Source organism: Vicugna pacos, unplaced genomic scaffold (assembly GCF_048564905.1).
Source record: "Vicugna pacos unplaced genomic scaffold, VicPac4 scaffold_21, whole genome shotgun sequence".
NCBI lineage: Eukaryota > Metazoa > Chordata > Mammalia > Artiodactyla > Camelidae > Vicugna > Vicugna pacos.
Window position 1 is genome coordinate 11,939,942 of NW_027328742.1, and position 72,089 is coordinate 12,012,030.

Here is a 72,089-nt window from a genome sequence, read left to right on the forward strand (position 1 = left end):
GACCCGGCCAGCCCTGGCCGCGGGCTGGGCTCGCCCCACCGCCCCACCGCCCCACCGCCCCACCGCCCGAAGCTCCACCGGCCCACCGCCCGGCCCCACTCGCAGCATCCCTACTGCTGGAGTCGCAGCCAAGCCTCCATGCTGCTGTCAGGCGGGCGGGAGGGGGAGGGGCGCTGAAAGCTGCTCGTGCGCGCGCGCGCACGGGCGCCGGGACGCCGAGGCGCTGGGGCGCGCCCAGAACGTGAGGAAGCTGGGCGGGAGCTGGGTGCTCCTGGACCAGCTCCCGGAGGAGGAAGGCTGCCTGGGGTCTCGGTCTCCCGCCGCTTGCTGTCGCCTCTGCTGCCGTCGCGAGCCAGGTAAGGGGGCGCTGGTGGGGGCGCGCAGGTCGGGGAGTCGGCGGGTGAGGCCTGGGCTGTGCAGTTGGGGAGGCGCCCGGGGGTGGGGGGAGGGGTGCGTCGGTGGGGTCCAGGCCGCGCGTCCAGGTTGGGACCGTGAGGCGGGTCCCGGGGCCCCCCGGCCTGGTTGGGGTGCCTTCGTCCCCCTCCTTAGTACTGGCTGAACCGCGCGGCTTTCTTGGCCGCCGCTCACAGGCGGCTTTGGCAAAGTGGGAGCAGCCCCGGGCGATGGGAGGGCGCTGGTCGGCCCCCGGCCAGCCGAGACTGGCCCTCAGGCCTTGCGAGGCCTTCCCGCGCGGGTGGGCCTGCCCTGGGAGTGGAGGCCGCCCCGGACCCTGTGGGGCACAGGCGAGCTGGGGCAGAAGCAGGGGCGAGGCCGGGCCTTTGGGAGCTTGTTGGCCTGCCCCCGAGATCCAAAGCTTCTGTCCAGTGTATTTTCCGTCTTTTGAGGACCCTCCCTCCTGTTTTGCAGAGTGGCTGCAGCAAACGACATTCCCACCGACAGTGTAGGAGGGATCCCTTTTCTCCACAGCCTCTGTAGCCTTGATCCTGTGTGGGCTTTGGAATGGTGGCCACTCTAACTGGGGCGAGATGCCACCTCATTGTAGTTTTGCCTTGTATTCCTCGGATAATTAGCAACCTTGAGCCTGTTTTGTCATGTGCCTCTCATTGGTCGCTGGTGGGTCTTCGCTGGAGAATTGCTTCCTGAGGTCGTCTTCTGCCCATTTTTGGATTGGGTCGTCTTCTGTCCGTTGAGTCGGATGAGCTGTTTGGCTATGGTGGAAATGAACCCCTAGTCAGTCTCATGTTTGGCAAAGATTGTCTCCTATTTCGTAGGCCGTGGTTTAGTTCTGCTTCTGGTTTCCTTTGGTGTGCCAAAGCTGATGAATTCAGTTTGCTCCCGTTTGTGTTTGTATTTTTGCTGAGTTTTCTGTTGCTTGGGGAGACTACCCTAGGAGAAAATGGGTGAGGTGTACGTGGGATACTGTTTGGCCTACGTTTCCTACCGAGAGGTGTGTGGTGTCTTGTCTTACGTTTAAGTGTCTAAGCCATTTTGAATTTATTTCTGCGTATGCTGGGGCTGTACGCCCAGGGGCCGGGATTGGGGTAGGGGGCGGGGCGGCTGCAGAGAGGGCAGCAGCGAAGGACGCGAGCTGCCCAGGCAAGCCTGTGGATTTCCTCCCGAGTCCCCCTCAGCCAGCTCTCTGGGCGCCTTCTTCTGCCTCAGGGTGGCATCTGACATCTCTCCAGGTCAATGGAGTCCCGGGAGGCTTCCTCCAATACACAGAGAGACACACATATAAATAGGCAGACACGCTAGTCTCTTTCTTTGTTATTAACAGATAGATACACTAACCTCGTCCTCCTCCTCCATTACATAGGTACACAGATACATAGATACAAAGACAGACAGGCACACACCATAACACACACACACACACACAGAAGCCTCCTCCTACTCCTCAGTTAGGTAGGTAGATGGACACACCAATCTCCTCCTCCATGAAATAGATTGTCAGAGAGATACACACACACAGCAGCCTCCTCTTCCTCCTCAATCAGGTAGGTAAGTAGATAGACACACTAGCCTCCTCCTCTAGTAGGTAAAGAAACACACAGACAGACTGAGAGACAGACACACTCACCTCCTCCAATAGAAAGACACTTAGACGAACACAGTAGCCTCCTCCTACTTCATTAGGTGCGTATGCAGACAGACAGACAGAAAGTCACGCTAGCTTCCTCCACCTCCTCCTCCATTAGATAGAAAATTACAGAAATGGACAGACCCACACACACACTTACACACACACACACACACACACACACACACACACTACACACCTTCTCCTCCTCAGTTAGGCAGAGAGACAAACACACTAGCCTCCTCTGCCTCCTCCATTGCATAGATAGATTGTCAGAGAGAGAGATAGGCCGAGAGGTAGACATACTAGCCTCCTCTTCCTCCATTACATAGACACACAGAGACACACAGACATAGACTAGCCTCTCCCCTCCTCCAACAGATAGATAGACAGCCAGGCAGGCAGGCAGGCAGGCAGGCAGGCAGGCAGACGGACAGACACACTCACTACAGGCGGAGTGCAGTCACGGGACAGTGATGGGGACAGGGTCCGGGGACTGGGGTGCCGCTGGTGAGCCAGAGGATTTTCTCCCGTGTCCCCAGCGGCCTAGCCTGGGGGCGACCGCCGCTCTCCCACGTTCCTCAGACTGAAGCCATTTAATCAGCCTGCTCTTGGGAGCGGGCGTGGTGCGGTCAGTGAAAGAGGTCAGTGGTGGAGGGGCCGGAGGCACTGCGGCTAAGGGGGCTGCCCTGGCGAGTTGGTAAGTTTCCTCGCATCTCCCCCTCTCCTTGGCCTGGGGACAGCCTCTGCCACCCCAGGTTTGCGGGATTGAAGTCTCCTTGTCAGCCAGGTCATGGGAGGCTGGGGCGGTTCGGTCAGGGGCTGCAGAGAGGAGGCGGGGCTGCCCTAGAAGCCCGAGTGTTTGCTCCCATGATCCCTTGGCCTGGCCTGGGGTCGGACTCTGATACCCCAGGTTCCCTGGCTGCAGGTCTACGTGTTGGATGCCTCCCAGGAGGCAGGCGCGGTGCGCTGAGGGGATGGTGGCCCGGGGCGGGGAAGGGGAGGCTGCAGAGGGGTCAGCAGCGGTGGCGAGGGCTGCCCAGGTAAGCCTGTGGATTTCCTCTGGTGACCCCTCAGCTTGCTCAGGTGGCGCCCTGTGCTACGCCAGGTTCACTGGGTGCGCATGTCCGTGTTGTCCGGCTCCCGGGATGCTGGCGCGGTGTGCTCAGGGGGCAGTGGTGGTGGCGGGGTCTGGGGCGGCTGCAGAGAGGGCGGGCGGCAGCGTGGGGCGGGGGCTGCCAAGGCAGTCCTGTGCATTTCCTCGCGTGTCCCCCTCAGCCTGCTCTGGGGGCGGTCTCTGCTGCCCCAGGGTCCCTGGAGGCTTGTCCTCTGGTGATCCTGCTCCTGAGAGGTGGGCGTGGTTCAGTCAATGTGCAGGGGCGGGGCCAGCGACAGGGACAGAGACAGAGACAGCGACAGCGACAGCGACAGAGACAGCGGGCAATGGGAGCAAGTACCTGGCTAGTACTATGGGTCAGCCCCAATCCTGCCATCTCCAGCTCTGCTGCTGCCACTGCCGCCGCCCCGCCCCCCTGGCCATAGCCGGCCTGCCTCCCAGGGGCAGGCTGACAGGGGGAAACTCCTTCCAGGAAGCTCTGGCAGCAGAGGCCAGGCGGCGGGGGAAGTGGGAGCAAGTGGACTTGCTCTCCCAGGACAGCCGCCCTGTCCCGCCTCCGCCGCCGACGCCGCCAACCCCACTACCACTGCCACTGCCACTGCCACTGCTGCCCGTTGTCCATCCCGGGGGCCGAGGCCGGGCTAAGGCTGCACCCTCCCTCCCCGCAGCAGCATCAAGCAGCCAAGGCCCACTGGCGAGCGGTGTGCAGCTCGGGACCACCTATCCCATGGGCTCTGAGGAGGCATTGGGCTTCGGGGTGGGATGGGGGCGTGGGGGTGGGGCAGGGAATTGGAATGGCCTCAAGCCCCGCCCACCCGGCCGCCGGGGCCGCGCCCCTGGGAGCCAGGACTGCGTGCCTGCCGTGGGCCCGGGGCATCCCTGTCTAGCGGCTGTCGCGGTGGTGATCGGAGCCCGGAGCGCCCGGCTCTCGCGAGGAGAGGGCTGAGGGGGTCATCTGGGGTAGGGGTGCACTCCGGGTGTGCGGCGATCTGGCGATGAGGGCGGACAGGGTGAGGGGGAGGGGTTGCTGGGAGCGGAAGTGACCCGGCTGAAGGGTGGGGGCTCATTCCTAGCTGAAGGGTTAGGGGAGTATCTCCGGACGGTGGGGAGACCTGGGGTGAGGCCCTTTTGGTGAGCTCGGTTTACAGGGGCTGTAGCTTAGGACCTAGTGGGGCGCAAGACCTGGGGCGGGATTTGGGTGTGAGGAGAAGCAGCTTTGTGTCGGGGGTGCAGTGGATCGGAGACCGGGCGTGGCAGGGGGTGGGGAGGCATTGACTGGGTGGGGGGTCGGCGAGCAGTGGCAGTGGGGCTGGTGGGGTGAGGCCTGGCCCTGGGCCCGTGGTGGTCCTACTTGGGGGCCGGGACCCTGGAGGAGGGCGTGGGGGGCCGCGTTGGTGTTGGGGACCCGGCCAGCCCTGGCCGCGGGCTGGGCTCGCCCCACCGCCCCACCGCCCCACCGCCCCACCGCCCGAAGCTCCACCGGCCCACCGCCCGGCCCCACTCGCAGCATCCCTACTGCTGGAGTCGCAGCCAAGCCTCCATGCTGCTGTCAGGCGGGCGGGAGGGGGAGGGGCGCTGAAAGCTGCTCGTGCGCGCGCGCGCACGGGCGCCGGGACGCCGAGGCGCTGGGGCGCGCCCAGAACGTGAGGAAGCTGGGCGGGAGCTGGGTGCTCCTGGACCAGCTCCCGGAGGAGGAAGGCTGCCTGGGGTCTCGGCCTCCCGCCGCTTGCTGTCGCCTCTGCTGCCGTCGCGAGCCAGGTAAGGGGGCGCTGGTGGGGGCGCGCAGGTCGGGGAGTCGGCGGGTGAGGCCTGGGCTGTGCAGTTGGGGAGGCGCCCGGGGGTGGGGGGAGGGGTGCGTCGGTGGGGTCCAGGCCGCGCGTCCAGGTTGGGACCGTGAGGCGGGTCCCGGGGCCCCCCGTCCTGGTTGGGGTGCCTTCGTCCCCCTCCTTAGTACTGGCTGAACCGCGCGGCTTTCTTGGCCGCAGGTCACAGGCGGCTTTGGCAAAGTGGGAGCAGCCCCGGGCGATGGGAGGGCGCTGGACGGCCCCCGGCCAGCCGAGACTGGCCCTCAGGCCTTGCGAGGCCTTCCCGCGCGGGTGGGCCTGCCCTGGGAGTGGAGGCCGCCCCGGACCCTGTGGGGCACAGGCGAGCTGGGGCAGAAGCAGGGGCGAGGCCGGGCCTTTGGGAGCTTGTTGGCCTGCCCCCGAGATCCAAAGCTTCTGTCCAGTGTATTTTCCGTCTTTTGAGGACCCTCCCTCCTGTTTTGCAGAGTGGCTGCAGCAAACGACATTCCCACCGACAGTGTAGGAGGGATCCCTTTTCTCCACAGCCTCTGTAGCCTTGATCCTGTGTGGGCTTTGGAATGGTGGCCACTCTAACTGGGGCGAGATGCCACCTCATTGTAGTTTTGCCTTGTATTCCTCGGATAATTAGCAACCTTGAGCCTGTTTTGTCATGTGCCTCTCATTGGTCGCTGGTGGGTCTTCGCTGGAGAATTGCTTCCTGAGGTCGTCTTCTGCCCATTTTTGGATTGGGTCGTCTTCTGTCCGTTGAGTCGGATGAGCTGTTTGGCTATGGTGGAAATGAACCCCTAGTCAGTCTCATGTTTGGCAAAGATTGTCTCCTATTTCGTAGGCCGTGGTTTAGTTCTGCTTCTGGTTTCCTTTGGTGTGCCAAAGCTGATGAATTCAGTTTGCTCCCGTTTGTGTTTGTATTTTTGCTGAGTTTTCTGTTGCTTGGGGAGACTACCCTAGGAGAAAATGGGTGAGGTGTACGTGGGATACTGTTTGGCCTACGTTTCCTACCGAGAGGTGTGTGGTGTCTTGTCTTACGTTTAAGTGTCTAAGCCATTTTGAATTTATTTCTGCGTATGCTGGGGCTGTACGCCCAGGGGCCGGGATTGGGGTAGGGGGCGGGGCGGCTGCAGAGAGGGCAGCAGCGAAGGACGCGAGCTGCCCAGGCAAGCCTGTGGATTTCCTCCCGAGTCCCCCTCAGCCAGCTCTCTGGGCGCCTTCTTCTGCCTCAGGGTGGCATCTGACATCTCTCCAGGTCAATGGAGTCCCGGGAGGCTTCCTCCAATACACAGAGAGACACACATATAAATAGGCAGACACGCTAGTCTCTTTCTTTGTTATTAACAGATAGATACACTAACCTCGTCCTCCTCCTCCATTACATAGGTACACAGATACATAGATACAAAGACAGACAGGCACACACCATAACACACACACACACACACAGAAGCCTCCTCCTACTCCTCAGTTAGGTAGGTAGATGGACACACCAATCTCCTCCTCCATGAAATAGATTGTCAGAGAGATACACACACACAGCAGCCTCCTCTTCCTCCTCAATCAGGTAGGTAAGTAGATAGACACACTAGCCTCCTCCTCTAGTAGGTAAAGAAACACACAGACAGACTGAGAGACAGACACACTCACCTCCTCCAATAGAAAGACACTTAGACGAACACAGTAGCCTCCTCCTACTTCATTAGGTGCGTATGCAGACAGACAGACAGAAAGTCACGCTAGCTTCCTCCACCTCCTCCTCCATTAGATAGAAAATTACAGAAATGGACAGACCCACACACACACTTACACACACACACACACACACACACACACTACACACCTTCTCCTCCTCAGTTAGGCAGAGAGACAAACACACTAGCCTCCTCTGCCTCCTCCATTGCATAGATAGATTGTCAGAGAGAGAGATAGGCCGAGAGGTAGACATACTAGCCTCCTCTTCCTCCATTACATAGACACACAGAGACACACAGACATAGACTAGCCTCTCCCCTCCTCCAACAGATAGATAGACAGCCAGGCAGGCAGGCAGGCAGGCAGGCAGGCAGGCAGGCAGGCAGACGGACAGACACACTCACTACAGGCGGAGTGCAGTCAGGGGACAGTGATGGGGACAGGGTCCGGGGACTGGGGTGCCGCTGGTGAGCCAGAGGATTTTCTCCCGTGTCCCCAGCGGCCTAGCCTGGGGGCGACCGCCGCTCTCCCACGTTCCTCAGACTGAAGCCATTTAATCAGCCTGCTCTTGGGAGCGGGCGTGGTGCGGTCAGTGAAAGAGGTCAGTGGTGGAGGGGCCGGAGGCACTGCGGCTAAGGGGGCTGCCCTGGCGAGTTGGTAAGTTTCCTCGCATCTCCCCCTCTCCTTGGCCTGGGGACAGCCTCTGCCACCCCAGGTTTGCGGGATTGAAGTCTCCTTGTCAGCCAGGTCATGGGAGGCTGGGGCGGTTCGGTCAGGGGCTGCAGAGAGGAGGCGGGGCTGCCCTAGAAGCCCGAGTGTTTGCTCCCATGATCCCTTGGCCTGGCCTGGGGTCGGACTCTGATACCCCAGGTTCCCTGGCTGCAGGTCTACGTGTTGGATGCCTCCCAGGAGGCAGGCGCGGTGCGCTGAGGGGATGGTGGCCCGGGGCGGGGAAGGGGAGGCTGCAGAGGGGTCAGCAGCGGTGGCGAGGGCTGCCCAGGTAAGCCTGTGGATTTCCTCTGGTGACCCCTCAGCTTGCTCAGGTGGCGCCCTGTGCTACGCCAGGTTCACTGGGTGCGCATGTCCGTGTTGTCCGGCTCCCGGGATGCTGGCGCGGTGTGCTCAGGGGGCAGTGGTGGTGGCGGGGGCTGGGGCGGCTGCAGAGAGGGCGGGCGGCAGCGTGGGGCGGGGGCTGCCAAGGCAGTCCTGTGCATTTCCTCGCGTGTCCCCCTCAGCCTGCTCTGGGGGCGGTCTCTGCTGCCCCAGGGTCCCTGGAGGCTTGTCCTCTGGTGATCCTGCTCCTGAGAGGTGGGCGTGGTTCAGTCAATGTGCAGGGGCGGGGCCAGCGACAGGGACAGAGACAGAGACAGCGACAGCGACAACGGGCAATGGGAGCAAGTACCTGGCTAGTACTATGGGTCAGCCCCAATCCTGCCGTCTCCAGCTCTGCTGCTGCCACTGCCGCCGCCCCGCCCCCCTGGCCATAGCCGGCCTGCCTCCCAGGGGCAGGCTGACAGGGGGAAACTCCTTCCAGGAAGCTCTGGCAGCAGAGGCCAGGCGGCGGGGGAAGTGGGAGCAAGTGGACTTGCTCTCCCAGGACAGCCGCCCTGTCCCGCCTCCGCCGCCGACGCCGCCACCCCCACTACCACTGCCACTGCCACTGCCACTGCCACTGCTGCCCGTTGTCCATCCCGGGGGCCGAGGCCGGGCTAAGGCTGCACCCTCCCTCCCCGCAGCAGCATCAAGCAGCCAAGGCCCACTGGCGAGCGGTGTGCAGCTCGGGACCACCTATCCCATGGGCTCTGAGGAGGCATTGGGCTTCGGGGTGGGATGGGGGCGTGGGGGTGGGGCAGGGAATTGGAATGGCCTCAAGCCCCGCCCACCCGGCCGCCGGGGCCGCGCCCCTGGGAGCCAGGACTGCGTGCCTGCCGTGGGCCCGGGGCATCCCTGTCTAGCGGCTGTCGCCGTGGTGATCGGAGCCCGGAGCGCCCGGCTCTCGCGAGGAGAGGGCTGAGGGGGTCATCTGGGGTAGGGGTGCACTCCGGGTGTGCGGCGATCTGGCGATGAGGGCGGACAGGGTGAGGGGGAGGGGTTGCTGGGAGCGGAAGTGACCCGGCTGAAGGGTGGGGGCTCATTCCTAGGTGAAGGGTTAGGGGAGTATCTCCGGACGGTGGGGGGACCTGGGGTGAGGCCCTTGGGGTGAGCGCGGTTTACAGGGGCTGTAGCTTAGGACCTAGTGGGGCGCAAGACCTGGGGCGGGATTTGGGTGTGAGGAGAAGCAGCTTTGTGTCGGGGGTGCAGTGGATCGGGGACCGGGCGTGGCAGGGGGTGGGGAGGCATTGACTGGGTGGGGGGTCGGCGAGCAGTGGCAGTGGGGCTGGTGGGGTGAGGCCTGGCCCTGGGCCCGTGGTGGTCCTACTTGGGGGCCGGGACCCTGGAGGAGGGCGTGGGGGGCCGCGTTGGTGTTGGGACCCGGCCAGCCCTGGCCGCGGGCTGGGCTCGCCCCACCGCCCCACCGCCCCACCGCCCCACCGCCCGAAGCTCCACCGGCCCACCGCCCGGCCCCACTCGCAGCATCCCTACTGCTGGAGTCGCAGCCAAGCCTCCATGCTGCTGTCAGGCGGGCGGGAGGGGGAGGGGCGCTGAAAGCTGCTCGTGCGCGCGCGCGCACGGGCGCCGGGACGCCGAGGCGCTGGGGCGCGCCCAGAACGTGAGGAAGCTGGGCGGGAGCTGGGTGCTCCTGGACCAGCTCCCGGAGGAGGAAGGCTGCCTGGGGTCTCGGCCTCCCGCCGCTTGCTGTCGCCTCTGCTGCCGTCGCGAGCCAGGTAAGGGGGCGCTGGTGGGGGCGCGCAGGTCGGGGAGTCGGCGGGTGAGGCCTGGGCTGTGCAGTTGGGGAGGCGCCCGGGGGTGGGGGGAGGGGTTCGTCGGTGGCGTCCAGGCCGCGCGTCCAGGTTGGGACCGTGAGGCGGGTCCCGTGGCCCCCCGTCCTGGTTGGGGTGCCTTCGTCCCCCTCCTTAGTACTGGCTGAACCGCGCGGCTTTCTTGGCCGCCGGTCACAGGCGGCTTTGGCAAAGTGGGAGCAGCCCCGGGCGATGGGAGGGCGCTGGACGGCCCCGGGCCAGCCGAGACTGGCCCTCAGGCCTTGCGAGGCCTTCCCGCGCGGGTGGCCCTGCCCTGGGAGTGGAGGCCGCCCCGGACCCTGTGGGGCACAGGCGAGCTGGGGCAGAAGCAGGGGCGAGGCCGGGCCTTTGGGAGCTTGTTGGCCTGCCCCCGAGATCCAAAGCTTCTGTCCAGTGTATTTTCCGTCTTTTGAGGACCCTCCCTCCTGTTTTGCAGAGTGGCTGCAGCAAACGACATTCCCACCGACAGTGTAGGAGGGATCCCTTTTCTCCACAGCCTCTGTAGCCTTGATCCTGTGTGGGCTTTGGAATGGTGGCCACTCTAACTGGGGCGAGATGCCACCTCATTGTAGTTTTGCCTTGTATTCCTCGGATAATGAGCAACCTTGAGCCTGTTTTGTCATGTGCCTCTCATTGGTCGCTGGTGGGTCTTCGCTGGAGAATTGCTTCCTGAGGTCGTCTTCTGCCCATTTTTGGATTGGGTCGTCTCCTGTCCGTTGAGTCGGATGAGCTGTTTGACTATGGTGGAAATGAACCCCTAGTCAGTCTCATGTTTGGCAAAGATTGTCTCCTATTTCGTAGGCCGTGGTTTAGTTCTGCTTCTGGTTTCCTTTGGTGTGCCAAAGCTGATGAATTCAGTTTGCTCCCGTTTGTGTTTGTATTTTTGCTGAGTTTTCTGTTGCTTGGGGAGACTACCCTAGGAGAAAATGGGTGAGGTGTACGTGGGATACTGTTTGGCCTACGTTTCCTACCGAGAGGTGTGTGGTGTCTTGTCTTACGTTTAAGTGTCTAAGCCATTTTGAATTTATTTCTGCGTATGCTGGGGCTGTACGCCCAGGGGCCGGGATTGGGGTAGGGGGCGGGGCGGCTGCAGAGAGGGCAGCAGCAAAGGACGCGAGCTGCCCAGGCAAGCCTGTGGATTTCCTCCCGAGTCCCCCTCAGCCAGCTCTCTGGGCGCCTTCTTCTGCCTCAGGGTGGCATCTGACATCTCTCCAGGTCAATGGAGTCCCGGGAGGCTTCCTCCAATACACAGAGAGACACACATATAAATAGGCAGACACGCTAGTCTCTTTCTTTGTTATTAACAGATAGATACACTAACCTCGTCCTCCTCCTCCATTACATAGGTACACAGATACATAGATACAAAGACAGACAGGCACACACCATAACACACACACACACACACAGAAGCCTCCTCCTACTCCTCAGTTAGATAGGTAGATGGACACACCAATCTCCTCCTCCATGAAATAGATTGTCAGAGAGATACACACACACAGCAGCCTCCTCTTCCTCCTCAATCAGGTAGGTAAGTAGATAGACACACTAGCCTCCTCCTCTAGTAGGTAAAGAAACACACAGACAGACTGAGAGACAGACACACTCACCTCCTCCAATAGAAAGACACTTAGACGAACACAGTAGCCTCCTCCTACTTCATTAGGTGCGTATGCAGACAGACAGACAGAAAGTCACGCTAGCTTCCTCCACCTCCTCCTCCATTAGATAGAAAATTACAGAAATGGACAGACCCACACACACACTTACACACACACACACACACACACAAACACACACACACACACACTACACACCTTCTCCTCCTCAGTTAGGCAGAGAGACAAACACACTAGCCTCCTCTGCCTCCTCCATTGCATAGATAGATTGTCAGAGAGAGAGATAGGCCGAGAGGTAGACATACTAGCCTCCTCTTCCTCCATTACATAGACACACAGAGACACACAGACATAGACTAGCCTCTCCCCTCCTCCAACAGATAGATAGACAGCCAGGCAGGCAGGCAGGCAGGCAGGCAGGCAGACGGACAGACACACTCACTACAGGCGGAGTGCAGTCAGGGGACAGTGATGGGGACAGGGTCCGGGGACTGGGGTGCCGCTGGTGAGCCAGAGGATTTTCTCCCGTGTCCCCAGCGGCCTAGCCTGGGGGCGACCGCCGCTCTCCCACGTTCCTCAGACTGAAGCCATTTAATCAGCCTGCTCTTGGGAGCGGGCGTGGTGCGGTCAGTGAAAGAGGTCAGTGGTGGAGGGGCCGGAGGCACTGCGGCTAAGGGGGCTGCCCTGGCGAGTTGGTAAGTTTCCTCGCATCTCCCCCTCTCCTTGGCCTGGGGACAGCCTCTGCCACCCCAGGTTTGCGGGATTGAAGTCTCCTTGTCAGCCAGGTCATGGGAGGCTGGGGAGGTTCGGTCAGGGGCTGCAGAGAGGAGGCGGGGCTGCCCTAGAAGCCCGAGTGTTTGCTCCCATGATCCCTTGGCCTGGCCTGGGGTCGGACTCTGATACCCCAGGTTCCCTGGCTGCAGGTCTACGTGTTGGATGCCTCCCAGGAGGCAGGCGCGGTGCGCTGAGGGGATGGTGGCCCGGGGCGGGGAAGGGGAGGCTGCAGAGGGGTCAGCAGCGGTGGCGAGGGCTGCCCAGGTAAGCCTGTGGATTTCCTCTGGTGACCCCTCAGCTTGCTCAGGTGGCGCCCTGTGCTACGCCAGGTTCACTGGGTGCGCATGTCCGTGTTGTCCGGCTCCCGGGATGCTGGCGCGGTGTGCTCAGGGGGCAGTGGTGGTGGCGGGGGCTGGGGCGGCTGCAGAGAGGGCGGGCGGCAGCGTGGGGCGGGGGCTGCCAAGGCAGTCCTGTGCATTTCCTCGCGTGTCCCCCTCAGCCTGCTCTGGGGGCGGTCTCTGCTGCCCCAGGGTCCCTGGAGGCTTGTCCTCTGGTGATCCTGCTCCTGAGAGGTGGGCGTGGTTCAGTCAATGTGCAGGGGCGGGGCCAGCGACAGGGACAGAGACAGAGACAGCGACAGCGACAGCGACAGAGACAGCGGGCAATGGGAGCAAGTACCTGGCTAGTACTATGGGTCAGCCCCAATCCTGCCGTCTCCAGCTCTGCTGCTGCCACTGCCGCCGCCCCGCCCCCCTGGCCATAGCCGGCCTGCCTCCCAGGGGCAGGCTGACAGGGGGAAACTCCTTCCAGGAAGCTCTGGCAGCAGAGGCCAGGCGGCGGGGGAAGTGGGAGCAAGTGGACTTGCTCTCCCAGGACAGCCGCCCTGTCCCGCCTCCGCCGCCGACGCCGCCACCCCCACTACCACTGCCACTGCCACTGCCACTGCCACTGCTGCCCGTTGTCCATCCCGGGGGCCGAGGCCGGGCTAAGGCTGCACCCTCCCTCCCCGCACCAGCATCAAGCAGCCAAGGCCCACTGGCGAGCGGTGTGCAGCTCGGGACCACCTATGCCATGGGCTCTGAGGAGGCATTGGGCTTCGGGGTGGGATGGGGGCGTGGGGGTGGGGCAGGGAATTGGAATGGCCTCAAGCCCCGCCCACCCGGCCGCCGGGGCCGCGCCCCTGGGAGCCAGGACTGCGTGCCTGCCGTGGGCCCGGGGCATCCCTGTCTAGCGGCTGTCGCCGTGGTGATCGGAGCCCGGAGCGCCCGGCTCTCGCGAGGAGAGGGCTGAGGGGGTCATCTGGGGTAGGGGTTCACTCCGGGTGTGCGGCGATCTGGCGATGAGGGCGGACAGGGTGAGGGGGAGGGGTTGCTGGGAGCGGAAGTGACCCGGCTGAAGGGTGGGGGCTCATTCCTAGGTGAAGGGTTAGGGGAGTATCTCCGGACGGTGGGGGGACCTGGGGTGAGGCCCTTGGGGTGAGCGCGGTTTACAGGGGCTGTAGCTTAGGACCTAGTGGGGCGCAAGACCTGGGGCGGGATTTGGGTGTGAGGAGAAGCAGCTTTGTGTCGGGGGTGCAGTGGATCGGGGACCGGGCGTGGCAGGGGGTGGGGAGGCATTGACTGGGTGGGGGGTCGGCGAGCAGTGGCAGTGGGGCTGGTGGGGTGAGGCCTGGCCCTGGGCCCGTGGTGGTCCTACTTGGGGGCCGGGACCCTGGAGGAGGGCGTGGGGGGCCGCGTTGGTGTTGGGGACCCGGCCAGCCCTGGCCGCGGGCTGGGCTCGCCCCACCGCCCCACCGCCCCACCGCCCGAAGCTCCACCGGCCCACCGCCCGGCCCCACTCGCAGCATCCCTACTGCTGGAGTCGCAGCCAAGCCTCCATGCTGCTGTCAGGCGGGCGGGAGGGGGAGGGGCGCTGAAAGCTGCTCGTGCGCGCGCGCGCACGGGCGCCGGGACGCCGAGGCGCTGGGGCGCGCCCAGAACGTGAGGAAGCTGGGCGGGAGCTGGGTGCTCCTGGACCAGCTCCCGGAGGAGGAAGGCTGCCTGGGGTCTCGGCCTCCCGCCGCTTGCTGTCGCCTCTGCTGCCGTCGCGAGCCAGGTAAGGGGGCGCTGGTGGGGGCGCGCAGGTCGGGGAGTCGGCGGGTGAGGCCTGGGCTGTGCAGTTGGGGAGGCGCCCGGGGGTGGGGGGAGGGGTGCGTCGGTGGGGTCCAGGCCGCGCGTCCAGGTTGGGACCGTGAGGCGGGTCCCGGGGCCCCCCGGCCTGGTTGGGGTGCCTTCGTCCCCCTCCTTAGTACTGGCTGAACCGCGCGGCTTTCTTGGCCGCCGGTCACAGGCGGCTTTGGCAAAGTGGGAGCAGCCCCGGGCGATGGGAGGGCGCTGGACGGCCCCCGGCCAGCCGAGACTGGCCCTCAGGCCTTGCGAGGCCTTCCCGCGCGGGTGGGCCTGCCCTGGGAGTGGAGGCCGCCCCGGACCCTGTGGGGCACAGGCGAGCTGGGGCAGAAGCAGGGGCGAGGCCGGGCCTTTGGGAGCTTGTTGGCCTGCCCCCGAGATCCAAAGCTTCTGTCCAGTGTATTTTCCGTCTTTTGAGGACCCTCCCTCCTGTTTTGCAGAGTGGCTGCAGCAAACGACATTCCCACCGACAGTGTAGGAGGGATCCCTTTTCTCCACAGCCTCTGTAGCCTTGATCCTGTGTGGGCTTTGGAATGGTGGCCACTCTAACTGGGGCGAGATGCCACCTCATTGTAGTTTTGCCTTGTATTCCTCGGATAATGAGCAACCTTGAGCCTGTTTTGTCATGTGCCTCTCATTGGTCGCTGGTGGGTCTTCGCTGGAGAATTGCTTCCTGAGGTCGTCTTCTGCCCATTTTTGGATTGGGTCGTCTTCTGTCCGTTGAGTCGGATGAGCTGTTTGGCTATGGTGGAAATGAACCCCTAGTCAGTCTCATGTTTGGCAAAGATTGTCTCCTATTTCGTAGGCCGTGGTTTAGTTCTGCTTCTGGTTTCCTTTGGTGTGCCAAAGCTGATGAATTCAGTTTGCTCCCGTTTGTGTTTGTATTTTTGCTGAGTTTTCTGTTGCTTGGGGAGACTACCCTAGGAGAAAATGGGTGAGGTGTACGTGGGATACTGTTTGGCCTACGTTTCCTACCGAGAGGTGTGTGGTGTCTTGTCTTACGTTTAAGTGTCTAAGCCATTTTGAATTTATTTCTGCGTATGCTGGGGCTGTACGCCCAGGGGCCGGGATTGGGGTAGGGGGCGGGGCGGCTGCAGAGAGGGCAGCAGCAAAGGACGCGAGCTGCCCAGGCAAGCCTGTGGATTTCCTCCCGAGTCCCCCTCAGCCAGCTCTCTGGGCGCCTTCTTCTGCCTCAGGGTGGCATCTGACATCTCTCCAGGTCAATGGAGTCCCGGGAGGCTTCCTCCAATACACAGAGAGACACACATATAAATAGGCAGACACGCTAGTCTCTTTCTTTGTTATTAACAGATAGATACACTAACCTCGTCCTCCTCCTCCATTACATAGGTACACAGATACATAGATACAAAGACAGACAGGCACACACCATAACACACACACACACACACAGAAGCCTCCTCCTACTCCTCAGTTAGGTAGGTAGATGGACACACCAATCTCCTCCTCCATGAAATAGATTGTCAGAGAGATACACACACACAGCAGCCTCCTCTTCCTCCTCAATCAGGTAGGTAAGTAGATAGACACACTAGCCTCCTCCTCTAGTAGGTAAAGAAACACACAGACAGACTGAGAGACAGACACACTCACCTCCTCCAATAGAAAGACACTTAGACGAACACAGTAGCCTCCTCCTACTTCATTAGGTGCGTATGCAGACAGACAGACAGAAAGTCACGCTAGCTTCCTCCACCTCCTCCTCCATTAGATAGAAAATTACAGAAATGGACAGACCCACACACACACTTACACACACACACACACACACACACACACTACACACCTTCTCCTCCTCAGTTAGGCAGAGAGACAAACACACTAGCCTCCTCTGCCTCCTCCATTGCATAGATAGATTGTCAGAGAGATAGATAGGCCGAGAGGTAGACATACTAGCCTCCTCTTCCTCCATTACATAGACACACAGAGACACACAGACATAGACTAGCCTCTCCCCTCCTCCAACAGATAGATAGACAGCCAGGCAGGCAGGCAGGCAGGCAGGCAGGCAGGCAGACGGACAGACACACTCACTACAGGCGGAGTGCTGTCAGGGGACAGTGATGGGGACAGGGTCCGGGGACTGGGGTGCCGCTGGTGAGCCAGAGGATTTTCTCCCGTGTCCCCAGCGGCCTAGCCTGGGGGCGACCGCCGCTCTCCCACGTTCCTCAGACTGAAGCCATTTAATCAGCCTGCTCTTGGGAGCGGGCGTGGTGCGGTCAGTGAAAGAGGTCAGTGGTGGAGGGGCCGGAGGCACTGCGGCTAAGGGGGCTGCCCTGGCGAGTTGGTAAGTTTCCTCCCATCTCCCCCTCTCCTTGGCCTGGGGACAGCCTCTGCCACCCCAGGTTTGCGGGATTGAAGTCTCCTTGTCAGCCAGGTCATGGGAGGCTGGGGAGGTTCGGTCAGGGGCTGCAGAGAGGAGGCGGGGCTGCCCTAGAAGCCCGAGGATTTGCTCCCATGATCCCTTGGCCTGGCCTGGGGTCGGACTCTGATACCCCAGGTTCCCTGGCTGCAGGTCTACGTGTTGGATGCCTCCCAGGAGGCAGGCGCGGTGCGCTGAGGGGATGGTGGCCCGGGGCGGGGAAGGGGAGGCTGCAGAGGGGTCAGCAGCGGTGGCGAGGGCTGCCCAGGTAAGCCTGTGGATTTCCTCTGGTGACCCCTCAGCTTGCTCAGGTGGCGCCCTGTGCTACGCCAGGTTCACTGGGTGCGCATGTCCGTGTTGTCCGGCTCCCGGGATGCTGGCGCGGTGTGCTCAGGGGGCAGTGGTGGTGGCGGGGGCTGGGGCGGCTGCAGAGAGGGCGGGCGGCAGCGTGGGGCGGGGGCTGCCAAGGCAGTCCTGTGCATTTCCTCGCGTGTCCCCCTCAGCCTGCTCTGGGGGCGGTCTCTGCTGCCCCAGGGTCCCTGGAGGCTTGTCCTCTGGTGATCCTGCTCCTGAGAGGTGGGCGTGGTTCAGTCAATGTGCAGGGGCGGGGCCAGCGACAGGGACAGAGACAGAGACAGCGACAGCGACAGCGACAGAGACAGCGGGCAATGGGAGCAAGTACCTGGCTAGTACTATGGGTCAGCCCCAATCCTGCCGTCTCCAGCTCTGCTGCTGCCACTGCCGCCGCCCCGCCCCCCTGGCCATAGCCGGCCTGCCTCCCAGGGGCAGGCTGACAGGGGGAAACTCCTTCCAGGAAGCTCTGGCAGCAGAGGCCAGGCGGCGGGGGAAGTGGGAGCAAGTGGACTTGCTCTCCCAGGACAGCCGCCCTGTCCCGCCTCCGCCGCCGACGCCGCCACCCCCACTACCACTGCCACTGCCACTGCCACTGCCACTGCTGCCCGTTGTCCATCCCGGGGGCCGAGGCCGGGCTAAGGCTGCACCCTCCCTCCCCGCACCAGCATCAAGCAGCCAAGGCCCACTGGCGAGCGGTGTGCAGCTCGGGACCACCTATCCCATGGGCTCTGAGGAGGCATTGGGCTTCGGGGTGGGATGGGGGCGTGGGGGTGGGGCAGGGAATTGGAATGGCCTCAAGCCCCGCCCACCCGGCCGCCGGGGCCGCGCCCCTGGGAGCCAGGACTGCGTGCCTGCCGTGGGCCCGGGGCATCCCTGTCTAGCGGCTGTCGCCGTGGTGATCGGAGCCCGGAGCGCCCGGCTCTCGCGAGGAGAGGGCTGAGGGGGTCATCTGGGGTAGGGGTGCACTCCGGGTGTGCGGCGATCTGGCGATGAGGGCGGACAGGGTGAGGGGGAGGGGTTGCTGGGAGCGGAAGTGACCCGGCTGAAGGGTGGGGGCTCATTCCTAGGTGAAGGGTTAGGGGAGTATCTCCGGACGGTGGGGGGACCTGGGGTGAGGCCCTTGGGGTGAGCGCGGTTTACAGGGGCTGTAGCTTAGGACCTAGTGGGGCGCAAGACCTGGGGCGGGATTTGGGTGTGAGGAGAAGCAGCTTTGTCTCGGGGGTGCAGTGGATCGGGGACCGGGCGTGGCAGGGGGTGGGGAGGCATTGACTGGGTGGGGGGTCGGCGAGCAGTGGCAGTGGGGCTGGTGGGGTGAGGCCTGGCCCTGGGCCCGTGGTGGTCCTACTTGGGGGCCGGGACCCTGGAGGAGGGCGTGGGGGGCCGCGTTGGTGTTGGGACCCGGCCAGCCCTGGCCGCGGGCTGGGCTCGCCCCACCGCCCCACCGCCCCACCGCCCCACCGCCCCACCGCCCCACCGCCCGAAGCTCCACCGGCCCACCGCCCGGCCCCACTCGCAGCATCCCTACTGCTGGAGTCGCAGCCAAGCCTCCATGCTGCTGTCAGGCGGGCGGGAGGGGGAGGGGCGCTGAAAGCTGCTCGTGCGCGCGCGCGCACGGGCGCCGGGACGCCGAGGCGCTGGGGCGCGCCCAGAACGTGAGGAAGCTGGGCGGGAGCTGGGTGCTCCTGGACCAGCTCCCGGAGGAGGAAGGCTGCCTGGGGTCTCGGCCTCCCGCCGCTTGCTGTCGCCTCTGCTGCCGTCGCGAGCCAGGTAAGGGGGCGCTGGTGGGGGCGCGCAGGTCGGGGAGTCGGCGGGTGAGGCCTGGGCTGTGCAGTTGGGGAGGCGCCCGGGGGTGGGGGGAGGGGTGCGTCGGTGGCGTCCAGGCCGCGCGTCCAGGTTGGGACCGTGAGGCGGGTCCCGGGGCCCCCCGGCCTGGTTGGGGTGCCTTCGTCCCCCTCCTTAGTACTGACTGAACCGCGCGGCTTTCTTGGCCGCCGCTCACAGGCGGCTTTGGCAAAGTGGGAGCAGCCCCGGGCGATGGGAGGGCGCTGGACGGCCCCGGGCCAGCCGAGACTGGCCCTCAGGCCTTGCGAGGCCTTCCCGCGCGGGTGGCCCTGCCCTGGGACTGGAGGCCGCCCCGGACCCTGTGGGGCACAGGCGAGCTGGGGCAGAAGCAGGGGCGAGGCCGGGCCTTTGGGAGCTTGTTAGCCTCCCCCCGAGATCCAAAGTTTCTGACCAGTGTATTTTCCGTGTTTTGAGGGCTCTCCCTCCTGTTTTGCACAGTGGCTGCAGCAAACGACATTCCCACCGACAGTGTAGGAGGGATCCCTTTTCTCCACAGTCTCTGTAGCCTTGATCCTGTGTGGGCTTTGGAATGGTGGCCACTCTAACTGGGGCGAGATGCCACCTCATTGTAGTTTTGCCTTGTATTCCTCGGATAATTAGCAACCTTGAGCCTGTTTTGTCATGTGCCTCTCATTGGTCGCTGGTGGGTCTTCGCTGGAGAATTGCTTCCTGAGGTCGTCTTCTGCCCATTTTTGGATTGGGTCGTCTTCTGTCCGTTGAGTCGGATGAGCTGTTTGGCTATGGTGGAAATGAACCCCTAGTCAGTCTCATGTTTGCAAAGATTGTCTCCTATTTGGTAGGTCGTGGTTTAGTTCTGCTTCTGGTTTCCTTTGGTGTGCCAAAGCTGATGAATTCAGTTTGCTCCCGTTTGTGTTTGTATTTTTGCTGAGTTTTCTGTTGCTTGGGGAGACTACCCTAGGAGAAAATGGGTGAGGTGTACGTGGGATACTGTTTGGCCTACGTTTCCTACCGAGAGGTGTGTGGTGTCTTGTCTTACGTTTAAGTGTCTAAGCCATTTTGAATTTATTTCTGCGTATGATGGCGCTGTACGCCCAGGGGCCCTGATTGGGGTAGGGGTGTGGCGGCTGCAGAGAGGGTAGCGTGGCGGCTGCAGAGAGGGCAGCAGGGAAGGACGGCAGCTGCCCAGGCAAGCCTTTGGGTTTCCTCCCGTGTCCCTCGCAGCCTGCTCTGAGGGCGCCCCATGCTGCCCCAGGTTCACTTGGTGCACATCTCCTTGTTGGCTGGCTCCCTGGACGTGGGCGCTATACGCTCAGGGGTCCTTCTTCGGGGCAGGGTGCGGGGCGGCTAGAGAGAGTATGGCAGCGTGAGGCGGGGGCTGCGCAGGTAAGCTTTAGATTCCTCCCGTGTATCCCTCTGCCTGCTCTGTGGGCGCCCTCTTCTACCCCAGGTTGACTTGGTGTAATTCCCAGGGTTGGCCGGCTCCAAGGATGCTGGAGCAGTATGCCCAAGGGGCGGGGTCATGGGAGGCGGCAGGGTGGCTTCTGACAGGGCAACAGGGAAGTATGGCGGCAGCCCACGAAAGCCTGTGTATTTCTTCCCTTGTCCCCCTCAGCCTGCTCTGGCGGCGCCATCTGCTACCCTTCGTGCACGGGGTGCACTTCCCCGTGTTGGCCGGCTCGCGGGATGCTGGGGCGATATTCCCAGGGGGCAGGATCGGGAAAGTGGGTGGGGCGACAGCAGACAGGGCAGAAGGATGGGGCTGCCCAGGCTAGGCTGTGTATTTCTTCCCTTGTCCACCTCAGCCTGCGCTGGGGCGCCCACTATTACCCCAGGTTCACTAGGTGCACTTCCTGATGTTGGCCGGCTCCTGAGATATTCTCGTGATATGCCTAGGGGCTGGGGGTGGGGAAGGGGTGTCGGGGCGGCTGCAGACAGGGCAGTAGCGAAGGTTGGCTGCTGTCCAGGCAAGCCTGTGTTTCCTCCCTTGTCCCTCTCAGCCTCCGCTGGGGGCGCCCTCTGCTCCCCCAGGTTCACTGGGTGCACATCTCCTTGTAGGCTGGCTTCCTGGAGGAGGCTTCGTCTGCGGTCATGGGGCGGTGAAAGGGGCTGGGGCGACGCGGCCACAAGGAGGGCGGCAGAGGAGGCTAGTATGTCGGTCTATCTCTCTGCCTACCTATATCTCTGCCAATCTATCTGTGCAACGAAGGATGCAGAGGAGGCTAGTGTGCTTGTCTGTCTGCCTAATTGAGGAGGAGAAGGAGGGGTAGTGTGTGTGTGTGTGTGTGTGTGTGTCTGTCTTTGTATCTATGTATGTGTGTACCTACCTAATGGAGGAGGAGGAGGAGGTTAGTATATCTATTTGTTAATAAACGAATGAAGAGACTAGTGTTTCTGCCTCTCTATTGATATGTGTGTCTGTCTGTGTATTGGAGGAAGCCTCCCAGGACTCGACTGACCTGGAAGGATGTCAAATGCCACCCTGAGGCAGTAGAAGGACCCCAGAGAGCAGGCTGAGGGGGACTCGGGAGGAAATCCGCAGGCTTTCCTGGGAGGCCCAGTCTTTCCTTGCTGCCCTGTCTGCAGCCGCCCCGCCCCCTGGGCATAGCCCGCCAGCATCCCTGGAGCCGACAAACACGGGGAAGTGCACCCAGTGAAGCTGTGTTAGCAGATGGCGCCCTCAGAGAAGGCTGAGGGGGACACGGGAGGAATCCAAAGCTTACTTCCGCAGCCCCCGCCCCTCGCTGCCGCACTCTCTGGAGCCTCCCCCCCTTACCCCTTAGAAGGACCCCTGAGCGCACAGCGCCCGCCTCCTTGGAGCCAGCCAACAAGGAGATGTTCACCCAGTGAAGCCCATGCAGCAGTGGGCGCCCCTAGAACAGGCTGAAGGGGACCCGGGAGGAAACCCACAGGCTTGCCTGGGCAGCCCCTGTCCCCCTTTGCCGGCCTCCGTGTGGCCGCCCCGCCCCCACTCCTTTCACCGCCCCCTGAATGCAGCGACACCCGCGTCCAGGGAGCCAGCCAACAAGGACATGTGCACCCAGTGGACCTGGGACAGCAGAGGACACCCTCAGAACAGGCTGAGAGGGACAAGGGAGGAAACACACAGGCTTGCCTGGACAGCAGCCAACCTTCGCTACTGCCCTGTCTGCAGCCGCCCCGACACCCCTTCCCCACCCCCAGCCCCTAGGCATATCACGAGAATATCTCAGGAGCCGGCCAACATCGGGAAGTGCACCTAGTGAACCTGGGGTAATAGTGGGCGCCCCAGCGCAGGCTGAGGTGGACAAGGGAAGAAATACACAGCCTAGCCTGGGCAGCCCCATCCTTCGCTGCTGCCCTGTCTGCTGTCGCCCCACCCCCTTTCCCGATCCTGCCCCCTGGGCATACCGCGCCAGCACCCTGGGAGCCAGCCAGCACGGGGAAGTGCACCCAGTGAACCTGGGGAAGCAGAGGGCCGCCCCCAGAGCAGGCTGAGGGGGACAGTGGACGAAATCCACAGGCTTCCCTGGGCAGCCCCCATGCTTCGCTGCTGCCCTGTCTGCAGCCTCCCCGCCCCCTTCCCAGATCCTGCCCCCTGGGCATCCTGCGACAGCATCCTGGGAGCCAGCCAACTCGGGGAAGTGCACCCAGTGACCATGGGGTAGCAGAGGACGCCCCCAGAGCAGGCTCAGGGGGACAGTCGATGAAATCCACAGGTTTCCGTGAGCAGCCCCATCCTTCGCTGCTGCCCTCTCGCAGCCGCCCGCCCCTTTCCTCGACCCCGCCCCCTGGGAATATCGCCCCAGCATCCCGTGAGCCGGCCAACACGGGGAAGTGCACCCCGTGCACGAAGGGTAGCAGATGGCGCCGCCAGAGCAGGCTGAGGGGGACAAGGGAAGAAATACACAGGCTTTCGTGGGCTGCCGCCATACTTCCCTGTTGCCCTGTCAGAAGCCACCCTGCCGCCTCCCATGACCCCGCCCCTTGGGCATACTGCTCCAGCATCCTTGGAGCCGGCCAACCCTGGGAATTACACCAAGTCAACCTGGGGTAGAAGAGGGCGCCCACAGAGCAGGCAGAGGGATACACGGGAGGAATCTAAAGCTTACCTGCGCAGCCCCCGCCTCACGCTGCCATACTCTCTCTAGCCGCCCCGCACCCTGCCCCGAAGAAGGACCCCTGAGCGTATAGCGCCCACGTCCAGGGAGCCAGCCAACAAGGAGATGTGCACCAAGTGAACCTGGGGCAGCATGGGGCGCCCTCAGAGCAGGCTGCGAGGGACACGGGAGGAAGTCCAAAGGCTTGCCTGGGCAGGTCACGTCCTTCGCTGCTGCCCTCTCTGCAGCCGCCCCGCCCCCTACCCCAATCCCGGCCCCTGGGCATACAGCGCCAGCATACTCAGAAATAAATTCAAAATGGCTTAGACACTTAAACGTAAGACAAGACACCACACACCTCTCGGTAGGAAACGTAGGCCAAACAGTATCCCACGTACACCTCACCCATTTTCTCCTAGGGTAGTCTCCCCAAGCAACAGAAAACTCAGCAAAAATACAAACACAAACGGGAGCAAACTGAATTCATCAGCTTTGGCACACCAAAGGAAACCAGAAGCAGAACTAAACCACGACCTACGAAATAGGAGACAATCTTTGCCAAACATGAGACTGACTAGGGGTTCATTTCCACCATATCCAAACAGCTCATCCGACTCAACGGACAGAAGACGACCCAATCCAAAAATGGGCAGAAGACGACCTCAGGAAGCAATTCTCCAGCGAAGACCCACCAGCGACCAATGAGAGGCACATGACAAAACAGGCTCAAGGTTGCTAATTATCCGAGGAATACAAGGCAAAACTCCAATGAGGTGGCATCTCACCCCAGTTAGAGTGGCCATCATTCCAAAGCCCACACAGGATCAAGGCTACAGAGGCTGTGGAGAAAAGGGACCCCTCCTACACTGTCGGTGGGAATGTCGTTTGCTGCAGCCACTGTGCAAAACAGGAGGGAGGGTCCTCAAAAGACGGAAAATACACTGGTCAGAAGCTTTGGATCTCGGGGGCAGGCTAACAAGCTCCCAAAGGCCCGGCCTCGCCCCTGCTTCTGCCCCAGCTCGCCTGTGCCTCACAGGGTCCGGGGCGGCCTCCACTCCCAGGGCAGGGCCACCCGCGCGGGAAGGCCTCGCAAGGCCTGAGGGCCTGTCTCGGCTGGCCTGGGGCCGTCCAGCGCCCTCCCAACTCCCTCCCACTTTGCCAAAGCCGCCTGTGAGCGGCGGCCAAGAAAGCCGAGCGGTTCAGCCAGTACTAAGGAGGGGGACGAAGGCACCCCAACCAGGCCGGGGGGGGCCCCGGGAGCCGCCTCACGGTCCCAACCTGGACGCGCGGCCTGGACCCCACCGACGCACCCCTCCCCCACCCCGGGCGCCTCCCCAACTGCACAGCCCAGGCCTCACCCGCCCGACTCCCCGACCTGCGGGCCCCCACCAGCGCCCCCTTACCTGGCTCGCGACGGCAGCAGAGGCGACAGCAAGCGGCGGGAGGCCGAGACCCCAGGCAGCCTTCCTCCTCCGGGAGCTGGTCCAGGAGCACCCAGCTCCCGCCCAGTTTCCTCACGTTCTGCGCGCGCCCCAGCGCCCCGGCGTCCCGGCGCCCGTGCGCGCGCGCGCGCGCGCACGCGCAGCTTTCAGCACCCCTCCCCCTCCCGCCTGCCTGACAGCAGCATGGAGGCTTGGCTGCGACTCCAGCAGTAGGGATGCTGCGAGTGGGGCCGGGCGGTGGGCCGGTGGAGCTTCGGGCGGTGGGGCGGTGGGGCGGTGGGGCGAGCCCAGCCCGCGGCCAGGGCTGGCCGGGTCCCCAACACCAACGCGGCCCCCCACGCCCTCCTCCAGGGTCCCGGCCCCCAAGTAGGACCACCACGGGCCCAGGGCCAGGCCTCACCCCACCAGCCCCGCTACCACTGCTCGCCGACCCCCCACCCAGTCAATGCCTCCCCACCCCCTGTCACGCCCGGTCCCCGATCCACTGCACCCCCGAGACAAAGCTGCTTCTCCTCACACCCAAATCCCGCCCCAGGTCTGCGCCCCACTCGGTCCTAAGCTACAGCCCCTGTAAACCGCGCTCACCCCAAGGGCCTCACCCCAGGTCCCCCCACCGTCCGGAGATACTCCCCTAATCCTTCACCTAGGAATGAGCCCCCACCCTTCAGCCGGGTCACTTCCGCTCCCAGCAACCCCTCCCCCTCACCCTGTCCGCCCTCATCGCCAGATCGCCGCACACCCGGAGTGCACCCCTACCCCAGATGACCCCCTCAGCCCTCTCCTCGCGAGAGCCGGGCGCTCCGGGCTCCGATCACCACGGCGACAGCCGCTAGACAGGGATGCCCCGGGCCCACGGCAGGCACGCAGTCCTGGCTCCCAGGGGCGCGGCCCCGGCGGCCGGGTGGGCGGGGCTTGAGGCCATTCCAATTCCCTGCCCCACCCCCACGCCCCCATCCCACCCCGAAGCCCAATGCCTCCTCAGAGCCCATGGGATAGGTGGTCCCGAGCTGCACACCGCTTGCCAGTGGGCCTTGGCTGCTTGATGCTGGTGTGGGGAGGGAGGGTGCAGCCTTAGCCCGGCCCTCGGCCCCCGGGATGGACAGCGGGCAGCAGTGGCAGTGGCAGTGGTAGTGGGGGTGGCGGCGTCGGCGGCGGAGGCGGGACAGGGCGGCTGTCCTGGGAGAGCAAGTCCACTTGCTCCCACTTCCCCCGCCGCCTGGCCTCTGCTGCCAGAGCTTCCTGGAAGGAGTTTCCCCCTGTCAGCCTGCCCCTGGGAGGCAGGCCGGCTATGGCCAAGGGGGCGGGGCGGCGGCAGTGGCAGCAGTAGAGCTGGAGATGGCAGGATTGGGGCTGACCCATACTACTAGCCAGGTACTTGCTCCCATTGCCCGCTGTCTCTGTCGCTGTCGCTGTCGCTGTCTCTGTCTCTGTCCCTGTCGCTGCCCCCGCCCCTGCACATTGACTGCACCATGCCCACCTCTCAGGAGCAGGATCACCTGAGGACAAGCCTCCAGGGACCCTGGGGCAGCAGAGACCGCCCCCAGAGCAGGCTGAGGGGGACACGCGAGGACACCCAGTGCTCACAGCAGCACTATTTACAGTAGCCAAGACATGGAAACAACCTAAATGTCCATCCACAGATGACTGGATAAAGAAGTTGTGGCATATTTATACAATGGAAAACTACTCAGCCATCATAAATAAATTAATGCCATTTGCAGCAAGATGGATGGTACTTGGAGGCTGTCATTCTAATGAAGTAAGTCAAAAAGGAAAGAAATATACCGTATGATATCACTTACATGCAGAATCTTAAAAAAAAAAAGACAAATGATCTTACTTACAAAACAGAAGCAGACAAAAAACAAACTTGTGGTTACTGGGAGGGGGAAGGGAGTAGAAAAGAATAAATTGGGAGTTCAAGATCTGCAGATACTAATATATATAAAATACATAAATGGCAAGTTCATACTGTATAGCATAGGAGACTACATTCAATACCTTATAGTAACTTATGGTGGAAAAGAATAGGAAAACAAACATATGTATGTTCATGTATGACTGAAGCATTACGATGTACACCAGAAATTGACAATGACATTGTAAACTGACTATATTTCAATAAAAACACATATTTTAAAAAATTTAAAAGGATGCTTTAAACCCAAACTTGCCTTCCCTCACAAAAGGTATACATTTCTAAGAATACTCTCCTTAAGTTAAATCTTCTTGAAAGTTGTATTTTAATTCATGCTATCTCACTACATAGATTCAATCTAGCTTTTATAAACACAGACATTATTTCTATCCATAGAAATAAATCTCAACTGCCTTCATCTGGATTGTCCTTCATATACCCATTCAGTTTAAACTTGAAAGGCATAATGACAGTCCCACACAGAAATATATTTATTTATAAAGCTATGACCATTAAATGAAGTGACCATGCTATAATTAATACTAGTCCTTACCACAAGAACAATATCAGTTTATTTTCCTAGGAGATTGAGGAAACATTTTTGAACACATAGATTGAATTCTAACGTCAATTAAATTTTGGAAATCTCATTAAAAACTGTACTCAATCATCTGGTAACTAACTGTAACACTTTTTTAGTAGGACTATTTTTGTGCCTCATGCCCTGCTTTGAAGCAACAGAGAAGAGTATTTAAGTTTGATATATTGGAAAGTTCCTTTTGCAAGCTCCCCATCTTAATAACACAGACAAATCATACCACTTTACCAATTTAGTAATTAATAAGACAAATTACAGAGCAAAATAAAAAGTCTATACCTTGGAAGTGAAAAAGGATAAATGACTCCTCCCTACCTGTCCAGTTTTTTCTTTAGTATCTCCCTCCTCCACATACGAGTGTGTCTAAGCAGGCCAAGAACACATAATAATCATAAAATAACATACCCTGGGACAACCAGGACTTCAGAATTTCCAAAATCTATCATGAATATTTGTATCAGTGCAACTTCGTGGACTAAGTATTTGGTTGGACTACGTCTTCTGATATTTTCACTTCCTATTGGAATTAATTCAGTAATAGTTCCTCGACACCACATTCCATTTTCAATACTGTTGACAAATATTCTTGCACCTAAACAATGAGGGAGATGAATCATTATCAATGTTTATGGAGAAAAACACCCAATAACCTCTAAGTTACAAACATGTACATTAGTTTCACCACTAAGAAGTCTTAATTCATGTATTTACTGACGACATACAGTGAATACACAGCCCCTTGTCAAATGCTATGAGAGGGATAAATAAAGCTAGTATATTCTGACAGTTTCTGTAATACAGAAACTCATGAGCTAGACAGGGAGGTAAAAACAAAGAATACAAAGTCAGCAGTCCTTTACTGAGGACCTGTGTTTTATGAACTGTAACAAAGATGAATGAGACCATGCTGCCTCAAGAAGCTCAAGAAAGGAAAAGAGACAGGCAAATTAAGTTACTATAATACACTATGCAAAACATTAAAAGAAAAAAGAACTTCTAGCCTTTTGCATGTACACACACATGTGCACAGATACATGCATGCTGAAATTTGTAACATACTTCTTTGGAAGCATAAAGGAAGAAGCAATTACCTTCCCTCAATTAAAAGTGGAGTGAGAGTAAAGGAACCAAGAAAGGCAGAGTGGGAAAGGCCAAAATTAAGAAATGTACACACAGTGGACTTCAGAAAAGGGGAAGACGAACCAAGGACGTAGCAGCAGAGGAGGGCCTCATGGAGGCATCAGATGAATTACAAATAAATAACCAGGAAAAAAAAGATCAAGCCAGAAAGAGGCCCGAATTTTTACGTTTACAATGGGCTCAGCAACATTCTCAATACTTTGTGTGTGAGTTCACCTCCTCCCCACAACAACCCCATGAAAGTGGTCTTCCACCCAAATGTGTGAGGAAAGTAGGCAGACAGAACCTCGTAGCTACTAAGGAGAGGTAGCAGGTGGTGTTGGAGGCCATCCTTTTAACTAATTCAGCATTAGAGAGAAATTTGGTATGACCTGGTCACAGATTATATACAAAGATGCTCTATAATCCCCTCTGTATATGCTAATAAACACAGGATAGCTGAGAGGCAATTTTAACTTCTACCAAAACATTAGTTTGGCCTTGAGATTGTCATCAACCCTTTTCTTATGTTGCTATATACCACATGACCTATATTTTTAGTTTTAAACTACATGCTATTAAAACATTCTTTCTTGCAGTAGGTGAGATACAAGTCTACTGGAGCTACTTGTTAGTCCTTATAATGAAGAACATAGGTAGGAAAAGGGAACAGGGGATACTCTGCTAAAGCATCGTATCACATTTCTTCCCTTACCAACCACTTCTCAAAAGATAAATGAGTATTTAAATCATGTATATTTGCCTTGAAATAATAATTATCCTTGACAATTTAAAGCAAAGGATGAATTTCTGGCTTTCTTAGCATATTTTCTGAATCTAAACTGAGCTTTTGGGCATATATTAAATTTAAAGAATTATTTCCAGCCATAAAAAAATAAGTTTAACACTACACTTCCCGCTTTAGATGCTCATAATTTAAACCCTGTTTTTTAACTTTTAAAATTATTATTCATTTTTGTTAGTATATGATGGTTCTAGTCTTCTGATATTCTGAAAAAAGACACAGACAAGCTGGGAATTAATCACACTTTTAAAGAACTACTATATAAAGCTAAACAGATCATACAGTACTTTCTGGTATCAGTTATATGCAGGTGTTGACCAATGTTAGCAGAATGAGAAAAATGCTATAATAATAAGTCAAATCATAGCCTCATCTTATTATAGATACACCATATTTAATCCATGTTATAAGGGAAGTATTTGTAATGAAAGTTTAAATTACAGCAAATCACATACAGCCTTAGAATTAAGATGGGCTGATTAAGTGTACCTACCATGCTGTGTGGCCCAGGAAGATATTTAAAAAATATCTCACCTTACTCCATAGTGGAGTGTTTGTGTACCTCATTTGACAGTCTATTTTAATATTTAGTTAAGTTATCTAAATAAGTTAAATAAAATTAAACTTATGTTAAACAATTTCAAAGCCTTTTACGCTTGTACAAATCTGTATCACAAAAAAAGTCCATATGGGTTGGCCAAATATTACAATATTTAAATAAACTTCAGATTTTAACTTGGAGTAATATTTCATTACCTAGCTCCAAAATGTCTGAAGGATCAAGGTGTAAACTCTTATTGCAAAACTGGTTCACCTTCTTTTCCAATACTGTTGCATCTTTTATTTGTGAATACTTCCGAATATAGAAGTGGCAAGGATGTATTACATGGCTTACAAAAACTAGCTCTGGAGAACCTGGATAAGAATATTTAAACCATATTAAGAAACCAAAAGTTAGGAAAAAATTCACTAAAAACAGAATGCAATATCCTCTAAAAGAATAATAAGTGTCTTGTAGCACTGCAAACTCTAGAAGACCTAGGCCCCACAAGAGTCCAAACGATAAAACAGTAACTAGACTGATAAAACAAATAGAGCCCACTTTCACAGATTTCTTTTGCAACCCGAACCATGAACATTTTATTTTACTTGTAAAATGCGTTAAATAAATGAGCTGTAGTTCCTGTGGTAGTTAGGTTCTAAAGTCAGAGTATGTGCTATAACTCTACTGTTTTACAACAAAACACCAACGTTTATTTATAAATATAATTGGAACTTGGAACCCCCTTGATAATGATTAGGTTTCCAGTATAGCTCCAAATCTCCTTTAAACTGTACTAAATCAAAAGAACCAATAATTAGCTCATAGCCACTCTGACTCCTAAATCTTGTCAGGCTGGAGAGGTATGAAAAAAATGCCTGGGAAAGCCAACATATTGAGCAGCAATTGAGGGGAAGATGTGCATGTTTTGGTGGAAGCAAGGGTTGGGTAGAATAAGACAGTGAGAAATTTTTTGTATATAGTAGTAATTAAGCCAAGTGTTTTTACTGATATGAAAAGATCTCAGAGTACAATGTTAAGAAAGGAATTAAAAGAACAGAACAGTGTGTATGGCATGCTACGTTTTGTGCACAAAAACAAAAAACGAGAACTAGAAAAATAATATCTGTGTATTTGTTCGAATATGCATAAAGAAACTCTGGAAGGGAAGAGGAGACTAGATGGAAAGAGAACAGGTTAGGGGAAAAGTTTCATGGGGTGTTTTAATATGTATACATTTAATTTTTGAACAATGTAGATGTTCTAGTAAATCTAGTAAAAATGTTTAAAAAACAAAGACTTGAAGGAATTGAAGGATAGATGATAAAAACAGAACAAACAGATCATTTTACCTATCCAAAACAGACTGCAAAGAAAAATACGCATACTGAGAATGAGGTAAAGAGATAAGCACATGTAACTGGGGAGATCGCTGAGAGAAGTGCTATAAATTTCAGAAATATTTTTGCCAATAACAGCCAGAACTTTAACCATTAAAAAGGAAGACGTTTTACATATCAGTAAAATTCATGTTACTCATGGCCTCACTCTTCTTAAGAGTTACTATACATAAAGTACCTGCTTTTGATCCAAAAGGAGATTTCTTCTGAAGAGGCTTTTTTTGATATTTAGGTGTCTCCGTAAGATAATCTGTGCAGCATGCTTCATCAAAATAGGGAAGAAAGACAACTGTATTAATTTTATTATGTTGGCAATGGCACACTTAACATACTGTTTAAAAAGCTGTACTTGAATTGGTAAAACACTGGAGTGGCAGGACCCCCTGTATCAGTAGGCAAAATACTGATAGTTTTCTTAACTCACTGAGTTAATCAGTGACAATAATCATCCAGTGGAAATGAGAGAAAATAGCGTGTCCTTTTTTATGTATCCAAAATATTCTGGAAAGTCAACCAATGAAACAGACTGGGGGGGGGGGGTGGGGGAAGGAAAAAACCGAAGTGGATCTTGAAAATGGCCCTGAAGAAGACTGACGGGATAATTGCACACAGCGTGATCTCACTCTGGTGCTGATGGGAGACACCACTGGAAACCCAATCAAACAGCTGTGATACATTTAAAATGTGACCACTCAGATGCTATTGTACTCATGATAGTTCATTTTATAACAGGAGGTATCTCAGAACAAAGATTTAAGACATGGTCTTCTTAAATTTAAGGACAAAGTCACAATCTCTCACTTATTTATAATATTTTCATCTTTTTTTTGGCCTTTTTTGTTTTGTTTTGTTTTATGAGGGGGAGGTAATTGGGTTTATTTATTTATATTTGGAGGAGGTACTGGGGGTTGAACCCAGGACCTTGTGCAGGGTAAGCATGCACTCTACCGCTTGAGCTATAGCCTTCCCACTATTCTCATCTTTTATATGGGTGGAACACTAAAAAGTCAAATACTCTAATCTTAAAATTACATCTCAGAGCTTAGCTAATATTCTTGAATTAAAAATAAAAATAATCTGAACTTTAGGAATGTGACAGTAGAGGCATGGAATCAATAGGTGTTAACTCACAGTGAGGTGTAAGTAACAAAAACATGTTTAAGTACAGGGACAAAGAAGAACTAATTTTGCCTCTAATTCCAGACATGATACATTATTTCTTTGCTTTTGTATTTTTACTCACTTTCCAGGTTTTCTTCAATAATTTCTTCAATGATCACATCAGGGCTGGATCCCATCTGAGGTAAAGCAGCAGTGGTTTTAGGGGATGTTGTTGCAACAATCTCTTTCTGTGGCTGGAAGTTTTTTGCTTCTAAATGCACATTATTGGTTTCCCATCGCAAAGTAGTTGGTGGGGCTTCATTAGTTAGGACAGAAATGTCAAACTTTTTCTTTTTTAGTGATGGTTGTGTACGACTACAAGCAAATTCCTTTTTATGATTATTGTTCTTTAGAACATTCTGTCCAATTTCATTTTCTTGAGGATCACATCTGTTTAAAAATATAAAGGCTACTTTAAGTCATTTGATAAATTTTTTATATCCACCTTCAAACCGTTTCCTTTACACCTGACAGTTAATACTGTGACATGTGCAGAGTTAGTCACACAGGTGTCTCACGGGTTTTTAACAGCTTTATTAATGTATCATTTACACACTATCAGATCCAGTAATTTTTACTAAATTTACTTGTGTAACCATTGCAATCTAATTTCGAATATTTCCATTACCCTAAAAGAAACTTTTGCCCATTCTCAAGCAAGCCCAAGGGTTTTAAAAGGTCAAGAGGTAAAAATCAATGAGAGGCTGAAGAAAGAACCTGACATAGTCACATCACAATGATTTGATCCTAAAAGAACACTGGATGTAGTTTTTAATTTCAATCCATTTTCAAAACTGACACATTGTAACTGACTGTACTGGAATAAAAAAAACTGTTAAGAACTCTAAAAAAAACCAGCTTCAAATTTTTATTTGGCTTAGGTATTTAATTTTAAATTATGTTAAGATTATTTCTTTTAATTCACTGAAGTAAAAATAAAGTATAGGAAGCAGTGAGGGGTACAATCCTAAGCAAATTACTAGAAACCTCCACCTAGGCTAAAAGTCACCATTCGTTTGAATACTTTGGGAATGACTGTTCAACAGTCACCAACCTACAGCTGATTATTCACTTTGCTCCATTATTTTTCTGTCTTCTTTACAAATCCACACAGATTTGGGCTCTCAAGTATAGAAATTCTATCAAAGAAATGAGGTTGAGTCGCAAAAGTTTTAGTTAACTCATGATAGATTCAGTTTCTTCACAGATCACCATTTAAGAGCGATTTCAGAAATAAGAACTAACAAAGCCAACTGGAATCAGCACTGACCTATCTTATCTGTCTCTTAACACACACTGAATAAAGGTCCAAACACCTCCTGACAACACACATATGTACACAACTTTGTAACTGAAACATTTCTTTTCACAACCAACTCTCATCTGAACTTTCTGAGACATTTAACACCATCAACCAACTCCAGTCTCATAAACCTCTCCTCTGACTTCTAGAACACCACTCTCTCCTGCTCCTTCTCAGTTTTGTTTTGTTTTTTGCAGGTTACCCTGTCCCTAATTTAAAATTTATTATTTTTCGAGGGCACTGTACTTGATCTACTTCAATATTTGCTCTCACTGGGCAAACCGATTCCTTTATTACCACCTGTAAACGGTAGAGGCAGGTCACAATGATACTTTCCCTAAAAACTAGGAAGAACTTTAAGATTACTCAGAGTTAAATTTGAATCAATACAAACTCTTACAGAGACAGAATAGCATCTAGGATTAAAAATAACTGACAGTCACCATATTCTAGTCATGAAAATATCTAGATGCATGTAATGACTGGAAAGGATGATTATCCATGGAAGTGTAAAACGTCAAGTCACAGAGGAAAACGGGGGCCAGGGCTCCATGTACGGGGGATGATGACTTGAGACAAAGTCCTCTCGTAACATCCTCCCTGTGGGGCAAGGGCTGCAGCATGCTGTCTAGGACTGATGCAGTTCAGTTATTTGATAAATCTTACTCTCTTTATTCCCAAAATGCTGCAAACAAAGCAACCTCTGATGATTTGGCTTCTTGTGTCTGTCTGGATGTTGGAAGAGAATGCCAACGTGACTGTTCTAGTTCCCGTGGCAATTCTATTTGCCCCTTAATTTAATAAACTGCACTCAATTTAATAAACTGGCACTCTTACAAGAGTTTACTTGGCTTAGACTAGATCTGCTCATGCCTGTTTCTGAGCTGATGAGGCTGTGGGTGGGACCCCCATTAGTTTCCCAAGGTGATGAATGTGGTGCTTCTAAGGGGATGATTTCCCCAGGAGACATACCACCTACAGCTGGATGAACTTACTTTCTTCTGCAGGGGGTGGTTTCTAAAGTATTTATATTTGGACTACTCCTGAGCAAAGAGTCAAGTCCAGAACAGAACCTCTTCTTAAGTTTCAGCACATACGGCCTACTTCCCTCTGGACATTTTGCCCTAGAGACACAGTAAACCACAGCAACCACATACCCCACTATCTCCCCCTCCCAACTTCTTTCTTTCCTGTGTCCCAGCCTTGGTGGATAACACCACAGTCCACCAACTTAGTCACCAAAGACAGACCTATAACTCATCGAGGACGCCTCCCTTTTCTTCATTCCTCACACCCAACAAACTACTAAGTTTCATCACTTTTCCCAACTTAACATTTGTCATTATCTATTCCTCTCCAGTGCTCTACCTATGTTTGGTTTCTCATCATTTGCTGACACTATCTATATAACAGCCTAAACCATCCTTCAGCTTCCAACCTCATGTTCTTCCAAAGAATCCTCTCAATGGTCACTAGAGTTATCTTTAAGAAATGTAACCTAATTCTATTTGCTTTCATGCTGCAAATCTTTCAGTGGTTTTCTATTATTCACAGCTGAGCTGTCCAACAGAGCCTTCTGCGATAATGAAATGGTGCAGTGCTACCCAATACAGCAGCCACTAACCACACATGGCTGAGCACCTGAAATGGGGCTAGTGCAACCAAAGAACTGAACTCTTCATTTCATTCAGTTTTAATTAATGTATGCTTAAATTTAAATGGCCACATGTGGTTAGTGGCCACCATATTGGATAGCACAGGTCTAGGAAACTAAGTGCAGACGCCCCCGCACAGCATACAAAGTCTAGGATTTAGCCTCCATGTACCTTCTGCCATGTGGTATTATACATGCAGTTCCTTGAATGTAGTATGTTATCTTCCTGTTAAGATACCTGCCTCCCTCTCCAACTGCTACTCATTTCTCATGGACGAAGAAACATAAAATCTCCTCTTTCCAAGTCCCCTGTTACCTACCCCCTGCCCCAAGAGCTGCTCATGTCCTTCCTTTGCAGCTCCATTAAATTCTGCATGTGCAACTTTCACAGCAATTACGCACTTCGTTACAAGGGTCATTCTCTACTTAGTGCAACTTCTCTGCATAAATCTCAGTACCTGGGGTATTAGTACCTAGCATAAAATCAGTGTTCAATGCTGGCTGAATGAACGGCTCTCAAAGATGATTCAGACACGTATCATTGAGTGCTGATTCCTTCTACGTCTTTTAATTCTTAAATATCTTACACAGAATTTAAATGATAGAAACCACGCTGCCCTTTACATTGTTTTTCAGCTTTTGACTCACAAGTACTACACTAAACATCAATTTTTCTGTCCCTTAGATAATATTTCTGTCCCTTAGGCCATGTCAGACACTAATGGCATGTTGCTATTCTTTTAAATACTTACTTTGTTGAGTCTTCAAATTCAATCTTTCCCATAGTGTTGAACATACAGATGATCTCACCGCAATTCATGTTCAACCTACAATTAAATACTTCACATAAAAAAATGTTCTAATATAAGTTTACTACTTTCTCTAATAAAAATTAGTTGCTGACATTAAAAACTCCAAAATACAGAACATTTAATAACTTTGTAATTTATCATAAATTACTTATTTTAATTTAGTTGCTAACTTGGGAAACATTTTTGAACTGAATTATCAATCAATAATTGCTTGCTATTTTAATAAATTTAGGCTCTAATACATCTTTATACTTAATTATGATGTTCTCCTGAATTATAACTTACTTGGGAGAGTTCCTTAGTTTTAGAGAGCTAACCTGTGACAATTCACTCTCAAATGTTAGCTTCAAAGTCTGAATAATCTAGAATCAAAAGAGAAGTATCACTTATGTGTGCATTTTATTTTGTTATAAATACTGTTGAAACAGAATGAGATTTGAGAAGCAAAACTATACCCTTTAGGTATTTCACTAAGTAACATGCTTACAGTTTGATCTTAGGCAAGTAAAATGAGGGATGCATGTAAGTGTCTGTGACTCCCCCAACTCCAAAATTTAAAATCTCTTGGAGATACGTATTAACAGACAGCAACAACACAGGACACTAGTTAATAAATGGAATATAGCTACACAGTTCCAGAGGCATTTCTGATCAGATTTATTTTGCATCTGCATTGCTATCCTCATGTTTTTCTTTTTTTCCCCCATCTTCTTAACTAGACTAACTAGGATAAAGACCAAATTTTACTACTTTTTTAACTTCCTAATGCCTCACATGTAATACACAGGAATTGACGATTACTGTTTTTAGAACTATAGCTGGAGGGAGGCCTGGCCAAGTGAGATGGTGGTAAACTCTTCTCCTTTAATTTGCAGTTCAAGACTTTAGAGGCAGGTAAACCAATGGCTTCTATTTTGTACCTCAGTTCAGTCCAAACATCTCATTATCTATGGGTAATGAGGCCCTGAGGATTCAAAGACAACAGAGTAGGATCTATACCCCAAGGGAGCAAGACAGAAATTAGCAAAGAGGACTGATGGTTAACCTTGTCCTGCCAACGAGCGCATAAGAAACATATTTCTCTCTCTGCACAACTCCAGGCACATCACTAGAGGACAGGATAGAGTGAAGCATCCTGTCTCTTGACCTGCACATCTTGGGGTGGCAGGCTGAGAGAAAAACCTGAATGGGATCTTGGTAAGTTTTTAAGCCAAGAGCTGACAATCATACCTAACTGCTTATAAAAGGAAAATAGAGTCCTATTTAATTTGCTACTCTTACTTGTCCTCATTTTCTATTCTAGTGACCTAGAAACAACTCTAGATTGAGGGTCACCCTACTTGTTCTTGAATCGTGTTACATCATTTCCCTGAGTGATAAATAATATAACAAAAGTCCAAACACATTTATTAATGTTTGTCTTAGAATTCAAACACCTAATAATTCTAAACTGATGCCATTACAAGTTAGGATAATCTGAAAAACAAATTTTTCTTAGGTTTTAAATATCATATTCCAAAGTAGGTAAAATAAGCTACCACAGAAATAATTCACATGAAATATTAAAACTACCTGATTCAGGTCACAGTATGTCCTTAGAGAAGGTGCCGATTTTAATTCTCTTGCTATCTTCATAGCTGCATCCAAATCATTTTTTTTTCTCCTCAATGTAGCTCTTAGCCATCATTACATTTGATAAATAATCACCTGTATTTCTTACTACTTCTTCACACAGGTTCTTTTTCCTTCATTTACGATAAAGTTATTTTTCAGTATTTCATAAACATTTTTATGACAGTAAGTTTACAGTAACTCAACAGTATTGAAAAGATAATTTCACTATTTTGTGAACGTAAATAAAGTAAGATTATTAAAAGGGGCATTCAGTTGAACTAAAATGTATTAGAGTGGAAGCTGTGTGCATGTAACTAGAGAAAAATCAGCCTCTGTAGGAGGACACAGTTATCATGTCACAGAGACAGCTGTCAGAGCTGCATAGTAAGATAAACCCTGGATGATTCCACCACCACTTTTAAAAGTAGGAGGAACCCTGGCCATCTTGCTGTCATTTGTGCCATTACATCAAACACATTCTGTGCTCATTTCTCACAAGAATCTATCTGTACATTAAAATATTTCTATAAGTAGATACATATTACATGAACTTAAAATGATATTTATAAATACTTCACCAAACCAGAACTTAATTAACTATTATCTTCAAAGTAATCACTCAGGAAGCTTATAGTATTACTCCTTCATTACTTACCTCATTTTACTCAAGAAATTTTCTGTGCCTATGTTGCAATTACTTTATTATGGAAATAAAGATATTTTGCACCAAAAATTATAGTGTCTAATTGCTCATTTTATTCATCAAACAAATGAGTAAAATGATTTCCTCAAAATCAAATCTGGCCTCCAAAAAGACTCGGCTACACTGAACAGTCTGAAAAGGAAATTAAGAAAACCATTTACAATAGAATAAAAAAAAAAAGAATATATTTAGGAATAAACATAACCAAGGAGGCAACAGACGTGTACACTACCCAACACTGCTGAAATTAAAGAAGGTAAACTAAATGCAAAGATCTCTCATGTTCATGAATTAGAAGACAACACTGTTAAGATGTCAATACTACCCAGAGCAATCTACAATTCAAAGCCATCCTTATCAAAATCAGAACAGAAAAACCCATCCTAAAAGTGACATGGACTCTCAAGGGACCCCAACCTTCCAAAACAATCCTGAAAAAGAACAACAAAGTCGGAGAGCTCACCCATCCTGATTTCAAAACTCGCTACAAAGCCACAGTAATGAAAACATTGCTCTGCTGCCACAAGGACAGACAGACAGACAGAGAGCCCAGAATTAAATCTTCACATATATGGTCAACTGAGTTTCGACAAAAGTGCCAAGACCATTCAATGGAGAAAAGACCATCTTTTCAACAAATGGTACTGGGAATGAATGACGTTAGGCCCTTTCCTTACACTATATACAAAAATCAGCCCCAAATGACTCAAAGACCTAAATGTTAGAGCTAAAACCATAAGACTGTTAGAAGAAAACACAGAGAGGAAGCTTCAGTATTAGATTTGGCAATGATTTCTTGGATATGACACCAAAACATGGCAACAAAGAAAAAATAGATAAAACAGACTTTATCAATTAAAAACTTATTTAGATCAAAGAATGCTATCAAGAGAGTGAAAAGGCAAGCCACAGAAGCAATGTTTTCTTAGGTCAGTCTGCCAAGGCAAAAGAAATAAAAGCAAAAATAAACAGATGGGACCTAATCAAACATACGAGCTTTCGCACAGCAAAGGAAATTATAAACAAAACAAAAAGACAACCTATGGACTGGGAGAAAATATTTGCAAATGGTGGAACTGACAGGGTGTTTAATTTCCAAAATATACAAACAGCTCTTACAGCTCAACATCAAAAAAAATCAAAAAACCCAAAACCCCAAATCAACAATGCAATAGAAAAATGGGTGGAAGACCTAAACATACATTTCTCCAAAGAAGACATACAAACGGCCAACAGGCACATGAAAAGGTGCTCAACATCACAAATTACTGGAGAAATGCAAATCAAAATCACAATGAAGTATATCACTTCACACCAGTGAGAATGGCCATCATCAAAAAGTCTACAAATAGGGGGAGGGTACAGCTCAAGTGGTAAGTGCATGCTTAGCATGCAGAAGATCTTGGGTTCAATTCCCAGTACCTCTTTGAAACATAAATAGGTAAACCTAATTACTCCCCAAATAAATAAATAAATAAATATTTTAAAAGTCTGTAATTATACAAATATAATAAATGCTGGAGAGACTGTGGAGAAAACGGAACCCTTCTACAACTGTTGGTGTGAATGTAAACTGATGCAGCCACAATGGAAAACAGCATGGCAAGTCCTAAAAAAACTAAAAATAGAGTTACCACATGATCCAGCAATCCCACTCCTGGGCACATATCTGGAAAAGGCAAAAACTCGAATTTGAAAAGATACATGCACCCAATGTTAATAGCAGCACTATTTATAGTATCTAAGACATGGAAGCACCTAAATGTCCATCAACAGATAAATGGATAAAGACAATGTGACACACATACATACATAAACATATATATATATATATATATATATATATATATATATATGTGTGTGTGTGTGTATATATATATATATATATATATATATATATATGGATATTACTCAGCCACAAAAAAGAATGAAATAATGTCCTTTGCAGCAATATGGATGGACCTAGAGATTATCATACTAAGTGAAGTAAGTCAAAGATAAATATCATATGATATCACTTATCTGTGCAATCTAAAAAAGTGATACAAATGAACTTAGTTACAAAACAGAAACAGACTCACAGACACAGAAAACAAACTATGGTTACCAAAAGGGAAAAGGTGGAGGGATAAATTAGGAGTTTGAGATCAACAGATACACACTACTATATATAAAACGTATAAACAACAAGGACTGACTGTAAAGCACAGGAAACTATATTCACTAACTTGTAATAATCTGAAAAAGAATATATATATAACTGAATCATTTTGCTGTACGGCTGAAATTAACACAACATTGTAAATCAAATGCACTTCAATTTAAAAAGTCAAAAAAAAAACAAGCCACAGAACAAGAGAAATTATCTGAAAATGATATATTTGATAAAGGATTAATATCCATAATGGATACAGAACTCCTACAACCCAGCAACAACAAAACAAATAATCCAATTCAAAAATGGGCAGAGGACTGGAATAGATATTTCTCCAGAAAAAAATAAGCAAATGGTCAATTGAAAGGATATGGTCCACAATACCACTAGCTATTATGGAAATGCAAGTCAAATACAAAATCAGATACCACTTCACATCCTCAAAATGGCTGTATTTTAAAAAAGAGAATTAACAAGTGTTGGTAAGGATGTGGAGAAACTGGAACTCTTATGCACTGCTAGTGGGAATGTAACCTGTGTAGCCAACTTAGAAAACAGTTTGGTAGTTCTTAACAAGATAAACATAAAAGTACCCTGTGCCACTAAACTGTACATTTTTAAATGGTTACAAAAGTAAACTTCATTATGCATATATACCACTGTTAAAAAATGTAATAAAAATGTATGCACATGACCTATCACTTAAAATTTTATAACTGAATATTAAACATGAGATACCAACAACATTGAGGAATAAAGAATATGATTCATTCATCGTGTATTGAACCTATGTTCTAGATATCCTAATTAGACTAAAAAAAAATAAAAAGAACCCAGATCCAAAGGGGCAAGTACCATTACCAAATATATTTCTTACTTTTATGAGCCTGCCTCTTGAAATACAAAAATGTGATTAAAGATTATTTAAGCTCTTATATATCAAAGTTTTAAAAAAGGATGGCTATATAACAGTATGGTGGTATTTGTTTAGAAATGAGTATTAGAAAGTATGTTATTATTTTCTGTGATGCAAATAAACACAAGAAAAAATGATGAAATTACGTACCAGAAAGAGTATGTTTGCATTTTCCCAAGTATGCTGAATTCTACAACGGGATTCAGAATTTGAAATCATTTATCTATGCTAACTGGTTTAAGAAAGAAATTATCTGAACAGCTTTGGATCAGAAGGCAAATAGCCAAAAAAAAACAAAAACAAAAAAAACGCTGCTCTTCATTTTGAAGCTGTAAACATCAGCCTATAGGGACCACCCATAACCTTCCAAACTAGTTTAAAAGTTACTCATTACTTTAATCTATGCAAAGGAATAAAATGACAAGTTAATGTTAAAAGCTTCAGTTTCATTGAGTCTATATTTTTAACTTATTACCTGGAATCAAGAGAAGTAAAAAGCTGATCAAACTGTTTCTCCAGAACTTCTATAAGACTGACTGTTTCCTCTTTTGTTTGACTGTGTACGTGTTCGAGCATCTGGGAAGAACATAATACAAAGATATAATTTGGTATTTCTATTTTGGAGGAACTGTACTCTTTAACATAATTTTGAAAGTAAAAGATACTTTTTGGACTTTTCAAAATAACAACACAAGAGGAGATTAGATGATAAAAATGGACTAATTCACAAGGTTAAACTTTAAATCCTGGTACTTGTTAGCAAGATCACATCTTTTTTGGCAAAAGTTTTGATAAACTGGCAAAAAGGCCTAGAAAACCCACTAAGTTTTCTAAACTTCTTATCATTTCAATCAGTACAGGAAATGAATCGTTTTGGATAGCTGAATTTCTCTCTGGTAGGATTCCTTAAATTTATAAAACTTAAAATGTAGTATTAAAAATATTTGAAATAAAGTGTTAACTATTTCACATACTTCTTCATATTTTCAAAGAATCACTGCTTGGTATCTGTGACCTTTTCTTCTTCCAATTTCTTTTTGGAATGGGAATATCTACCTATGCCTATCCAACCAGTGTATTTTAGGAGATAATTTATTAGTTTCACACATTCACAGTTGGAGAGGAATTTTGCCCCAGCATGAGTCATTCTCTGAGTCTCACCTATACCTGATTTAGAAGATACTTAGATGAGATTTTGGAGCTAGAGTTGACGCTGAAATAGGTTAAGAATTTGGGGTATGTGAGATGGGATGAATGTATTTTGCATGTGAGAAGGATATGAATCTGGGAGGGCCAAAGGGCAGACTGCTATGGGTTGAATTCTGTACCCCACTCCCCTTTCAGATTCACCTGTTGAAGTCTTAACTCCCGTATCAGCTATAACCCTTTGAGTGCCTTGGCTGTGAATTTGCTGCTGCTGGGTGTAAGGAATTTGTTCCTTCTCAATAAAGAAATCTCTCTCTCTCTCTCTCTCTCTCTCTCTCTCTCTCTCTCTTGGGTGACAGGGTTAAGGAGAAAAGAGCATAAGACTCTGTGTAACGATCTACAGCCAGATAACACGCAATGCTAGAAAGGTGATCTGCAATGCTTCCAAGACAAAACTCAGCTCACAGCAAGCGGAAATCACAGCTCCTTAACAGAGCTCCAATTTCAGCATGCTGCTAGCACAACAATGCTATGAGATTACTGCTAGCAGGCCATGAGAGGTGTCCATTCTTTTGTATATTTCTCTTATCATTTGATAGTCATACTTAATAACTGAATGCTAAGCTCCAATTTCAGTGATATTACATCCAAATTACACAGTTAAAGAGAACATGCCTTAATTTATGATAGAATTTAATCATTCAAAATGCTTACTTTTACAGCAATACTTAATTCTTCAAAATTCTGGCCTGCTATCTTCAATGCTTCATCAATTTCTTCCACAGTTTTAGTCTCCTAAGAAAGGGAAGGGGAATATACAAACACAAAGTATAGACATAGATGCTTAGATACAACATAGCAGCTGCAAACGCATCAAGCTACCATTGCGGTTACAGACCCACTACAGAAATCAGAAAAGAAGCAACAATTAACATTTTAGTTTTGGTGATAGCATCCCAAATTTCTTTTAGGTACCTTTTTGGAAAAAATGGAATTATGTCCTACAACCATTTTGCATCTTAAAACTACCTGAAAAATTTATCATGGCAATAAATATATATACATAAAAAGTAACAGTTCTTAAGAAAAAAAGATTATAATTTGGCTATGTTAAGATTTAAACAATGAAGGTGAAGACAGCGCTCTGTCTTCTCTCCCAGCCCACTAATGATCCCCTTAACAAAAAGATGCAATACTTCATTCAGCAGTATTTTGGAGTTTGTCCTGTTTCTAGTCTTAAATTAGAAGAATACATTATTTAAAGTGATATGGAGTAGTAACAGGTAAAACTCAATCTTCCAACAACAATTACACCATCCTTTCAGTCACCGATAAAATACCTGGTAAATCACCCTTAGAATTTAGAAACTTGCACTTTATACAATCTCACAGAATGTGAATTCAATAACTAGGTTCAAAAGGAGGAAGCTACGTGCAGGTAAATATCAAGAGCACTGACAGAGCTGGTCAAAGGCAGAATGGGCTAACTTGGGAGGAAAAGAGAATTGCTGAAAACAGTTCAGAACAAATCAAGAGATTCAAGCAAGGGAGTATAGGTTTACCTCTGTTACCTTCATGTTTTCAAAAGAATCTACAGTTATAGGAACCTTGAGAGAAGAGGAAAGTGAAGCTACCAGAGACAAAGTAAAAACGTCTGGCCACGTGTCACTTGATGAATAACATTCTTCATACCTCCATTACAGCTGATGGGTTCAGAACAGTCCCACGTGTGAAGGCTGAATGTTCTAAACCAACAGTTAGCCGGTCAGCAGTCTTTTTAAAGTCCTGAGAACAGTTCTTTATTCTGGAAAATGTCAAGTACATTTATTTTAAATACCAACATTAATATAATGGTTTCAATCCTCTAGTCTGATTTTTACTCTCTCTCAAAAATAATTCAGGGGGAGGTTATAGCTCAGTGGTAGACTGTGTGCTTAGCATGTACGAGATCCTGGGTTCAATCCCCAGTACCTCCATTAAACATAAATAAATAAATAAACCTAACTATCTCCCCACTCAAAAAAACTAAAAAAATAAATCATACCATGACTTCTAAGAACACTTAACAGTGGGCTCTCAATTATCTATGGTAAGTAAAGACAGGGAAACCATGACTAAATATGCTTTCATATAAAACTTAATTTTAAGCAAGAATTCAATTTCTTAACAAATTCCTAAAAATAATAGCTTACAGTATAAATTGTGCTTGAATTTCCTAACCATCTCTCCTTCTCTGATATTTTTTGGTAGACATGTTGATAATCCTTTAACTGTCTCAAGCTCAATTATTTATATACACAAATGCCAGCTATTAAAAAATGTACTTATAGGCCTAGATAATGTATATAAAGGTAATGAATTTACCAGATAAGTTAGTTTCAAAGAAAAAGTAAGCTACATTTCTTGAGTACAGATGCTAGAGTTTTTGCCTATTTTTATCTTTATATCCCTATGTTAGCTAGCACACAATAAGCACTCAGTGTTTGTTGGATAAGTAAATCAGAAGCCTATGACACTTCATGGAAGAAACTATTATTAAATATGTTACTCTCATAGAGAGAAATAATAGACTAGATAATTTTTAAACATTCTATTACTTAAAAAGTGAACATTCATGTTCTTAAAAACATATGTGAATGCTTTGGCCATAAGGAGTCCATTATTCAATTCCTGTTTCAAAATATTAAAAGACAAATCAGGAAGGAAACACATCATGTATCAAAAGATACTTCTATTTTAAAAGATATAACCATTTAAACCAAATTCTACTGAAATTAGGAAATAGAGGAGTTTCTAACATAAGTATATTTGACATGGAGAACTAATTTTAAAATGGTAATTCAGAAAAAAACTGGGGTACCTAAAACAGATTCATCTACTTCTGAAAATGAAATTTCACTTTGCAACCATATTCAATATTATATAGATCTAGACAAAAGTACAATCAAATTTGATTTGGACGATGTATAAAAAGAAAGATTCATACAGAAGCCCACATTTATATTTTCTCTTGGGAAAAAAAAAGGATAATCTCGCAACACTGGGATGGTCTTAACACAAAGCAGTAATTGGCTGGAGCTGAGTACAGGCTACCTCCTTTGGAGTGGGTAAACCTTCTGTCTGCTACAATCCTTAACGCTCATTTAATGTCAGTCTGTCTCACCCAGTAAGTCATCTGCTAGATTCCTGTAGGTGTTCAAATTTGTTATGGCCACTGACTCACAGGAAGCCAAAAAGATTCCTGAAGTGATTACTCTATTCACTCAGAGCCTATGGAGGAAGTGACCGGTGGAATGCAAATACAGCAGTTGGGAGCAGTACTGGTATTCCATGAGCCTGAGTTTCACCTCTGGTTCTGTCAATAACCAACTGCTGGACTTTAGCTAAGTGGTTATGCTACCCAAAGGAAAAACTGTTCTGTTGGTTTCTATGCATGCATATAAATCTGGACAGAGAAGCTACAGCAATAACATGAAAAGTCATGACAGTCTAAAGGATTTTGGATTTTACCTGGATAGGTAATGAAAACCATAGAGCAGGAAAGGGTCTGAAGTCCTAAGGAGGTAGCCAAAAGAGACTAAAAGAATCAAACAGGGTGTAGAAATGGAAGATAAATTATAAATATGGGTGATATTGTGGAAATAGAATCTTCAGGAGGTAAGATGGATGAGATATGAGGAACTGGGTGATCTATAGATGTTTGGGCCAATAACAAAATTGAAAAGTTTCAAATGAGACTGTTCCTTGAGGGAACCCTATATTTATTTTATTTCTCATATAACTTACTTCCATATTAAATATGATTTAAGAAGTTAAAAGTTATACAAAAATATAATTACCATCTGAGTAGCGTCTTGGTAAATTAATAAGAAGATTCTTTGACCCTTAAAAAGTTGCAAAGTCAAACTTCACCATTTTTTAAATCATGATTCATTCCACAGTCAACCCTAAATGTACATTCGCCTAGGATCAAAAAATGATTTTCAGAAAAACTACAGCAAATGTCAAAATATCACGGTTCTTCGTCTAACATTTATAAAATGTTTACTCTGTGTCCAGCACCAGGGATGTAGAAAACAATAAAATATGGCCCTTGCCATTAAAGGGGCTTGTAGACTAGAAGAAGATGACAAATATAAATAAGTGCAATTAAAAAAAAACACAGGTGCTCATCTCCAGCTGGAATATGTTAAAAAAAAACTTTGCATACTATTTCAAGAAGAGAATTTATTAATACATATACATGTAAAATCTTACACAAGAATGGAAAAATGAATAAAATAATCTCAAAGTTATCACTTTCTATAAATCACCTCTCAAACCACTTCTTTTCAAAATCCTGCATTGTATTGTACTCATACTACTGTTGAGAATCAATAGAAATGTACGTTCTTATTTTTTTCCTCCATTATCTTCTCACTCAGCACACTAGTTTTTGCTGAAGTCTATTCTCAGCTTCTCTTACTCTGATGTGGCAATCTTGCATTCTTTTCTTTCCCCACTTTAAATAAGAACAAACTAATGCTGCTTCTTTAGGAGTTGGAGTCTCCATTTCATTTACAGCTAAGATAACTTACAAACCTAAAGAGCAATGTATAAACAATGGGTTACAAACACTAATCTAAGAATGACATTTTATCAATAATTCTAAAATAACTCTTCGAGAAATATGTTAAACTTCAAACACTAAAATAAGTGCACACAGAACATACTTTTTTGGCTGCAGTTTTTCCATAAAAGACTCTTCTTTAATATATCCATCTATTGGGCAGTATCCTTGTTTTGTATTTATAGTTGTAGCAACCTTAGGATAAAAGATGAAAGTAAGAAACCAGAAAGTCACTCAATAAATTCTGTTTATCCAGAATTCAAAAACCTAGTGTGTCATCCATAGATAAAGTTGAAAATAGCTCTAAAGATCCTGAAATCCTCTTTAAATCAAAGAAAAAGCAACATTTACATGTTTTTATCCTACTTTATTTTTTTAAAAAAATCATTTAATTGGCAATTAATTAAGCAGAACATTAACTATACTTCACTCTGCTACATTTCTAAAGGAAATACTTGGAACAATACTTTTAAAATTCACTGTAAAATTTTTACAATGCTATTTTAAGGTACGTACAAAACTCTAAAACACTTGGGAATAACTATAGTAAGAAAAATACAAGCTCTAAGAAAAGAAAACAAAAAACTTTATTGGCAGTCATAAACAAGAACTGAATAAATGGAGAATTAGGTTAGGGTCTTGAAGACAAAGATTTAAAACCCTAAAACACAACTGATATAAAATTAATACAATTCTGAAGTTCGTATGAAAACATAATGAGCAAGAATATAAAATTTTTAATATAACATTCAGTGGAGATTTATCCCACCAGAAAATAAAGCTACTGTAATTAAAACACTAAGGTAGTGGCACAATACAAGTCAACCCTTGAACAACGCAGGGCTTAATGTGCATGTAATTTACAGCTGGCCCTCTACATGTGCGGTGCTTCTGCATCCACGGATTCAACCAACAGCAAACCATGTAGTACTGTAGTATTTATCTACATAAGCGGACTTACACAGCTCAAACCTGCACTGACCAAGGGACAACTGTAAATGAATAGAACAGAGCCCTGAAACAGATCCACAAATATATGGGAACTTCATATAGACTATAAGGGGCATTTCAATTAAATAGAGGAAAGATTGATTATTCAATAAATCATGTGGGAAAGTCAGCTAATTATTCTGAAGAAGAAAGTCACGTACTCACATCATATAAAATATAAAGGGATTTAATACTTACTTTTAAAAAAAAAAGTATTGAAAAAAAAGTACTGTAACTCTGAGATGGAAAATCTGCCTAATCAAAGAAAACCTAGAAGCCACTAAGGAGGAGGAAAAACAATTCAAGGAGGAAACATTTCTGAATGGTAAAATGTAATAAAATTAAAAGTGAAAAATTGGGAGAAAACATTTAAAATACACAGGACAAAGTGTTAATATCTCTATCACATGAAATAGTCTGACAAGCTAGAAAAAGACAATTCAAAAGAAAAGTATGGAAAGGACCAAAAAGGATCCGTTAAAAATCCTCCCAGAAGAGGAGCTAAGAAGTCAACATATGAAAAATTGCTCAATTTCACTAGTAGTCAGGGAATTTCAATTTAAAACAAGGAGATACCCACTTTTTGTCCATTAAATGGTCAAACATTAAAAAAAATGGACAAACTCAAACACGGATATTTTTTAGACCTGGAAACTAACAGAATCTGCAGATAAGATTTTTTTGGTGGGAGTGGGTTTCAAGAATTGTGCAAAGATATGGTGAAAAATTTTGAAAACCACCTAAATGTTTTATCATAAAGAGATTAGTTAAGAATTACAGCTCTTATGTACCATAGTTTATTATATAGTCTTTGAAAGTACTGCAGCAACATGGATGGACCTGGAGATTGTCATTCTAAGTGAAGTAAGCCAGAAAGAGAAAGAAAAATACCATATGATATCACTTATATGTGGAAACTAAAAAAAAGACAAATGAACTTAATAACAAAACAGAAACAGACTCACAGACATAGAAAACAAACTTATTGTTACCAGAGGGGAAAGGGGGTGGGGGGAAGGGATAAATTGGGAGTTTGAAATTTGCAGATACTAACTACTATATACAAAACAGATAAACAACAAGGTTCTACTGCATAGCACAGGGAACTACATTCAATATCTTGTAGTAACCTATAATGAAAAAGTATGAAAATGAATAAATGTATGTATCTGTATGACTGAACTATTATGGAGAGATTGACACAACATTGTAAACTGATTATACTTCAATTAAAAAAAAGTAATGTAGGAGACTCTCATGAGAATAGGTTAATGCTGCTAAGAAAAATAAAGCAGACTACTAAATGCGATAGTCTCTCATTTAAATATATACCTCTGGCGGGTAAGAGGATGTTCTGGGAAGGTTTTAAGTATAAGGTACCAAAGATAGTTATGTATTATTAGGTTATCAGGGTAAAAGTGTTACTTTAGGAAAATCACAATGGAGCAATTGTTATTTTTAAGAGTGTCCCCTCAGAACTGAGGACTAAAACTTATATTTCTATCTGCCTCTTCATTTATGCCCTTTTGGCCTGGCATTTCATAGTAAGAGCTTAATGTTACTATCAACAGATTTGATACAGGACATTTCTTCCAGAAAATTTAAGAAATTATTAAATACAACTGATTTAAAATATTTCAGTTAAAACTGTGTAAAGATTCTTAACTTCTAACATTTTTTTTTTCACTCTAGCATCTCTACGAATGTAAATTTGATGACACACAAAGGTTGAGGGGCAGGGCAAAGTTCAAAATTTGCTTGCATGGTATTGGTGTGGAAAATGCAGGTACAAATCTGAAAGGAATATTACTTCATTAAGATAAAAATAAATAGAGGCAATATTCCACAAAAATGTCCAAAAAAGTCAAAATATATAGGCTAAGTGTATAAACTTAACCTTGCATTCCCTTTGATCACTTTGAACAATCATAAAGTGGATATGAACAGCTTATCTTTTGCTAGGTTCCTTAGACTCAGGAGCAAAAATGCAAGTTTTTAGTTCCTAACTAAAAGTATGTCTTATTTCTCCAATATTTTCACCTTTAACATTAGGTTGTAATGCATTCAATATGAAAGACTAAAACTTACCTCACAATCAGGGCATATAATTGTGCTGTATTCTTCAGTTACTAACAAGCACCGTTCACAAAAAGCATGTCCACACTGAAGTTCATGATGGTGACCTACAGATGAAATTTTATTGTGAATTAAACTTTGCACAATTTGTTAATGTTGAATGTTCAGTATAATCAGACGGAAAGTTAAAGGGGATTCTCTTGTATAGGAAAAGGTATGTAGTTTAGTTGGAAATGGATGACTTATTAAACGAAATTCAGGAGAAACAAAACAGGTCAGAAGGAGGGAGAAAAATGAGAAGAAAAACCAGGCAGAGCTATGTAATATTGTTTGCATTCATTTAGATGGTTATTTAGCACCTATACTTCTTCAAATTTGACATCTCTTATAATCATATAAAGTGCTCTCACATACTTCATTTGATCATTGTAAATTGCATGGCTAAGAAGGCTGGGAATATTTTATTCAACCTAGGGATGGGTAAACATTTTAGTGATCTGGGGTAAATGGTATAATCTAGACTCCAATCTAGTTCTGTTTCCAAGTCTAATGTTCTTTCTACTTGATCATACTGCCCTCTGCTAATTTGTATTTCCCAACCTGTGATGGGACAGAGAGGGCCAATTTGAGACACTGGCAAGACCATTCTCTTCATGATCTAAGACACTGGCAAGGACAGAAGTCAGATGCCACTAATGTCACACACACATGACTCATATAAAGATCATCTTCACAAACTTAGCATTTATGAAGGGAAATACCATAATCTTATCTTTGGAGTAGGGAGGGAATTAGTGTTTAATGGGTAGCATTTCAGTTTTGCAAGATGAAAAAGTTCTAGAGATCTGTTATACAACAATGTGAATATACTTAACACTACTGAACTGTTCTTTTAAAAATGGTTCAGATGGTACATTTAATGGTATTTTTTTTTAAACCACAATAAAAAAGAAACCAGAGAGTGATTCCCCGACCACACTGAGAACTGGAATGCCAATGGCTCTATTGCCCGTGCCACAATCAGGATGTTGCAAATGATGTTGCGGCCAATTCCAGAACCCTAACCCCTGTGCCATGTTCACACCAGCAAGGTGGTCTTGAGTCTTGCCTCTCCTCTGTATGATACCGTAATTTTGATTGAAAAACCTAGTATCAAGATGTTAATAATCTAAGTAGAATTTGGAGTTTATCATAATAAGCATTCATTATAGCTATGTCACTTTCACAGGTTGTCGTTTTAAAAGACTTTGCAAGAAAAAAAGGGAAAAAGAAACTAGATAAAATTAGTCACCATTCACTATAAAATTAGTGTTCTTGCTAATTTATATTATAATAATTGCATTCTTTTGATTAAAAAAAGCTTTAGTTTTAAAGCCAACTGAAACATCTGAAGCTAGCTCACAATCAAGCTAAATTTTAAAGCTCGTTTAAATTCCAGAGATAATGTTACTAAAGAAATCAAAACTATTTCAATTGTTTTACTTTTATAAGGTTTCTGGCATTGTACAAAGCAAAATAACTTGTGCTGCATTACAGCTTACAGCAGTTTCACAACTTTGTATGCACGGGCACTATCTTTCCAATTGAGTACTTCTCAGCATTATAATAAAAATGTATGGAAGAAGCAGTGATTTTAAAATGCCATGTTCTAAAACTTTTCTTTGTAATACTATCTCATTCGAATAATGGCGATTTTCTATGCAACAGCAGTGATCGAAATTTGGGGTAGGGGAAATTTGGCTCCCCACCGAAAACACAACTAACCGACTTTTCCCACTCGCTCATGTCTCCCAAATGGAGTCCGTCTTGGAGGGACTGAGAAAACTGACTTTCCCTTCGAAAGTGCAAAGATTTAACAGGTACACAGCGTAATAAGGCTTTCAGCAGCTCCAGGAGTTGCAATTCAACAACTCGCCCCTGGCAGAGACACAGCGCCGTACCGCCTTTCCGGTTACATTAAGTAACTTGAACCTGTTCCACCTGAGGGGAGTCTTGAGGGAGCGAATCAAGGGCGCTCGTTCCCTTGCCGCACAAGGTCAGAACGCAAGACGCACAGAAGTGAGGTGCTGTCTGCCAAACCGAGCCGCGTGCCCCGGCCCATCCCCAACGTCCGTTGTGTAATTTTAGAAACATTTCACAGTGGTCTATTCGTTACTACAACAAAAACTACACAAGGAAGCCATGTTCCGTTGCTTCACCACAGGATGACGGCTAGGGCCTCACAGCTCCCCTCTCACCGACCTGCGAACCGGCCGGTGAGGAAGGGGCGGCGCACGGGGAGGCTGGGGGTGAGGAGAGCCGCCCTCGCCCGTCTCAGCGCGTCCCAGCCTCGCTCGCCTCGCGGCCCGCGGGCTCCGGGCCCGGCCTCGACCCGCGCACGCCTCGCCGCCGCGGCCACCCCACCCCGCCCCGCCCCCGCGCGGGCCGCGGGCTGACCCTCAGGCCCTCACCCGACGCTCCGGGCGCCCTTCCTCCACACCGGGCGCACGGGGCCTCCCTCGTGGCCTGGGCTCGGGCTTGCCTCTCCACCTGCCCGCAGGAAGACGGGCCGCGCCGAGCCCTCAACGCCTCAGCCGCCATCGCCGCCTCCTCAGGCTCGGAGGGCGCCCGCCGAGTGCGGGCCGACGTCCCTCGCGGCAGTGGCCAATCACCGGAGGCGGCGGCTCCAGAGAGCCAATCAGGGGCAAGGAAATTGAAGCCCCCCTCCCCCGGCCAGCGGGGCACGCGGGCTGTTTCTGTTTTGCAGCCCTCGGAGAAACGATGCGCGAGGTGATCAAAAACCGTTTCCCCGTCCGATCTTAGTCTGAGCGTCACCGACTTGGCACTCTTACTGCATTTAAATCAGACTTCACACAGCATTCCTTCCACTGCTGTTGACCTCACAGGGGGTGAACCATCCTTCACGTTGAAGTCGTCCCCCTTCCCTCGTGCATCATAGGGGCTTCGGTGAGGAAGCCGGCCCAGCTGCCTACCGGTAGGGGGATGGGTTAGCTACTTCAGACTAAGGTGGTCATGATTGCCAACAGCTGTCAAACTCTCGGTGTACAAGGCACTGGGTCGGGAACAGTTGAGGGTGCTAAAAATTTACAAACTAACAGGTTCCCGCTTGAGAGGTATGGAGGCCTCTACCTAAAGTGTAACTTCTAGTACGGTAGCTTGTGTTAAATGCCGGAGGAGAGTGAGAGAAAAGAATTATCTGCGTTGTATGAAAAGCCTTCCTAGAGGATAGAGGGTTTCCACTAGACCTTAATACCTGGGTGGGTCTTGCGGAAGTAAACAGGGTAAATGAGGCATTCCAGGGAGAAAGAACAGCATAAGCAAGAGAAACTAGGTGGGAGATGCTGTGGTCTATTCGGAATTTAACTTATAGATCATTTGGCCAGAGTATTAACTTGACTTACAGTGAGCTTTTTGGAGAGGTATATTGTAGTTGAGCCTTACAGGGTCATGAATGCCGGACTAAGGAGTTTGGACTTCACCATTTAAGCAGTAGAGTGCTGGCCAAATTGTGTGAGCAAGGAATGATGTGATCTGGTAACAGTGCGGCAGGTATATTGTGGAGGAAGCATCTGGAGATGGCAGGGTGCATTCAGCTGCTACGAATAAAAGCCTGCATACAGTCTTCATTTTCTCTTTTCTGTATACTTTTTTTTTTGGAAATAGAAGTATTCTATGCAAAAGCTCACCCCGATTAATATCCAAAATGTGCAAACAGCTCACACATTTCAATATTAAAAAACAAACCACCCTATCAAAAAATGGAAGAAGACCTGAACAGACATTTCTCCAAAGAAGATATACAGATGGCTGACAGACATATGAAAAGATGTCCAACATTGCTAATTATTAGAGAAATGCAAATCAAAACCACAATGAGGTATCACCTCCCACCAGTCAGAATGGCTATCATCAAAAAATCTACAAATAATAAATGCTGGAGAAGATATGGAGAAAAGGGAACCTCGTACACTGTTGATGGGAATGTAAATTGGTGCAGCCTCTATGGAAAACAGCAGGTAGTTTCCTTAAAAAACTACAAATGGTCTAAAACTACTATATGGTCCAGCAATTCATATATACCTGGAAAAAAATGAAAACTCTAGTTGGAAAAGATACATGTAGCCTGATGTTCATAGCAGTACTATTTACAATAGCTGAGACATGGAAGTAACTCGAAGTGCCCATAAACAGATGATTGGCTTAAGAAGATGTGGTACACATATACAATGGAATATTGCTCAGTCATAAAAAAGAATGAGATCTTGCCATTTGCAGCAACATGGATGGACCCAGGGAATATTACACTTAGTGAAATTAGTCAAAGAAATACAAATACTATATAATATCACATGTGGAATAAAAAAATACAAATGAATCTATATATGAAACAGACACAGACTCACAGACAAAACAAATTTATGGCTACCAAGTGGGATGGGGTGGAAGGGGGGAGGGACAAATTAGGACTTTGGGATTAACATATATGAACTACTATACATAAAATAGAAAAGCAACAAGGATTTATGGTACAACACAGGAAATTATGCCCAATAATCACCTATAATGGAATATAATTTGCAAAGAACAAAAACAAAAAGCAGAAGCTGAACCACTATGCTGTACACTTGAAACTAACACAATATTATAATTCAACTATAGTTCAATTTTAAAAAAGCTCACCCCTACTCAAAAATCTGTTTACTTTGTAGACCTCAGGAAAAAGTACTGATTCATTAATACATCTCCATGCTACCATCCAGTAGTTTCTACTACTAATCCATAATGGAATTCAGAGTACTAATCAAGCCAGTATTCCCATGTAACGTGCTAATATTTCTACAACATTTTTTTAGTGGTGTTGCCTGTTCCCCTCATCTGCAGTGCCCACTCCTTTCTCCATCAGTTCATGTTTTTTCCTCATCATTCATGGGTCAGCTTTAGAACCACCTGTGCCTCACAACCTTCAGATTTCTCCCTGCACTCAATACTGGAGCATGTAGCTGCAATCTCCTTTTCCATTAGGATATCTCTAATGTAATTTGAATAATGACAATCTTGTTGCATAGGGGTTCCTCTTGTGTCATAAGATGAACTGAATGTGGTTCAGTACAGAGGAGTCATGTCTGAATATCACCAGGCAGGCTGGAGAGAATTATGCCTTTGGTACAGTTGAATAAATCTTGGGTAAATCAGGGTCAGTGACAAATACAATGACATACATTTAGACCTCACATATTAGGTATTGGTACCTCCCAGATCTTTCCAACAGAGCAGATAGAATTACGTTTACATTTTAGATTGTTTAAATCCTTTGTGTGGAATTCTTTAATGGCTTCCCTTTGACTGTGACAAATCCTTAAAATGGCCTTCGATTTGGCCTCTTTGATTTGGTCTCTGCTGACCTCTGTAGCTTCATTTTGCCCCACTCCTCCTCACTGTGCTCCAGATACTCTGGCCTTTTTCAGTTCTGTAACTCGGTGAAGCTCTTTCCAACCTTAGGGCCTTTGCCTGGAGTTCTCTTCCCTGCATTATTAAAAAAAATCCAGTAGGCTATTTTAGCCCCACAATAAGGAATAAAGGATAAAATTATGAATGCCCATGTTCACTTCAACTGGCTTAAGAAATAATTTAATTTTATTTAAGTAATTCAGTTTTATAATGTCTGGCCAGTTACTCACATTTTAGCAAATTCTTTGTTCCTCCTGTGCTTCATACCTTCCTTCTAGGATCCTTTCCTTCAAGGACACCCTGAAGAAATGTCTTTAGTGAGAGTATCTTAATGGTGAATGCTCTCAGCTTTTATTTGAATGCAAATATTTTCATCTCATTTTCATACTTAAATGATTATTTAGTAACATACCATTCTAAATTGACAGTTTTTTTTCTCAGTGTTTGAAGATAACATCATATCGATTTCTGACTTTTACTGTTGCTATTGAGAAGTTTGCTATAAATCTGTCATTCTTTACAGGTAAGTTGTTTTTCTTTGGCATTCTATATATTCGTTGTAATGTCAAAGTGTAGCTATTTATTTTCCCTGCTTCAGACTGATTGTAGTTCCTCAGTCTGAGAAATTCATTCCTATCATACTGGTCTGGCAAATTCTCAGCCATTTGTCTTCTTTTAATATTACCTCTTCCTTATTATTTTCTTTTGGAACTCCCGTTAGACAGTAAATAGGACTTTTTTTATCCTTTATTTCTGTTAACCTCTCTTTCATATTTTCCATTCTTTATGTCTCTGTGCTGCGTTATGGGTGATTTTCTTCAGATGTATATCCCAATTAATCAGTTCTCTTTCCAGCTGGATCATTAGATCTGCTGTTTAATATGACCATTGAGTTTTAAATTTTCAATGACTACTTAATCTAATTTTACATATTTTTTTAATTTCCAAATTTGCCTGACCTTTTGGATAATGCTGTATACCTTTCTCATGTCTTTGATTCCATTTTTTAAATTACTTTAATATGATACACTTACTTTATTATGCACCTGCAAATTCCTTTTTCTGCATTCTTGAGGGGTCTAATACTGCGATTTATTATTTTTATTGATTTTCATTCATGGTGATTTGTTTCCTCACGTGTTTTGTAATTTTGCATTTTAAACTCACATGGAAATGCTTATTTGTGGGAATCCTGTGAAGCCTGTAATAAGCATGCATTTCTCCAGATTATGTTTTTACTTCTCACAGGTGCCCCCAAGAAACTATGAAACTTGGACTGCTTTAATTTAATTCCTTGGCTTGTGTTTTCCTAGATTACTCCAATAGCATATTCTGAATCTCAGGCCCACCGAGGGCAGGTGTGTATTCTAGATTACCTAGAGAGATACTTTCCCCACCCAAAGGTATACAAGATAGACAAATTTCTTTCCCTTTTAGCCAAATTGTTTACTCCCACCAGCAGTGTATGAACCTTCTATGCAAATGCTTGGATTAGCATTTGTTTTTTGTTTTTATTTTGACGTACTTTGCTGTACTCGGTGGCTGTACTTTGATATCTCCTTTTTGCTTTGATTTACATTTCTCTGAAGGCTAATAAGGCTGGCATCATTTCATATTTATTGGTCATTTAGGCTTTCATGTTTTGTTTAAGGGCAGGGGAGTTCTGTGTGTATTTCTTATTGATTTGCAGCAATTCTTTATTCTAGATTCCATTACAGATATCATTTTCCAGGCTGTGACTTATTTTTTCATTTTATGATATCTCTTGTTGTCCAAAAGTGTTTTATTTCACTATGATATTTTCATTGAGGTTTGCAATATTTGCCTATTGTTTAAGAAATCTCTCCCAAGCTAAAACATTCATTTTATTCATTATCTTCCATAAGCTCTATTACCTTCCCTTACACTTTAAAATTCAGCTTTGTTGTTGTTGGTATTTGCGTTGGAGTGGGAAGAAGTGGGGTGCAATGGAAACATGGGAGCCCAGTGATTTGGATGGGCAGGGTCATGAACCTTGATGTTCCGCTTTCATGTGTGCTTCTACATATCACATTGTTAGTGAAGTGCCGTCTCAGAAGATAGATACAGAGATAGATTCCACAATGGCATTAAAAAAATCGGGGTGGGGGAGCTAATTAGGTTTATTTATTTATTCTAATTGTTTTTGATGGAGGTACTGGGAATTGAACCCAGGACTCATGCATGCTAAGCAGGTACTCTACCACTGAGCTATACCCTCCTGCCTCACAATGGCATTTTATTATGCTTTTCAAAAAAGGATCAAGTATATTTTAACTTCGATTCTGCTTTTGTTTCAATAAAACCTTGGGTTTACCATTTTTCCACTAGACTCACTAAAATTATCAGGTTGTCACTAAAATAATTTATTGTACAACATTCACAGAATGTGCACAGTGTGTACTCAGTAGAAGTATAGTCGTGAACATTCACTTGGTGTCAGAACATGAGAGTAAGGAGGGTACACCAACATGCCCCAGCCAGCACGACATGGTCTCCAAATGCACCAGATGGCGCCAGGCCCATGACAAACAGCATTTGCAGTTTGGTTCCTTTCTTACTTTTTGAAGGTAGTTTTCAGGTCCTCTGCTACTTTGCCTCGGACCTTTCTGTCCTAAATTACTGCTAGCAGAGGTGTGCAGTGAAGAGGTATAAACTGTCTTCCATATGTATTCCGGAGGAGGCGGAATACCCGACTCTTTCAGGAAGTGACTCTGGCTTTTTTCTTAGAGATTGATTACAGGGCAATGGGGCAGGAAGGACCTTTAGAAAGCACTGAACCCCACCTCCTCACTTAGGGTGGGGAAGCCAAAGCTCTGACCTCCATGGGTAGCATCCCAGTGTTTTGATTCCTGGACCGTGCTCCTGGATTTCACTACACCAATCTCCACATCCACTTCCAGAAAACTCTGCCTTGGGAATTACAAAAGAAATGGACTGCGTGGACATGAAATTTTATATGAATGGAGAGATGACCAGTGCTGCTTCAGGCCAGTTCTGGGGGACTTTCTGGGGATAAGCAAGCTTCAACCTTGCTGCTATGAAGAGTTAGGGGACAGGATGGGGGCTACAGGGTCCTTTCTTGAGAAAGAATCCCAAGGAGAGCTCCAGGGTCCTAAAAGTTGAGGAACGTACCCCTGTGAGCCTCCCTATAGGGCAGCAGCGTGTTAGTGTCCTGCACTGGGCCTCTCATGCTCTCGTCAGGGATTCCACTCATTAACTGCGGGCATCTCCATCTGTGTTTGTCACACTCAGGCCAAGTGACTGCCTTCCAGGCTGAGATGGGTGTGGGCCCTTGGTTGCAGAGCCCACGATACCTCTGGCTTGAACTTGGCCAGCAGAGGTTAACTCGTGGTTCCCAGACTTTGGTGTGCTTAAGAGTCCTTTGGAGAGGTTATGAGAGTACAGAAGCCCACGACCTAGAGGTTCTGACCCAGAAGGTCCGGGTGAAGCCCAGGCATGTGCCCTTTCATAGCCGTCCTGTGCTGGATGTCATTAGACTGGATCCACGCTGAGAGCAGATTGCCTTACATTCTGGAGGTCTCTTCTGACTCCTCTGTGGTTCATGTACATTTCTCTAGTTCCTTCCATTCCAAGACATATATTCACTGCTATCAGATTTTCTTCTTTTGGAAACATAAAGCTGCAGACTCCAAGGGAGAAACAACACCCATGTTTTCATAGATTTTGTTTGTTTGCATTGAGGCAAGTTGTTATGATGAGGAACCGTCCAGGAGCAGAGTCAGGGCAAGACCAGGCCTGAGATCACTCTGAGGTGAGGCAGGCGATGGAAGTGCATTTGGGGTTGGCTCAACAGACAAATACAACCCACTGTTTCAGACGCTGATTTCAGTCCCTCGTTGTGTCTCAAACTTTGTTTCAGTCACTGACGATGTGGCTATGCTGTGAGTGGCCCCTCATGAGACACCTGGCCAGATGAGGGACCGTCCTCCTTCTCTGGAAAAGCCAGTTTGCCCTGTTCGCACAAGCATCGGGCATTCCTCACCTCCAGCTAAACATGTGCGTCTTTGCGCCTTTGAACCAGTTCTAACAACTGCCTAGTTCCCGCATCTGGATACAAGCTAAATAAAATCATTAACACTTACTCATTGTTATATCTGGGTGAGAGCCGTGAGTTTACCTTTCCTTTGAAAATTGACATTTAACCGTGAAAAGAGAGGACAAAAGCCACCATCTACTCCCCTCGGGGGCACCTGGCCTCAGCTCAGCCAGCACGGGCCTCCCCCGCCAGCACCTGGCCCCATCTTGCACTTTTACTTCACCGATGCTGTTCTTTCCGCTTCAGACCAGAACTCCAGGCGAGCTCCTTCTCCTCTGTCCCACTCCTGGTTCTCAGCCCTCCCCTTCGACATACCAGAACCTAACTCAGGGGATTTTATCTTCTTGGTCCAGAGGTTCTAAGATAAAGTTTAATGTAGATTTAAGGCAAAAGCCTGATTCATTTTGAAGGATAGAAGCTCCCTTCTACAGAGTCGTTGTGAAGATAAATTGAGATATTGTGGAGAGAAGCATTTTGTAAGTGCATAGGTACTAGATTTATCAGTTGGTGGGGTTTTTCCCTACATTATGTGTTAACATTTGTATAACATGGGATTTCTTCCTCTTGGTTTCATTTTTCGACAAATTAAGCACTGCTAGGACACAGCAGGAACTAAATGATGGGAGAAGCACTGAGACTGAGCAATGTGGTGCTGGCCTCAGAGGAGCAAGTGATACAACAGGAAAGACAGACTTTTAAATAAGCTGTCCAGCAAGGGCAGGATTGACAGAGGTGCAGAATGTCCTGGGTCTCCAGGGAAAACCCTGAGTGGGCCCAGCTCACATTTTAAGAGCTGAGATTTCGAAGGCAAAGATGAGGGAGAGTTTTGCAGGTACCAGGAAAAGAAGGGGAAAGGCCCAGGGATGTGTCCAGTGGGTCACGACGCGTCCTGGAAGCCAGCGCCCCCGGGGCAGACTGCGAGCTCCCTGGGCAAAGGGACAGGAGGGTGCAGACAGCTACTGGCCCTAAGGACCCCTATGAGCCTGGGTGCATTACAGCCCCTGTCATCCCGGGGGTACTACAATATCTGTGACCCCCTAAGAGACAGAAATGAGATTCCCTGTGGGAGTAAGACTAACTCACACATCCAGGTGAGATGATAGGACGCCCCGCAAACAAGGAGACTGATACTAAAGCATATTAGTCAGAAAGGCCTGAGGTGTCCACAGTGCCCTGCAGGCCCTCACAGGGCGACCCGTCCACGTGGCCTGCAAGTCCAGCTGGGGCCTTGTGAGGGCTGCTGCTCGGGAAGTGCCTTCTCCCAGATGTCTCAGGTCTGTGGACCAGCACCTTCTACCCTGACACCCCTCCCTTCCATGTTTCGCTTTTCTCCATGGCAAATCCCAGCCTCTGATGCACTGCACGTTTTACCTGCTCTGTTCCCTGAAGCATCAGCCCCAGGAGGGCAGGAACGGCTCAGAGAACAGCTCAGTAAGGGTGATGAAGGAATGGCTGGAGGAGCGAGAACAGATGGTCAACAAGGGGGTGAGCCTCGAACAGAGGCTCAGAAACAGGAACGTGGAGGGCCCCCACTCAGGAGGCAGAGGAAGGACTGTGACCAGCTGTTCACAGAGGAAAGTGTCCTGGGCCTTGGGGTCTGGTGGAGCTGTTTTGAATACTCTCTGCAGAGTATTCATGTTTCGAACCCGTTCCCCGCTGGCCGCAGAACAGGATGTCTGAGTCCCCTTTAGAATCTGAGAAAAGTGTTCACACTCAGCTGGGGATATCATGATCTGGCTGTCACCTGCCAGGGCTGCTTCCTGACTTTCTCAGCTTGAGTGGATTGTCCTCCATTATCAGCAGAGAAGGCCAGTAAGGACAACTCTCTGTGCTTCAGATTCCTCGGATGCGTTCACGGAAAACTCCTGTACCCACTCCACACTTCTCCAGTTCAGCCGTAACGTGTCAGTGACGACAGCTCTCTCCAGCTCAAAAGGGCGGCCTGGGGAGCAAAGAGGTGCCGCGTTCATCTGAGCTGAATCCCACCCAGTGTGAGACAACAAGCTTCTAAAGCTATTAAACATTTTCTACAGGGGTTCCGAGAACCCGGCCTCTTAATAAATTCCCCCCAAAAGATTTGTGTTCAGAACTAACAACCTCACCCTCCTCAGGGGCTGGGGTCAAATGCAGGCAGAGCTGCGGGGCTTTCTCGGGTGAAGGAGCCGCCCTCTGCAACCACGACTCTTCCAACAGCTCCCCTGGGCCCAGGCCACGAAGCTGCCCAGACCTTCAGATACTAAAGCCCCGTGTTCAGACTGTCTCCAGAACGGCTAGGTCTCCAAGCAGCAGTGATATTTACCACCTAACCGTGAAAGACTTGGGTCCACAAGGGCACGTTCGTACTGTCTTGTCCCGCTGCTTATCCAGATTCTTCAGAAGGAAGCAGCCATCCCACTTCTACGAAAACTCGGCCCTTTCTCAAGCAGTAGTCAGCCATTTCACACATTACATTATCAGAGAGGGGTGCTGCAGTCACTCTGCAGAAAGAGAAGACACCCCACCCCAAAGCTGGCTCAGACATCAAGACGACCGAAGCCGTCCCCGTTCCACGTACCGGGGCACGGGAAGGCTTACTCCTCACATCATGAGATTTCCTAAGGCGAGCAGGGTGGTTCCCAAGCAAGTCCAAAAACAGCTTGAGAGATCAGAGAAAGGAAACTGGCTCAGACTTTGTATCATGGTGGGGGATGGGCTGAGGGCTCCGAAAGAGAGAACAGCCAGGCTTTCTTATTGTTGCCGAGACATGGGGCAGAAAGAAAGGCACAAGTGATGCTTAAAATCTATCAGCAGTCAAACACCAAAAAGATGGAGTCTGACTCCTTACTATGGGGGCATGTCTGATTTACGTCAGCTCAGCGGGACGAGGAGGGAGGCATAAAGAAACGGCGACACAGCTGATAGAGGACTGCGACTCAAAATATAAAAATTACTTTTAAAACTCAATAAGAAAAACCCAATCGAAAAATGAGTCAAAGACAGTAACAGACACCTCACCAAAGAAGTTATACTGATGGCGAATAAGCATCGGAAAAGACACTCCACATCACGTCATCAGGGAAATGCGGATTAATACATGACACTGCTACACATCTAATGAAATGGCTAAAACCCAGAATGCTGACAACACTAAGTGCTGACAAGGAAGTGGAGCAGCAGGAACTCTCATTCGCTGCTGGTGGGAGTGCAAAATGGTGCAGCCAGTGTGGAACCCACTCTCACCATTCGATCCAGAAGTCGTGCTCCTTGGTATTTACCCAAAGACGTTGAAAACTTATGTTCACACAAAAACATGCACATAGGTGTTTATAACAGCTTCATTCAGCATTGAGGACAACATGGTTCCAGAGGCCCTACACTGTGCCAAAAACTGTGCTGGGCGCTGACTGTAAGCCTTATTTAGTGCTTATTATTTGCCAGACACTGTTGTGAGCACTTTTATATCTGTTAATTCATTTAATCTACCTCACAACAACCTTGAGAGGTAGATACTGTTTTATTATTTATTATTTATTTATTTTATTTATTATTTCTTTATTTATTATTACCCCCATTTTACAGATGGGAAAACTGAGGCAGAGCTACTCAATCTGTCAGACTCCAAAGTGTGAGCTCTCAGCCACTGTGTGATGCTGTCTCACATAAACGAGGCATCAGTCAACCCCTGTGAAATCCAAAGATACTTATTTCAGTCTCTTCTACTGGAAAAGCATGCATTCCAAAAATATTTTCCATAGTGATTTTTATGTATTAACATGAAAAATAAAACCTCAAAAGTATTTGAATGGTCCTACACAATTTTTAAAATTCCTTTTACTTTTATGGTGTCAGTGGGAAGGCAATGGCGGAAGCAGGCTTACCAGTACACTTCCATCTTGTAGGAAGGAAAACCAGGGCTCAGAGAAGTCAGGGCTCGATTACAAAACACTGTAGCCAGACCTCTCTCCAGGACCAGCATTGCTTCAGCTGGGCCAACCTCTGAAAGATAATTTCAGGTTCACCCAAAGAGCAGAGCTGATGAAACTGTGACTTGTTGGAGAATTCTTTTCCATCTCACTTATTACATGTCTGCTAATGCGATCTGGCCCCAGGATATTAGGAAACCAAGTCCAGTGATAAGGCTGTTGCAGCTTTCATTGCACAATTCAAGTGTATGCTCCAGAGTCTCTCCACTGAAGAGCATCTCCAGAGATGTGGGACACATCACCTGAAAACAGCAGTGATGCCTCTACCTGTTGACAGCGGACCATTCACAAAGCCCTCCACACTTGATCTTCATAACAAACCTGAGAAATGATCTGGGCACTTTACAGATGAGGAGATTGAATCTCAAAGACTGATTTGTCTAAAGTCACACAGGTAATCAGTGACAGAATTGGGTTTATTTGCCTCCTGGTACAGAGTATTTATTATTTGTTTTGTTTTGTTTGAACCTTCTTGTACCTTCAACTACTTTCAACAATCATTTCCATTTTGCTGTGCTTTACTTAATTTATGGCCCCACTTTTTTTTTTTCCTTGCTGGAACATGACATCATCCCACATTACCCCTAAATTAGGGTTGCCAGACTTAGCCAATGGAAATACAGGTCATTCAGTTAAAACTGATAAAAATAAACAATTTTTAGTAAAAGCATGTCCTGTGCAACAGTGTATTTTATCTTGCAGCTCTACCCTAAATACTTCAGTTTGCAGTATTAAAAAGGCAGGTTTTACTACATAACGACTGACAACATCAACAATAATTCCCTGATAGCATCTAATATGTACAAATCCAAATTTCCGTAATTCTCTAAAAACACCTTTTTACTACAAGTTTGTTAAAATGGAGACATAGAGGGGGTCCATTATTATGTTTGGCTGTTACAGCTTTTAAAGTGACTTTTATTCTGAGACAGTCCCTTCCTCCTCTCCTGCCTCTTTTTTCTTTTTTTATGCTGTTTATTTGTTGAACTGGGTCGGCTGTCCTGTAGAGGGCTCCACACTCTGAATCTGGCTGATTGCTTCCTTTTGGTGTCATTGGCTTGTACCTCTAGCCCACGTAATTTCTGTAGACAATAAGTTTCCTTTAAAGGCTTCATTCAGGTTAAATCTTTTAGGCCAGAATAGAGGTGCTGTGATGCAGAGTATTTTTCATGATCCCAGTGACTATTTCATTCAAAGTTCTTTACAGGTGGAGAGGCTCAGTCAGAGTCGAAGCAGGTTGGGAGCCTTCCTCTTTGCTCGCCTGCACACTGGGCCCTCTGTGGCACACACCAGCGTTACCTCAGGACTATCATCCTGCCCACCCAGCAGGGGAGGGAGAGTCTCAGAAAGGTCACACAGGCAGTAAGTGTCCACAGAGCCTATGCCCTCCCACTGCCCACCTCTGTGGAGCACAGGCCCATCTCCTTCACCTCCTCGGAGAGCAACATGGGGTGGGGAGCCCCAGGCTGTGAGGGATGTGTCTCCTGACTCTGGAGATGACAACAGTCGCACTGACAGCTCCTGAAGCTCTTCTGCCCAGTGCCACCACGTGCTCCCCACAACATGAAGGAGCGAGAAGGCCGCTGGATCCTGTCACTCCCCTGCCCCGTAAACTCCAAAGTCAGCACAGCCCACCGTGCTCAGCATGACCTGCCTTTGCCCACCACCCCACCTTCATTTTCTCCCACCGTCTTCCTCAGCCATCACTGACAGGAAAGGTGTCAACACTACATGGCAGGGGATCACGCGGTGGCCATTTTAGGAAAACGCAGTAGACTCAAAAAGCAAGACTCATCGTGGGAAACAGAGACAAATGAAGAAGAGAGTAATTGAATGCGAAATGGATGCACAACAAAGAGATCTGAAAGAGAGTGCCTGTTGCTGCTGGGACTCTACCACGCGGGCTCAGCCCCGGTGGGAAGGTCTGTGCGTAAAAGGAAGCAGCTTTACGCACAAAAACAATGGTGAATATGACATTCACTACACTGTTTTCACTAAAATGAGAGGGACCAGTGCATATAGGGATGAGCGAGTTGGTTTCCAGGACAGTCCTGTCAATTCAGATGTGAGTTTTATTTGCCTTTAAGCTAAGAGGTGAAGAGGTGGGAAGGGGTAAGAGGAGACCCTCCTGGACGGAAAGGAAGGCTGAGAATTAATTTCCCTGCTGAGAAAAGGCCAGTAAACGTGATCATGCTGGACCTGGGCTGCCACCCCTCTAATTCTCCAACTCCCCTTTGCTACCGTGAGCTTGAACACGCCTTCCTACTTTCTTCATCTTCCCTGAAGCCATCAGAAAAATCGATGCCATCCTGTTAGAATCACGACCAGGGTTTGAGAACCACATTTACGGGCACATCTGATGGAGTATGGGCAAAAGGACAGAGCCATAAATACCACAACCAAACAATATCCCACCTGAGAAGTGACCGTGCTTCTAAGCTTTGCATGAAATGCCTTCATTCCTTTATGACTTCAGAGGAGGGATGGACAGCCTCCTGCCCATCAGAGTTTGCAAAGGTGGAGGGCAGAGGGCTGCCCACCCCTCTGGCCAGGTGTCTCATGAGGGGCCACTCACAGCGTAGCCCACATCGTCAGTGACTGAAACAAAGTTTGAGACACAACGAGGGACTGAAATCAGCGTCTGAAACAGTGGGTTGTATTTGTCTGTTGAGCCAACCCCAAATGCACTTCCATCGCCTGCCTCACCTCAGAGTGATCTCAGGCCTGGTCTTGCCCTGACTCTGCTCCTGGACGGTTCCTCATCATAACAACTTGCCTCAATGCAAACAAACAAAATCTATGAAAACATGGGTGTTGTTTCTCCCTTGGAGTCTGCAGCTTTATGTTTCCAAAAGAAGAAAATCTGATAGCAGTGAATATATGTCTTGGAATGGAAGGAACTAGAGAAATGTACATGAACCACAGAGGAGTCAGAAGAGACCTCCAGAATGTAAGGCAATCTGCTCTCAGCGTGGATCCAGTCTAATGACATCCAGCACAGGACGGCTATGAAAGGGCACATGCCTGGGCTTCACCCGGACCTTCTGGGTCAGAACCTCTAGGTCGTGGGCTTCTGTACTCTCATAACCTCTCCAAAGGACTCTTAAGCACACCAAAGTCTGGGAACCACGAGTTAACCTCTGCTGGCCAAGTTCAAGCCAGAGGTATCGTGGGCTCTGCAACCAAGGGCCCACACCCATCTCAGCCTGGAAGGCAGTCACTTGGCCTGAGTGTGACAAACACAGATGGAGATGCCCGCAGTTAATGAGTGGAATCCCTGACGAGAGCATGAGAGGCCCAGTGCAGGACACTAACACGCTGCTGCCCTATAGGGAGGCTCACAGGGGTACGTTCCTCAACTTTTAGGACCCTGGAGCTCTCCTTGGGATTCTTTCTCAAGAAAGGACCCTGTAGCCCCCATCCTGTCCCCTAACTCTTCATAGCAGCAAGGTTGAAGCTTGCTTATCCCCAGAAAGTCCCCCAGAACTGGCCTGAAGCAGCACTGGTCATCTCTCCATTCATATAAAATTTCATGTCCACGCAGTCCATTTCTTTTGTAATTCCCAAGGCAGAGTTTTCTGGAAGTGGATGTGGAGATTGGTGTAGTGAAATCCAGGAGCACGGTCCAGGAATCAAAACACTGGGATGCTACCCATGGAGGTCAGAGCTTTGGCTTCCCCACCCTAAGTGAGGAGGTGGGGTTCAGTGCTTTCTAAAGGTCCTTCCTGCCCCATTGCCCTGTAATCAATCTCTAAGAAAAAAGCCAGAGTCACTTCCTGAAAGAGTCGGGTATTCCGCCTCCTCCGGAATACATATGGAAGACAGTTTATACCTCTTCACTGCACACCTCTGCTAGCAGTAATTTAGGACAGAAAGGTCCGAGGCAAAGTAGCAGAGGACCTGAAAACTACCTTCAAAAAGTAAGAAAGGAACCAAACTGCAAATGCTGTTTGTCATGGGCCTGGCGCCATCTGGTGCATTTGGAGACCATGTCGTGCTGGCTGGGGCATGTTGGTGTACCCTCCTTACTCTCATGTTCTGACACCAAGTGAATGTTCACGACTATACTTCTACTGAGTACACACTGTGCACATTCTGTGAATGTTGTACAATAAATTATTTTAGTGACAACCTGATAATTTTAGTGAGTCTAGTGGAAAAATGGTAAACCCAAGGTTTTATTGAAACAAAAGCAGAATCGAAGTTAAAATATACTTGATCCTTTTTTGAAAAGCATAATAAAATGCCATTGTGAGGCAGGAGGGTATAGCTCAGTGGTAGAGTACCTGCTTAGCATGCATGAGTCCTGGGTTCAATTCCCAGTACCTCCATCAAAAACAATTAGAATAAATAAATAAACCTAATTAGCTCCCCCACCCCGATTTTTTTAATGCCATTGTGGAATCTATCTCTGTATCTATCTTCTGAGACGGCACTTCACTAACAATGTGATATGTAGAAGCACACATGAAAGCGGAACATCAAGGTTCATGACCCTGCCCATCCAAATCACTGGGCTCCCATGTTTCCATTGCACCCCACTTCTTCCCACTCCAACGCAAATACCAACAACAACAAAGCTGAATTTTAAAGTGTAAGGGAAGGTAATAGAGCTTATGGAAGATAATGAATAAAATGAATGTTTTAGCTTGGGAGAGATTTCTTAAACAATAGGCAAATATTGCAAACCTCAATGAAAATATCATAGTGAAATAAAACACTTTTGGACAACAAGAGATATCATAAAATGAAAAAATAAGTCACAGCCTGGAAAATGATATCTGTAATGGAATCTAGAATAAAGAATTGCTGCAAATCAATAAGAAATACACACAGAACTCCCCTGCCCTTAAACAAAACATGAAAGCCTAAATGACCAATAAATATGAAATGATGCCAGCCTTATTAGCCTTCAGAGAAATGTAAATCAAAGCAAAAAGGAGATATCAAAGTACAGCCACCGAGTACAGCAAAGTACGTCAAAATAAAAACAAAAAACAAATGCTAATCCAAGCATTTGCATAGAAGGTTCATACACTGCTGGTGGGAGTAAACAATTTGGCTAAAAGGGAAAGAAATTTGTCTATCTTGTATACCTTTGGGTGGGGAAAGTATCTCTCTAGGTAATCTAGAATACACACCTGCCCTCGGTGGGCCTGAGATTCAGAATATGCTATTGGAGTAATCTAGGAAAACACAAGCCAAGGAATTAAATTAAAGCAGTCCAAGTTTCATAGTTTCTTGGGGGCACCTGTGAGAAGTAAAAACATAATCTGGAGAAATGCATGCTTATTACAGGCTTCACAGGATTCCCACAAATAAGCATTTCCATGTGAGTTTAAAATGCAAAATTACAAAACACGTGAGGAAACAAATCACCATGAATGAAAATCAATAAAAATAATAAATCGCAGTATTAGACCCCTCAAGAATGCAGAAAAAGGAATTTGCAGGTGCATAATAAAGTAAGTGTATCATATTAAAGTAATTTAAAAAATGGAATCAAAGACATGAGAAAGGTATACAGCATTATCCAAAAGGTCAGGCAAATTTGGAAATTAAAAAAATATGTAAAATTAGATTAAGTAGTCATTGAAAATTTAAAACTCAATGGTCATATTAAACAGCAGATCTAATGATCCAGCTGGAAAGAGAACTGATTAATTGGGATATACATCTGAAGAAAATCACCCATAACGCAGCACAGAGACATAAAGAATGGAAAATATGAAAGAGAGGTTAACAGAAATAAAGGATAAAAAAAGTCCTATTTACTGTCTAACGGGAGTTCCAAAAGAAAATAATAAGGAAGAGGTAATATTAAAAGAAGACAAATGGCTGAGAATTTGCCAGACCAGTATGATAGGAATGAATTTCTCAGACTGAGGAACTACAATCAGTCTGAAGCAGGGAAAATAAATAGCTACACTTTGACATTACAACGAATATATAGAATGCCAAAGAAAAACAACTTACCTGTAAAGAATGACAGATTTATAGCAAACTTCTCAATAGCAACAGTAAAAGTCAGAAATCGATATGATGTTATCTTCAAACACTGAGAAAAAAAACTGTCAATTTAGAATGGTATGTTACTAAATAATCATTTAAGTATGAAAATGAGATGAAAATATTTGCATTCAAATAAAAGCTGAGAGCATTCACCATTAAGATACTCTCACTAAAGACATTTCTTCAGGGTGTCCTTGAAGGAAAGGATCCTAGAAGGAAGGTATGAAGCACAGGAGGAACAAAGAATTTGCTAAAATGTGAGTAACTGGCCAGACATTATAAAACTGAATTACTTAAATAAAATTAAATTATTTCTTAAGCCAGTTGAAGTGAACATGGGCATTCATAATTTTATCCTTTATTCCTTATTGTGGGGCTAAAATAGCCTACTGGATTTTTTTTAATAATGCAGGGAAGAGAACTCCAGGCAAAGGCCCTAAGGTTGGAAAGAGCTTCACCGAGTTACAGAACTGAAAAAGGCCAGAGTATCTGGAGCACAGTGAGGAGGAGTGGGGCAAAATGAAGCTACAGAGGTCAGCAGAGACCAAATCAAAGAGGCCAAATCGAAGGCCATTTTAAGGATTTGTCACAGTCAAAGGGAAGCCATTAAAGAATTCCACACAAAGGATTTAAACAATCTAAAATGTAAACGTAATTCTATCTGCTCTGTTGGAAAGATCTGGGAGGTACCAATACCTAATATGTGAGGTCTAAATGTATGTCATTGTATTTGTCACTGACCCTGATTTACCCAAGATTTATTCAACTGTACCAAAGGCATAATTCTCTCCAGCCTGCCTGGTGATATTCAGACATGACTCCTCTGTACTGAACCACATTCAGTTCATCTTATGACACAAGAGGAACCCCTATGCAACAAGATTGTCATTATTCAAATTACATTAGAGATATCCTAATGGAAAAGGAGATTGCAGCTACATGCTCCAGTATTGAGTGCAGGGAGAAATCTGAAGGTTGTGAGGCACAGGTGGTTCTAAAGCTGACCCATGAATGATGAGGAAAAAACATGAACTGATGGAGAAAGGAGTGGGCACTGCAGATGAGGGGAACAGGCAACACCACTAAAAAAATGTTGTAGAAATATTAGCACGTTACATGGGAATACTGGCTTGATTAGTACTCTGAATTCCATTATGGATTAGTAGTAGAAACTACTGGATGGTAGCATGGAGATGTATTAATGAATCAGTACTTTTTCCTGAGGTCTACAAAGTAAACAGATTTTTGAGTAGGGGTGAGCTTTTTTAAAATTGAACTATAGTTGAATTATAATATTGTGTTAGTTTCAAGTGTACAGCATAGTGGTTCAGCTTCTGCTTTTTGTTTTTGTTCTTTGCAAATTATATTCCATTATAGGTGATTATTGGGCATAATTTCCTGTGTTGTACCATAAATCCTTGTTGCTTTTCTATTTTATGTATAGTAGTTCATATATGTTAATCCCAAAGTCCTAATTTGTCCCTCCCCCCTTCCACCCCATCCCACTTGGTAGCCATAAATTTGTTTTGTCTGTGAGTCTGTGTCTGTTTCATATATAGATTCATTTGTATTTTTTTATTCCACATGTGATATTATATAGTATTTGTATTTCTTTGACTAATTTCACTAAGTGTAATATTCCCTGGGTCCATCCATGTTGCTGCAAATGGCAAGATCTCATTCTTTTTTATGACTGAGCAATATTCCATTGTATATGTGTACCACATCTTCTTAAGCCAATCATCTGTTTATGGGCACTTCGAGTTACTTCCATGTCTCAGCTATTGTAAATAGTACTGCTATGAACATCAGGCTACATGTATCTTTTCCAACTAGAGTTTTCATTTTTTTCCAGGTATATATGAATTGCTGGACCATATAGTAGTTTTAGACCATTTGTAGTTTTTTAAGGAAACTACCTGCTGTTTTCCATAGAGGCTGCACCAATTTACATTCCCATCAACAGTGTACGAGGTTCCCTTTTCTCCATATCTTCTCCAGCATTTATTATTTGTAGATTTTTTGATGATAGCCATTCTGACTGGTGGGAGGTGATACCTCATTGTGGTTTTGATTTGCATTTCTCTAATAATTAGCAATGTTGGACATCTTTTCATATGTCTGTCAGCCATCTGTATATCTTCTTTGGAGAAATGTCTGTTCAGGTCTTCTTCCATTTTTTGATAGGGTGGTTTGTTTTTTAATATTGAAATGTGTGAGCTGTTTGCACATTTTGGATATTAATCGGGGTGAGCTTTTGCATAGAATACTTCTATTTCCAAAAAAAAAAGTATACAGAAAAGAGAAAATGAAGACTGTATGCAGGCTTTTATTCGTAGCAGCTGAATGCACCCTGCCATCTCCAGATGCTTCCTCCACAATATACCTGCCGCACTGTTACCAGATCACATCATTCCTTGCTCACACAATTTGGCCAGCACTCTACTGCTTAAATGGTGAAGTCCAAACTCCTTAGTCCGGCATTCATGACCCTGTAAGGCTCAACTACAATATACCTCTCCAAAAAGCTCACTGTAAGTCAAGTTAATACTCTGGCCAAATGATCTATAAGTTAAATTCCGAATAGACCACAGCATCTCCCACCTAGTTTCTCTTGCTTATGCTGTTCTTTCTCCCTGGAATGCCTCATTTACCCTGTTTACTTCCGCAAGACCCACCCAGGTATTAAGGTCTAGTGGAAACCCTCTATCCTCTAGGAAGGCTTTTCATACAACGCAGATAATTCTTTTCTCTCACTCTCCTCCGGCATTTAACACAAGCTACCGTACTAGAAGTTACACTTTAGGTAGAGGCCTCCATACCTCTCAAGCGGGAACCTGTTAGTTTGTAAATTTTTAGCACCCTCAACTGTTCCCGACCCAGTGCCTTGTACACCGAGAGTTTGAC

General features: G+C 47.5%; 1 protein-coding gene across 1 annotated transcript; it reads right to left on the reverse strand.

Annotated features, from left to right (window-relative positions):
* Positions 1-26,547: 26,547 nt before the first annotated feature.
* Positions 26,548-52,276, reverse strand: LOC140694459 (RING finger protein 17-like). The gene is given in 14 exon segments (XM_072957704.1): positions 26,548-27,270; positions 29,359-29,517; positions 30,722-30,805; positions 31,787-32,094; positions 35,414-35,488; positions 35,759-35,835; positions 37,046-37,132; positions 37,134-37,218; positions 41,337-41,437; positions 42,722-42,802; positions 43,700-43,811; positions 46,720-46,811; positions 49,695-49,789; positions 52,133-52,276. Coding segments are annotated over 14 exon segments (1,689 nt in total). The 5' UTR covers positions 52,263-52,276; the 3' UTR covers positions 26,548-27,067.
* Between the last annotated feature and the right edge of the window lie 19,813 nt (positions 52,277-72,089).